This window comes from Oryx dammah, unplaced genomic scaffold, assembly GCF_014754425.2.
Source record: "Oryx dammah isolate SB20612 unplaced genomic scaffold, SCBI_Odam_1.1 HiC_scaffold_2, whole genome shotgun sequence".
NCBI classification, from domain to species: Eukaryota; Metazoa; Chordata; class Mammalia; order Artiodactyla; family Bovidae; genus Oryx; species Oryx dammah.
Genome location: NW_024070186.1, coordinates 36,342,044 through 36,412,807, shown reverse-complemented (window position 1 = coordinate 36,412,807; position 70,764 = coordinate 36,342,044). Strand labels below are relative to the sequence as shown.

The 70,764-nt window shown below is 47.7% G+C and overlaps 2 protein-coding genes and 1 long non-coding RNA gene across 3 annotated transcripts; 2 read left to right on the top strand and 1 right to left on the bottom strand.

The window, feature by feature from the left end:
- Positions 1–14,514: 14,514 nt before the first annotated feature.
- On the bottom strand, positions 14,515–22,258 carry ZIC1 (Zic family member 1). Its single transcript, XM_040234391.1, has 3 exons — positions 18,040–22,258; positions 16,449–16,612; positions 14,515–15,726 (listed from the first exon to the last, which is right to left on the bottom strand). Exons 1-3 carry the CDS (start codon positions 19,019–19,021, stop codon positions 15,529–15,531), a joined length of 1,344 nt encoding a protein of 447 aa, XP_040090325.1. The 5' UTR covers positions 19,022–22,258; the 3' UTR covers positions 14,515–15,528.
- Positions 22,259–25,127: 2,869 nt separating this feature from the next.
- Positions 25,128–38,130, top strand: ZIC4 (Zic family member 4). Its single transcript, XM_040265175.1, is given in 5 exon segments — positions 25,128–25,281; positions 25,283–25,303; positions 26,487–26,571; positions 32,516–33,133; positions 37,655–38,130. Coding segments are annotated over 5 exon segments (1,314 nt in total). The 5' UTR covers positions 25,128–25,167.
- A 1,417-nt stretch (positions 38,131–39,547) lies between these two features.
- On the top strand, positions 39,548–42,889 carry LOC120858338. The gene is made up of 2 exons (XR_005719832.1): positions 39,548–40,212; positions 42,151–42,889. It is a non-coding gene; the product is annotated as an uncharacterized LOC120858338 (long non-coding RNA).
- Positions 42,890–70,764: the final 27,875 nt, after the last annotated feature.

The window sequence follows — 70,764 nt, the reverse complement described above, 5'->3', positions numbered from 1 at the left end:
CACTACATGTTCATCTTATTTCTTATAAAAGGAATTTATAGTCATCACATTTTTCCAAACTCAGAAACTTCTGACTAAATTATTCTGATTCCACTGTGACTATTAGACTCTGGGAATTGTGAGATTTCCCACTTGAAGCTTCCATCTTCATTGATTATGAAGATAATCAACTGAATTATTCTTTTCCTCTTGAGAACTACAGAGCTCCTTGATTCCAGTGGCTAATAAAGGCTCTGTTATTAGAAGTAAAACTGTTAAAAGGATCAAGTACAGCAACCTGAAAGCTCAAACCAGGCAGTGTTTCAGAAAAACACACTAGTTGCTTTTAAAAAGCTACTCTGCTTTATAGCAAACATTAACTATATATAGTTACATAATAAATATTTATATATTAAATAATATAATGCCTAGAATGTGCTTCAAAATAATCCTGGGAGAGAATGGTGGATGGAAATACAGACAAAATTAAATTGGCTAAGAGTTGATAAATGTTGATGTAGGGTAATGGAGATTTATTACTTGTATATGTTAGAATCGCTCAGAATGAAAACTTTATTTTATAAAGAGGATAGGAATCACACAAAAATGATAAAACAAAGTCCTCAAACACACTTTGCAACCCCTCCTGCCCGAATCTACTCACCCAAACAGCCAGTAAGTACTAATCAGACTGGTCTGGGCTGTGCCACTTTCCAATCAACCCAAAGAACAGCAACAAAGAAGAAGAAAAGAGAAATCTGAATAATATATAACCTGACCAATTATTTCTACTTCTTTGGTTAGTTACAAGTTAGTCCTCCTTGGAGATTCTAAAACACTTGAATGCAACCTATTTTGGAGAAAATTAATTATTCCTTGGTTTCATGGCATAACTATCAAATATTATAAGCAAGACATAAAATTTCCCAGGAAAATACTGCCAGAAAATCAAGTCAGCCTCAGGGAAAGGAAGAACATAGCTCAATGGCTTAACATTACAGAACAGATCGAAAATTTATGAAACAATTATAGTAAATAAATTTAAAACTGAATAGAAACGAACAAGTGAACCATCAAAAAACAAGAAAAGGCTTATTTATTAGTGACAAGGAATCTGTATTTAGATCAAATAAGTAACAGAGGAGAGAGAAATTCTGCCCAGTTCTGCAAAGTGTAACGTCCTTGCAAGCAATCAGTGTTCTCTTTTCAAGTATTTGCCTGGAGTTGTCAGAATTTGGTCTCTGCTTGCCCTGACCCACTTCAACCAGAAAAATGGACACTCTGGTACCTGAAAAGCTCTGACCCAGCTCTAAGGCCCCACATTCACAGAGCTTAAGCTCATCCATGGGAGCCCAGGCTAGCTGGCTATAGATGGGCACTCAGACAAAACTGCCCCCCCAAAAGACAAAGGCCTGGGGAGGACTCAAGCAGCAAGCTCACAAACCCACCACCACCACCCTGGAAAGGTCTTTTGCAAATGTCATATTGCCTTAGGTTCCAGAGTCAGGGAGAGGGGAAAAGGGAGGAGAGCAAGGGAGGGAATGGAGAAAAGGAGAGTATGAAGGAGAGAGAAAGAAAAGTTTGTGATGCAGTATTTTGTTCTGATTTTGTAAATCAGCAAGTGATCAAAAAGTCAAACATTGTCCAACCATATTTTGTTCATGCCTCCCTTTTGACAAATATTATATTTTACCTTAAATTCTGTTTAATTCTATGTGTCTCTCCCATTGTATTCCTGGAGGAAGAAAGCATTTGGAATTTTTTTTTGAAATGCCACACTCTCAATAACAACTACCATACTTGACTTTAATGTTTGTTGGTTTAATTAATCAATCAATTAATTAATTGGTCCAGTCAAGTGTAGTCAGCTTATAGGTAAGTAACAAGCAACAGCTGCAAAACCTGTAGAAATGAATAATATACTCAATATATTTAGCCCTTCACACTGATCCAGGAATGAGTGTGCAGAATTGTGTTTTCTTCTTATTTTTGTTATTTTACTTAGTGGGATCTGTAAATTCAGTGAATTAATATGTACTGCAAACATATTTTGCATACATTTGCGTACAACCAGAATTTGAAGTTCACAATTCCCCAATGGATGCCCTTAAAACTATTGAATTTAATAATGCTTTCATCTCCTAAGTACTCTCTGCCCCAGGTCCTCGTAATTCACATAAACAAAACATTAGGAATGTATGTTATTTCCTTTTCAAACTAAGAAAAAGAGAAAGATAGATTTCCTATATCCCCCACCCCTTGTTTAATAGACTGCATATTTCTAAAACAGGACTCTCTCTCTTAAGTACACACAGACAAAAGAAAAACCTTAACGATGAGTTTTATAATAGGAATTGCTGATTACATTTATATCCCATCAGTTAAGTAAATTTTCCTGATTTAATTTTTTCACAAATAAAATTCTATCTTTAAAAGTTTTTAAAATGTCAATCTATAAGTAAGAGTAACCAAGACCATTGCTTTAAGAACTATATAAAAATTCAGTGAGCATCTTATCTAGGGCACTAATTTTACACTGAAAAAGCTGAGTCAAGAATATCAACTAACTTTACCAGGTCAGCAAGTGAAATCTTGACTAGGCAACACCAAAAATCATATAAGGCCCATAGGATACTATCCAAATTGTACAGATTACTTATGTGGAGATACACATACATACATAATGACTTTGAAATTTGTCACTTCAATTCAATTATTGCCTTAAATCTATAAATAATTAATTGATTCAGAAACTATACCAATATTAGCTGACTTTTTTAATCTAATGAATATCTCAAGGTTTTTCTCAGCCAGAGTGTAACACATATAGTCTGGAAAATATCTCAGACCCATAAATTTCAACCTGTTGCACCAAAAAACAGCAGAACTCTCTGGGAATATTTATAGTATATAAAAGTAGTAGTAAGTAAAGTAGCACTGAAGTTGCTGGATGCCGACTAACTGTTGTCCTCAAGTTCGAATATTTCTTATTACAGTTAACACACATTTTTGGAATTCTAAATAAAAATCTAGGTACAAGCCATGAAAACAGATAATAATAATTAAAGAAAAAAAGGTTGGAACTTGGACCTTTGTTTTATTTATCCTGAGGTTCCTTTTTTCCGTCTTTGTATGCAAATATCTCTTTTCAAATACTTTTAACACAATTCCTGGAAATTTTTATTGGTGTGTGTTTCTGGAATTTTGTATTCAATACAGGTATTAATATGACCTTTTAAGCTTTTTAAAATTCTCCATAGAATTTCTATACTACAAATATATTTACACTTGGTATTAAGCATGGGCTCCATTTTTCCTCATATTTTATGAACTAGATCTCTTCTGAGAAATCAGTATATACTTGTTAAATGTTTATCATATAATTATTGGTTCAAAATAAATTACTGATTTCAGAATAAAATGGTCATCATCATAGATCTGAATCAAAAACTGCCTACAGGGTTCTAAAAGTTTCAAAAGAAAAATTAAAGTTCAGTTCATTCTTCTTCTGTCAGTGAAACTCTAACAAATTACCTGCTATTTAAAGTACTTTTCAGGATATTTCTACCTCCTATAGATATAACCAGAGAGGCTTTGTGTTCTGACTCTGGGTACTATCAGATGCATTCTGTATTCACATGTATGAAGATAATTTTATATCTGTGAGAGCTGCTATTTACTGACGATATGCAGTGACATATGTGAGTTTTATTTTTATATTCAGGATCTTCCAAATGGCTAATTCAACTAGCCAGTTTCAAGGAAATTATTTATGGCAAATAATATAATATTTAAGATGTTTGAATTTGTGGATTGTTTCCATTTACATAAAAAATTTAGGTGGGGTTTTAGTTTAACTCTAAGTTCACTTTGTTTTTTTTTGTTTGTTTGTTTGCTTTTTTTAGAAAATCACTTCACTGTCACCTGTGGAATTTATCATATTGCACGATTTTTGTTCCCTTTGCAGAGAAGAGCCCAAGAGAGAATATGCCTCACAGTGACCCTGCCTGTGTTTACTCGGCAGTGATCCTCGGAGAAAGGATTTTTGAAAATGTATTAGAGCTAGAACCAATAATTGGTGTGATTTTGAAGAAGTTATTCCAGCTTAAAATTCTATTTTGAGCTAGATATTGCATGCCTAATTCCTTTTAAAACAAAAGAAAAAAGGAAAGCTGCTTTTGACATTACCAGTGAAAGGTTTCGTTGCTAATACCAAATTTCACTATTCATTTATCTTGACCCTATTGGTGTACGTGGGGTTTCCCCCCGTCTTTTTACTCAACAACAACCATAATAATATCAGATCTCTGGCTAAAGATCTAACCAAATAGGGTGATACGAACATCCTAGAACCATCTTTAGGACGCAATGCCCACCCTATCTCACCCTCTTGGGTTCTGGAGATAATTAAACTCCTCAAACTTGAATCCTCAGGAAGTTGTCGATGCGAGTCCCCGTAGGAACAAATACTAGCGCTTCCACCGAAAATCTGACAAACCAGCTACAAAGTGAGGAGCCCACACCTACGGAAGGGTGCACACAGGGGGCGGACCTGGACACTGGAGGGTGAGAAGTTACTAACTATGCTTTGAGAAACCGAATCACTGTTTCTCATTCCATCCCCCGGCTTCTTTTCTCGCTCCCCATACCAATATATATATATATACACAGAGACATATAACTCTCAAAATCAGCTGCCTCCTGAAAAACCTTGAGCTTCCTTTGTAACATTTAGCGTCTGGTAATTAATGATGCCCGCGCCGCGCGCCTCCTGGCCGGGGCTGGAGTTCGGGTCACTGGGAGCCCCTGACGTCAGCGACCGCTCTGCCTATGTCAGGTCCAGGGCAGTCCCTGGGGTGGCCAGGCCTAGGGCTGTGGGGGGCTGCGGGGAGGAAGCCCAGGTCAGGGCCGGAAGAAACCCCCAAGCGGCGAAAGGCGCAGCCCTGGCGCCCGCCAGAAAGTCCTGCCGCAGTCAGAACCACAACGTCCGCGGCTTCCGAGCACAAGCGGGCAGCCAGACTCCGGACCGCGCGTGCGGAGGCCCCAGCGCTCCTGGAGACTCCCAGGGCTGGACGTGGGTGGGCGGTCTAGACAAGAGGGCCAAAGAAACTCCAGACTAGTCTGCAAACTGCGGGGGCTTCCTTCCTTCCACTCTTTATAAAAGTCAACGTTAGATGTTTCCACTGACTCCAGAAGTGGACCTTAAAATGAAACAGACCCACCGTTTTTCTACCTCAAACTTGACACAACTTGGCAGTTGGTGATCCGGAGAGTTTCTCCCCCAACCATGGTTGCTGATGCTACAAACCTGGGACCCGCCACCAGGGAAAAATGAACTCGATCTTGAAGAGGACTGGCAGCAAACTCTGCTCTCTCCACTCCCAATCTTTCCTTCTTTCCCTACTCTCCTGTTCACCGTTAGGCCAGCTTTTGTAACCCTCCCAAACCTTGGGCGTTTGTTGTCAAGATTGTGCAGAGGTGTGATTTTTCAAAAGGGGGTCAGAGCCTGAATCCAGAAGTGTTCTGCCCGCTCAGCTGCCCTGATCAGAAAGGTCGGGGACAGGCGAGCCTGTCAGCCTGTGCGTGGGACTGGGTCTACAGAGCTCTGTCATGAATGAATCCTGTACTTCTCCTGGGCCCTGTCTGAATTTCTTCATCGTAGGTCTGGGAGAATCACTTCTCTCCCCTAGCATCCTTGTTTTTAAACTGTCTCTTTCTTTTCATGATAGTTAATTTTCCATCTTTTTATCCACACTCAGAGGACAAGAGGAGATTGGAGGCAGACTTCCAGAGCAAAATTTAAGGCCAAAAATTGCTTCGCCTAATAAACTCTGGTCCCAGAAACCGCCCCAGTGCAGCCCCAGCAAAACCCTGAGGCAGACTCCAACACTCAGGTGTAGAAAACTGCCAAGGCCGCTGAGACCCTCCCCCAGGATGGTAGTTGAGGGAAATGGCCTTTGCAGGGCTGCAGGGCACAGATTCCTCCTCCCCTTTCCACCCTAAGAATGGCTGGGAACTCGCGCAGGAGCGAATTTCTCCCCCCTCTCCAATTCAGAGCATTTCGCGGGCTCTGCTTTTGGGAGAAGGAGGAGAAAAACATTTTCTAGAGGTGCTTATTTTATTTTTTTTAAGTTGGAGCTCTATTGTCAACTTAAATAAAATCACACCTTTCCAAAGTCAGTAAATACTGCGGGAGCCGCTGCAGCCTCCCACTGGCTTCCTATTCCACTGTCACAGCCAAGTCCCCAACTTCAGTCTCATCCGTGAGGCTGGCGAACTGCAGGTTCCGCCCCCGCGCGCCAGGCCGGGATCCCCGTGGCCAGCCTGCCTTCTCTTGATGGACACGAGTCGAACCAAATTAAATCGAGACTCGTCAACTTTGAAACGGTTTTTAAAATCTGTGACTTTCCCCTCCATATGTGCCCCCACTGCCTGGCAGAAATGAACTGTCACATTCTAACATCTCCAGCGATTAATGAGAAAAAAATTATATAAATGTGTACTACATATATATCATATATGTGTATATATTTCCATGCACACAAATATATATCCATAACTGTGACACTGTCTTCACAGCTTTGCCTCGTGTTAGGAATTAATACAACCGAATTCACTAGAACGAGATGATTAGCCTTATTTATAAGCATCACTTAAAAGGAGCGACTTGGAGGATTTCGGAAATTTTTCAAAAGATGATTTGGGGGGTTGATTTTGTTTGTTTTTTCAGGAGCAGTGAATGTGCCTTTTACACAGTGTCTTTCCCTGCCCTTTTCAGGCGGCAATCGGCCCTCCTGACACTTGGTTAAGCCTCAGGACTTAAAAAGATCATTTCCTCGTACACTAATTTGAGCGAAATCTGGATTCAGAGTGTGGGTTTACACGCCCAGCTCGAATGTCTAATGTATCAAATCCTCGTTAACGAACGGCCCGTTCCGTGGCCGTGTCAGCCAAAGGTCAGCCCCGTGCAACAGGGCAGCGCGGTTCAAAAGCACTCTTCCAGCGCTCTGCTTCCCCCTCCCCCCCCAATCCATCTTTCACATTTCAATAACAGCACGCAGAGTCTCAACGAGAAATGCCAAGGTTGTTTTTCTTTCTTCCCTTCTTCCCTCACATTAGGGACTTGTAAACGACGTGTCCTAAGGCAACTACTGAAAAATTAAGTTTATTTTTTTTTCCAGTGGGAAGGGAGAGGAGTTAGTGGACAAGGTAATTGTCGAAATGCCCTCCAGAGGCACGTATATCTGAGAAGCTGCGACTCTCAGAAATCTTCACTTGAAATAGTAATGATAATAACTTCACAGCATTCGAATGGAAATCATGAGTAAACTTTGTTGGGGACCTCAGGAATTAGAAACTGCTTAGGGGAAGGGGCAATTCTCCTCCCCCTGCTTCCCTCACCCAACACACACACACACACACTTTAGAGACCAGCAGAAAGCTTATTCTTAAAAGATAGCTTTAGTGGGTGTCCACAGGGACAAAGAGGATCCAGAGGAGCGAGGCTGGACCACCCCGCTCCGCTCCCTCCTCACAGGGGAGGCCCACGACACCTCTGACTACTTCGGGTACTCTGTGTTCACACACACCAGCCGCAGGGGCCCAAGTTCTCGGCGCGCGCCTCCGGCGGCTCGCGCGCACACGCAGCCGCCCGCGGAGTCCGCTAGAAAGGTGGCGGGGCGGGGTGAGGGGAGAACGCGACTTACCGGATCTGGGGTCTAGGTTTCGGGCAAGGTTGGCAGCAGAGTAAGGCCGGGCAGACGGTCAGTCCTACCGGAGACAGGCAACTTGGGCAGGGGCTGGGAGTGGGGCGGAGGGAGGGGGAGGGGAATAAAGCGCCTGTCCGGTTTGGGGTCCCCCGTTCCTTGGCCCTGACCCGCGTCCCCCGCCGTCGCTTCCTCAGACTAAACTCGGCCTGGCTCGGGGAGGCCCCAGAGCCCGCCTCGCCGCCTCAAGTCAGAGCCTCCGGGCCGCCAGGTCTCTGGCGCCGACCCCGGGGGCGCTGGGGGCGCCGGGGGCGGGGAAGGGGCGTCCCCAACTCTCTGGCCCGGAGAGGGCAACCGCGTCGCCCGCACGGACGCTGGCGGCCAAGCGGGGAAGCCGGGCCTGTCCGCCACGCAGGGCCGCCGGCTCACGGACCCCGGCCCGCTCCCGTTCCCGCCCCTCCCTCCCCTCGAGCCCCAAGCCAAATGAAAAGGGTTCTTTGGGCCTTGGCCTTTGGGGCAAGAACGCAGGAACCCACGCTGAGTTAGAGCTTTCTGCTTAAAATGAGCCGACTCAGGTCCTCATAATTAGCGTGGAGTTAAGACTTAAAATTGCACCCCCCCCCCTTCCCAACATACTAAAATACAAAGGGACCCAAATCGGAGCGAGTTTCCTGTGGGGTGGCCCTTGCAACGGAGGTTCGGTGGATCGAGGGCCTCTTCTCCCCTAAATAGACGCGGGGTGCCCTGTCCTCCCGGGACCTCGAACAACAGAACTCATGCGCCAGCCCCTTTCCACCGAGTCCTTGGGACCGATCCCAGGTTGGTTGACTTCTGCCAGGCCTCCCCAGGCCCAGGTCCCTGGCAGCTCTAATCCAGCCACCCCTGTTATTTAGCTCTGAGCCTCCGGGTAGGCCTTTTCCTAGCAGGAACGTTTCCAAAACGCCTCTGCTGCACCTCAGTTTCAAAGCTGAAGACTTGGCTAGTGATGGCTTCTAGAGGTGAAATGATGCTATGGCGCCGGGATCTCAGAACTGGCAGGAGTGAAGCTGGCTCTTGGTTAGCTGCACTGAGAACCGGGCAGTGACAAAAGGCCTCTCCTGTTGGCAGTAAGGGGAGCAAAAGGGGTGGGCCCCATGGAATGGGTCTGCCTCTACTTGAAAGTAAAATTCAGAGGAAGATTGGGACCTGTCTGGGAGCCATTTTCTGATGTTATGGAACCTAGGATTTTTGACCGAAACACTCAAAGCCTAACTCCATGGACACTGGTGTGAGGATGAAGGAACCCAGGGGCGCTCCACGACCCCTCCCCTTTGCTTACAAGTGTTAGTCACTCCACCAGACAATTTATGCACTCGCTCTGAAATGTCAGCACATTGGCCACAAAATATCATGCAAAGTGCAGAACCCAAAGAACATCACCAGGAAGGCAAAGCAATAGCCCAGCACCTGAACTCTGGGCTTTTCTCCCTAAACCCTACACTTTCCAGGTCTCCTAGACAGAGTAGTTCCTCCACCAGTGGCTACTTTTGAGCTTATATAGAACTACACCAGCTCTTACACGTGCGTGAGCGGACGTTTATAAAACGTTTGGGAAGGGTCGAGTTAAAACCTTAGAGCAGTTGTTCAAACAAGGGGCTGGTAGTCCACCAGATAAGTAGGTAGGGACTGGGGGACACAGTCAGAAACAGGACTGGGAACCCGGAGAGAAAAAGGAAAAGGAGGAGAAAGACAAAGACAGGCCTGTATCAGATCAAAGAAAGAGGGTGGGTGATAGGAAAACCCTTAGTACCCTGCCCACCATCTCAGGCGTGGGGTCTGTGACTGGAGAGGGGCCAGGTGACTAGAACAGCCATGATGCCAGCTCCCTGGAAGGGGACAGGAGGAGGACCGCTTCTAAGCGGCATAGTTTGTGGTCCACCCGGGGCGGTCTTTAAAGAAGGGGAAATTGCAGGGCCCACCAGATTGCTGGAGCCTACGCTGTCTGCCTGGTTTGCTGATCTCACTTAAACCCGCGAGGTTTCAAAACAAACACGTGCAACTTCCTCGCCGCACTATTTTGGCAGCCAGGCCACAGGCTTTCGCAGGCCGAAGCCTCGGAGCTGTTTCCTCCGCGGCCCGCGTGGGCGGGGGACGCCTCATGCATATTCATCAGCACGTGGAATCACGGGCCGCGGGCCACGCATGCGTACTACTCTCCCAGCCACAGCCCCAGCCCGCGGCAGCGACTTGGAAAGCACCTCGCCAGGGTGCAGGGTGGCGTAGGGGGGCCATCAAACGCTGACCGCCAGACCTTTGATGAAGGTGCTGTGGGGAAGCTTTGGTGTTCCATCCCACCACCACAAACTCACCTCCAAAGCCTCTGTCTATATGTTTTCAAGAAATTCTCCAGGACAAAAATCTTCTTTGACTCACAGACTCACCCACCCCGATCCTTTTTCGTGGTTTTACCTTCCTCCACAACTTTCAGTTTTCTTTGCCAGAGGCTAGGATTTTCCCGGATAGACAGAAAAAAAAATTTAAAGGAGTTAGGATGTGAGCTGCTCTCAGCTGCTTTTTCTCCTTGTTTTCTGTAGCTTAACGGGGATTTTTACACAAAAGTAGATGCAAAATAATCATACTTTTTTAAAGTTTGCTAAAGTCGCTGGCCTTTGAATGTCTTTTTTTAAAAGATAGCATTCCCATCTGTTTATATCCACGCTTAATAATTGATTCTTGTGTATGTTGTAGGTAAAAATATCACTGTGTAAGTCTCACAACCCACGAATTCTTACGCATAGACTTACAAAGTACACCCGCTATGTCAGGGACAGCCAAAATTTTGTGGACAACTGACAGACAATGGTAAGTCTCTAGTATTATTGCCCAGCAATGTTTCTTTCCATACTAAATAGCTAAAGTCAGTTTCTTATTCTTGAAAACCCCACCTCCAGTATAGCATCAATTGGAAACTTCATACTGTTTTAGGTCCTTGCTGTAAAGTGGAAATAAACGTTAGGAACTAATGCCAGAATTCAGTTTGCATGGTAAAAATAGCCCCTGGTTTGTTTGGCCTGATCATGTTTCCTCTTGCTTGGTGAGACATTCTGGGGTGAACTAGCCTTGCATAGATAAATAGAGAACACTTCCCTTTTTGAATATTATGCCATTATAGTTGCAAAAAATTTTTGAGGGAAAGGCTCAAATGTGATATGCTATAGGAAGTTATCAACATTCTTTTATTTCTAACCCCAAACTAGTGATTACTATTTGAAAAAAGAGATTGCTCTATAGTTACCCCCATAAAATCTTACATTCTGTATATATAACCAGTTTAAATGGATACATATTACTGATGTGAATGGGTTGGTAAAAAGTTGAAAAAAAAAAACCTGAGTAATATGAACCTTTAGTGGTTTGCCTGGCATAGATGACATAAATTTTTCCATTGCCACTCTATTTTCAAGAATTCTAAAACCAGACAGTGATATCAACTGTGGCAAATTTTATGAAAACAACAAAGACTTTGTTTTCCTTATATGAACACATAGTTCTAAGAACTACATTTGATGCTAGGAACAAGGAGAACTCTATACCCAGACAGGAGAAGATAAATTTGTAATTAGTATTTTGAGTTGGAAAAAAGAAAGAAATGTGAGTTGGGAATCTGCTGACATCATACCTAGCAGACAAATAATCAAAGGCACAAGCTCAGTGCCTTCATTTTGATTTTGCCAAACCACATATAGTGAGTTCCTCCCCAACCCACTGTAAGTTCATGCTCTTTAAGGACCATGGCCTTCCCCAAGCTGCTTCCTGAAAAGCAGTATGCTCAGGTACCAACTCCACCAGCACTGATTCAACAAGGGTTCCAGGACACTGATCACAATTTGACCTCAAAAAGGGAACATTGGGAAGGTTTCAAGGCTGGGTAAGGTATTCAGGGAATTTAGTTCTGTTGCCAGCCTTTAAAAGTTCTGAGAAAACTTCCCCATCAACAAATAAAAACATCTAAATGCCAGGCCCATCAGCAAAGAAGGTTAGTGTTATTTTCATTGTCAGCTAAAGCAAAAAGAAAAAAAAAAGGGAAAAAGAGAAAAAAAAATGATAAGCATATGGGGCAATTGAAAGGTTACATCTTTCTTTTGGAGGTGGTTTGCTTCTTAAAGGTTAACTTGAATGCTTGACTTTAAAAAATCAAAATCATCAACTGCAAATGCTTAAAGCAGTTGGAGGTAGCTTTTGAAGAAGAAAACAAAGGACCTGAAATGTTTGAAAATTACTTAGCCCCCACATAAATGGTGCTTGTATATTTACATGCTTACTCTATAAATGTACACACACACATACCACAACTCATTTCTCTTCATTTCTCAAATATGATTGCTTGTACTCAGGCATTTTTTGTTGACACAATATAACTTTTTAATAACTTGTTAGCTGTTCTTATCATTTGATAGCAACAGAATACAATGCAGTCAAAATATGAACCAGGACAACTTTCTGCCTAAATCAATATCCACAACTACACACAGAAACCAGCCATTTGCAGCATCTTCAGCTCCTGCTAAATAGGGTCTAACAATATATTTCGCTGTTCACATTCATGTATTTCAAAACCTAATAGCCCATGAAGAAAAGTATGAAGAATACATCTCAACAAGCAGACATTAAAGGTACCAGCAAAATAATAGACTACATTTAAGTATGAAGCATTATTTTAGGCAACCTACATCATTAATGACTTTTTCTTTGTGGTAAGTGTTAGAAAAGAGAATGCATAAGAGGAATTGACATAAATATTGGCTGCTACTAGAAAAATTCCTTTCTGGTAAGTGTAAAAAATTATTTGACCTTCAATGTCTAAAAAAATTTTTTACACTATGAAGTAGTTGTTCAGTAAATATTTATCCCTAAAATTTATCTTTAAAATATCCTATTTAACTCATATATCACAGTATGATATTTCATTATTACACTATGTTATTAAAGTTTAAAAGTATCAGGTATATAACAAATCATGAGACATTTATATTTCAAAATTTGAGGTAAACTGCTTTCAGGAATAGTCAAAGAAAAAATGCACTCATTGACTATCTTCCTAAATGTTAACATCCTAATAAAGTTACAAAGCTACTGTTATTATTATGAATATTGTATCAGGCTCCCAGAAATTCTGATCTCTAAAGGAAAGGATTATTTTTTGAGGTGCTTACTTTTCCTTCCTAGAAAGTTGAGCTATTTTTATTCTTCTTTCTAGGTTTATTAATTATTGGGCCTAATGTCTGGAGTCACCTCAAACACTATGCTGTTAGTTTTAAACCTCCAAAGCCATTGGGAGGCAGCTTCTACTCTCACAAAATTTCAGAACCAGCAGCAATTCCTGCTTAGGTGTTCCAACTTCCTTAAATCTCACCAAACCTTGCAAGGTGGCGCTCTTTTCATGAAAGGTTGGTATCTACTCTTATAGATCACAATAACATTTTTTTTTAAGTTAAACACCACCAGCTCTAGTTTTCTGATGTGCGGCAGAAAGTGCAGCAAATCCCCTCCTTACCCAATAAAATTTTGTTAACTAAAAGTGACAAATACAAAGAGCAAACAACAAAAGGACAAGCCCCCCCAAATTTAAGAGAATTTAACATTTTGACTTTGTAAAGGGTTGAAGGTATACTTTGGAACAGATGTATTTTAAGGGGTTCTTGTTTTTCTCTCTTGCTTTCATTCTCAGAGTCAGTATGGCCTGTGACTTCCTGAATACACACAGTATATTAAACAACCAAGTCTGGGTTCCTCCTGGCCTTCAGTGAGGTCAGTTTCTGCTTCCAGCTCTGACCCATCCACACCCTTGCAGCTACAGCCAAGACCCTGATTTGTGATCTCCGGCTACGCTGTCTGCTTAATGGGGCGATCATGCAAGCTACAACCAGAGACAAAGAAGCTTGCGTTCCTACCAGCGCAGCTAACTTCGAGGGAGCAGCATAGCTTGCAAATCTATCAAACTAAACTGCAAGAAAGACAATCTGATTTAGAGAAAAGGCGTTCTGCTACAGTCATTAAGCACAAGTAATTTAGATTTTTTATACTGTCTCCTCATTTACAAATTTACTGTATCAACGCCAGCCAATGGAACGAATTTCTTAAGTAAATGAGAAATAAATAAAAGAGATAGAGATAATCAAATTACATAAAATAATTCTCTTCCCTAGATGTATTTTTGAGAGAACTAATAACAGTGGCAAAATTATAGGAATAATAACATATCATAGGAGGTAATTAATTTAAATTAGCATCACGTTTGAAGAAATATAAGTAAAACGCTTTATGGACATTTACTTTTGTACAAAGAAGGCAGGCCTGGAAAAACATGCATCGACATCCTGAAAATTAGTTATGGCCATAAATGGTTTAATTGAAGATGGCAATTTAAAATATGATATTGTAAATCTGCAACTTGGTTTCAGCTGGGCGAATTTAATTTGGGGGACAGCAGAACCCTAGGCTGCAAGTTCATTTGCAAAGCTGCAGATCCAGCCCCTGAGCTTCTGACAATTCACCTACATTAATATTGATGTCGCCTGTGCAATCTATTTCTGTTATTTTTATGGTTGTTATTCTACGTCTGCAAAGGTCATTTAAATTATACTGCGGCCGAAAATTTGTTTCATAAATTTTGATATAAATACTAATTACACCCTCTCAGAGAGCCAGCAGGGTAGCTTTCATTTATCATGTTTATACGACCTGCGATGACAGAAAGGGAAGACTGGTGAGCTTTTCCCGAGACCCACTAAGGCTGGTAGAAGAGGCAGCAGGTTGCTGGGAGTGAAGAAGAAATTCCTACCACAATCACTGAGATTTCAGAATCTTTAATAAGGTACGAAAGGTTACCAAACAGTCTGGAAACTAAAGTGTACATACGAGTTCTTCTAGCCATAAATATTGAATAGCTGTAACATGAATAAACCGGCCCTTTACATGCGGATAAATATGGAAACTAGGAATTATATACATTATGTGGTTGTATCTTTTGCCAAAAGCAACTGGACAGTTATAGTTTATATCTTTTTTTAATATCACTTTACATAAACAAATGGAACATTTTGACACGCAGATCCAGGCTCGTACTATACGAATTCTTGACAGGACGTGAAACAACATTTTACTGCACTAAGGTACTTAGACTTTGGGACGAAATGTTGGCACTTTATACAAAAAAAGCACATTAATACCAATAATATTCTGTTAGGTCGACGTGGAGACTGTAATCGTACAAAGTAATTCACATTTTGGTACACATTTACTAGAACATTCTTGCCATTCAGTACAAACAGTTGGCTTTCGGCCTCCCAACCCCCCTTCCCCTCCCCCTCCCGCTCCCGCCCGGCCCCTCCCCCCTCCCCCAATGCAAAGACCACAACGCCACGATCCCACCCGCCTGTTCCAACCGAGATATAACTATATACAAAATCCAACAGTACAGTTTTAAGCTAATAATTCTGTATTTACAAGAATGCAAAGCAAAAAAAAAAAAAAAGGCCGAATCCCAGAGAGCCTGTTCCGATTCCCAGGAGAAACCGGCCCTCGGGGTTGGCGGCATTTGGTCAGGCGGCCGCCTTCTCCATGCCCACCCTCCCACCCATTGGCTACCAAGCCTTTGCCAAAAAAGAAAAGAAAAGAAAAAAGTAAAGGTTTGGTGCTTTCTCTCACTCGGTCCTGGTTCTATCGGCAGGTTTAGAAAAAAACAGGATTGGGGGGTGGGTGGGGATGCTGTTTTGATGCTCAGGGTTCTTTCAGTTATGTGTTGTATACGCGTGTGTGCTCAGTCTCTTAAATAGGGTTTTGTTCGGTGTTTTGTTTCTGATTTTTAAACGTACCATTCGTTAAAATTGGAAGAGAGCGCGCTGTGGCCGGCTGTGTGGTGGACCGCGGAGGATGAGGGCGACAGGGAGCTGGTGGTCGGGTTGTCGGTGGAGGGAGACACGATGGTGGGTGGCGTAGAGGACTCGTAGCCCGAGCTGGCGGCAGGCGAAGGTTGCGAGCCCTGCGAGGAGGATTCATGGACCTGCGGGAATAAAGTCGCGTTTTTACGGAGATAAAGAGCCGCCACAGCGGCCGTTTAGGGAGCATGAGGCTGAGCGCTGCCTGCCGTCCCCCAACCCCCTACCCCGGAGCCCTGGATCCCCTTGAACTCCAGGGAGGCCCGACGCGTGGGACTTGGGCTTGGTTGCCCCGCTTCGGCGCTGCAGAGACCCGGCTCCGGGAAAAGACAGTGCCCCCCGACACCCCCGACTCACAAAAGAATAGAGATCTGGGAAGCAGGAGGCTGGATGTGAGGCCAGAGCCCGAGATGGTGTCCACCCCCCCCCCCACACACACACACACGCTCCCCAGCAGCCGCTGAAATTTGCTGGCTCAGGGTTAGGCGAGCCAGCGCTCAGGCTCGCGTGCAAGACCCCAACTCCGTGCAGGCGCTGCCAGCCAAGCCGCCGAGGCTGCAGCTTCGGCAGCATCATCCCGCCGGGACTGTCCTGGCTCCCCCTCAGTTGCAGCCTCTGCTCGCTTCTTTTGACTTTCATTATTAAACAGTAAATTTAGATGGGCTTTGGGTACCCACATCCCCTTTTCCAGCCCCCGCCCTTTCTGCGCAGTCTGCAGAAAGGAATCGTGGCCTTTCCGCCTCTGCCGGCTCCTGCCACCGCCCAGCTGCCACTCGCCGCCCGACCCCGGCCGAAGAGCTGCGAGGGCTCCTGGCTCCAAGGCGGGCGGCGAGAGCGCGGCGATTACCTTCATGTGTTTGCGCAGCGAGCTGGGGTGCGTATAGGACTTGTCGCACATCTTGCAAAGATAGGGCTTGTCGCTCGTATGCACGTGCATGTGCTTCTTGCGATCGCTGCTGTTGGCAAAGCGTCGGTCGCAGCCCTCGAACTCGCACTTGAAGGGCTTCTCCCCTGGTGCGAAAGGCGAGAAACAGAGAGGTCTGATTAGAACAAACCCCGCAGCTCTTAAAAAAAATTTTTTTTTAATATTAAAAGTAAAGACAAAACTGAAAAAAAGCAGCGGCTCAGGGTTAGCACTTTTTAAGCTCAAAACCCGGGTCGTTTATGAAATCATATATCTGCGTTGTTATTATAAACATCTGAAATATTTTAATTCAATCCAATTAGATCCAGATTCTACTATTTTATTATTATTATTATTGGTGGTGGTGGTAGTATTTTAGATCCCAGAGTAGCAGCAGGTCTGGCTGCAGGTTTTTAGGCCCGGGGCTATACAGGAGACTCCGGAAAGCTTCTACCTTGCTCTCGGTTTGTAATTTTCACATTCCGGGCTGATTCTCCTACTGTTTGGCTCTTCTCTCCTCCCCTTACCCCCTCCTCAACGCTCCGCACCCTCCTCGTCGCCGTCGCCGCCCCCACCCCACCCCACCTCCTATATACACATTTTATAGGATAATCTGGGCCAAGAGTTCAGCGCTGCAAGTTCCTCTCTGACTCAGGCGTTAAACGCCAAGTTCCAAACGCGATTCTCAGAAATCACCCGGGCCCGCCAGAACCATGAAGCAGCATTCCCGGCTTTGTTGGCCCAAGAAGCCCAGAACGGCCTGCCCGACCCAGATTGCAGCCCTAAGCTCGCTGCGAACTTTTAACTGCTCCCGACTGGTCTCTTTATTTTTAAAGGCCAACTCAAGGTATTCGGTGTTTTGAAAACGTCCTCATAAAATCTAATTGACAAAAAGGAATTCTCCGCCTTCTGCCGATTCTCCCGACTCCTCGAATCTACTTACAAACAAATCATTATTAAATTCGGGGCTCTTTAAATATGCATAAACCTCCAAAAGCCTCCACAGGCCCGACTGACTTGCTTTCACCACCGCCACCCCCTCTATTCTGTCTCTGTTTTTGTTTCTATGCCCTTTCATCCGATCTCCTCCAGTTTCCTCAATTCCTCCCTTTGGCAAAGTCCTCACTAAGATACGTAGAGAGGGGATGTTGGCTGGAAGCAAACGTTTAGATTTGCCTGCAGCTGAAGCGGTTGGCGCCTCCGCCTCCACCGCCGCCGGGAGCCAGCCACCTCTCCCGGCTTCTCGCGCACCAAGGGCTCCCCAATGCCGGTTTGTCTCTTAGCTCTCCCGGCCTTTTTTAGTTCTTATTTAAAAATCTATATGCCCAGATCCTTCTCCTCCAACCTTCTCTATACTTTATTAGACTTTCAAGCCTCAAACTAAAACCCAGAGCACACTTTCGCTGTCTACTGAAATCTGACTTCCAGACCCAACCGAGGCCGGGTTTGTGCGCCCCCGCCGCTGACTTTTGAATTGCGGGTCCCAGGGCCGGGATAGGGAACCGAAGGCTGTCTAGGACAGCCGTTTCCCTACCTGTGTGCGTCCTTTTGTGGATCTTTAAGTTCTCAGAACGGGCGAAGACCTTGCCGCAGCCAGGGAAGGGGCAGGGGAAGGGCTTCTCTCCCGTGTGCACGCGGATGTGGTTGACCAGTTTGTATTTGGCTTTGAAGGGCTTGCCCTCGCGCGGACACTCCTCCCAGAAGCAGATGTGGTTACTCTGCTCCGGTCCGCCGACGTGCTCCACAGTGACGTGCGTGACCAGCTCGTGCATGGTGCTGAAAGTTTTGTTGCACGACTTTTTGGGGTTGGCCAGCTGTTCAGGCTCGATCCACTTGCAGATGAGCTCCTGTTTGATGGGCTGGCGCATGTAGCGGAAGAAGGCGCCAGCGCCGTGGTGAGCGGCCATGTTCACGTTCATAGGCCCGTAGCCGTGCAACTGCGGCGCGGCATAGTGCTCTGAACGCGGACTGGTCACCTGGCCGTACTGCTCGGGCCGCGGGTACATGTCCCCCGAGAAGCCAAGCCTCATCTGCCCGTTGACCACATTGGGCGATGCATGGCCCGCCGCCTGCTCGTGAAGGCCGGGGAAGAGGAGGTGGCCCGCGGCGTCCGTGTGGCCGTGTGGGCCCCCGAAGCTCCCGGCCGAAGCCGCGAACAGACTGTGTTGCGCGCTGGCTGCAGCCGCCGCGTCGCCAAAGCCCCGGTTGCGGAACAGAAAGTCCCGCGTGGAGTTGAAGGCTGCGCTCGAATAGGAGCCGACGTGGCCCGGGTGGTGGTGATGTCCCAGGGCCGCCGCAGCCGCGTAGCCGGGAGCCTGGGATGTGAAGGCTGTCTGGCCCGCGGAGGCCAGCTCGTGAGAGCTGGGGTTGAGCTTGAAGGCACCCATGCCGTCGGCGAACGGGTTGATGCCCAGGCCCACGTCTCTCTCGGCCACGTCGCCCGCCGAGTGGTGGCGGGACGCGCCAAAAGTGGTCACGCCGATCGCGGGGTACTGGGGGCCGGCGTCCAGGAGCATCGTGGCTGCTCGGGGCGAGCCCCGGCCTCCCCCGCCCCCCCCACCCTCGCCCGCCGAGGAGGGAAAATTAGGAGGAGGAGGAGGTGGTGGTGGAGGAGGAGGAACCGGAGGCGGAGGAAGAGGAGGAAGAAGAAGAGGAGGGAGGAGGAGTCGACCCACCTCGCGAAGTCCTAGCCCGCAGGCAGCGGCGCGGCGCGCCGGGGCGCCCGCCTGGCCAAGCGCAGGGAAGCCGGACGGCTGCGGGCCGCGAGCAAAGCGGGCTCCGGCGCCCGCCGAGCGGACCCCGCCGGCCCGGCTCTCACTTTCTCGTCGCTCAGTTTCTGCCGAGAGGACCCCGCGTCAAGGCTGCCCGGGGAAAGGCATGGAGCATCTCAGCCCCCCAAAAAAACTTCCTCCCGGATTTGTAGCATAGAGGAATGTGAGCGCCGGAGCCGCGACTGCTCGCTCTCTCTCCGCCTCGCTCCGTACGCCCCTCCTCACTTCTCCACTAGCCCCTCGCCCTTTCTTTTCTCTCTCTCTCTCTCTCCTTTCTCTCAGGCTCGCCTCCTCGCTCCTTCACTCTCCTTTTTCCCCCTCTGCTTTTTGCAAAAAAAAGGGGGGGAGGGGGAGAAAACAAGAAAGAAAGAAAAAGCCAAAGAAAAGGCGCAAATCATGCACAATATTGTCTTTTGCGGTTTATCTTCCTGGGGAGAAACTTTCACCTCCTCAGCCGGGCGGTGAGCGCGAGACTGATAGCAGCAATCATTCCTGCAGATAAATGAATTGAAAGGACGACACCGTCCCCCCCTTGATGAATGGGAGCAGGGGGAGGCGTCACGTGCTGCTGACGCGGGCGCCCATTGGTGTGCCGGCACTCCCCCCGCCCGCAGCCGCCGCGCCAACGGAGGGCGCTCCGAGGCGCCGCGCGCCGTTCATTGGCCCGCCCGCCTCATCAATCCCAGGTATTGTAAAGCGCTTGACATCCCCTTTTGACAAACAGGGCTGCCAGGAGTAGCAACTTTTTTTTTTTTAGCCAGATTTTTCCCTCTTCTCATGCAAAAAAATTTTTGCCACTATTCCTTTTCCTTTTCGAGGTCATATACATTCTCTCTCTTTTTATTCGTACCCCTCTCCCTCTCCACCTCTCTCTCTTTCTCTATCTTGTCCTTCTGCAGACCTGCTCTTAGCTGAGCGATTAGCGACTTCGGGCGTCTCCAAGAACAAGAGGCGGGGATGGGGCTGGTAAACACAGCTAAGGCACTTCCAGAATGTCCCGATTCAGCAACTTTCTTTTCTTTCTTTTCCCCTGTCCCCGCCTTGAAGGGAAGCAAAGGAGGCTTTTGTTATTTGGTCCTTTTGAAGTTTGCTTCCCTCTTGCTTCGTCCCCCTCCTGCTTATAATTTAAGATCGCGGGAGCACACAGACACTCCACTCTCTCTTCACAAGAAATGTTATTTCTCAGGATGAGCGGTTGCCTCGATTTTTCTCACTGTTATTAAATCAATCAGGCTTTTTGTGCCCTACCACCCCGCCCCCAGAAAAATAAAAACCTCAGGTGGATCAGAGCTCTAACTTTCCTGGTTGAAGTTTGATTTGTTTTTGTTTTTGCTTTAAGCAAATTAAAAACATTATTGCCGATTTTCCTTTTTTCCTTTCCTGTGTTATTCTTTTCTTTTCTTTTCTCCCTTTCCCCTAGTCTCCCTTGTCTGCCCCTCCCGCTAACCCCTCCCTATGCACTCGTGTTCCCAACCCGGGCCCCTTTCATTCAGGTAAAACTGTAAATTTCCCAATGCGCCATTGTTCTTCAGGATTGCCCAGAGCTCTCTAGAAATCCCCGAATACTTTTTTGGTATTTAAATTTCCGATAGATAGGACCAATGTAAATTTTGTGACATTCAAACCTTTTCTAGTTCACAAATCAGTCACCCTTGTCACAGTTATTGAAATTCCGCAACTCGCCACACCAGGACGGTGGAAAAAGCGGGCGCGGTCTTTGTTGCCGACCAGGCTTTTGATCGCCAGAGAAAATTTACTTACCTTCAGATGAGTGAGCAGAAAAAGAAATAACACTCCCTTTGATTTAGTTAGGAAAATGCAGACATTTGGATTCAGTGCAAACATACAACACTCGCTTGTTTTCGCGATGCGGCCCTCGATTAACCTGTCTTTGCCCAGCGCAAAGTCTATTCAACAACTGCGCGTAGTTGCTTTTTGTCCCGTCCACAAAGAGCCATTGACTATATATTAAAATGATTGTTGAAAGGTAGAGGAGTATGGCACTTAAAAGCAGGGGGAAAAATCCCTGTGACTCAATCAATTAAGGCGAGCAACATTTATGCATTTCAAAAAATGCATGCAGTTACGGGGGGTTGGGGGATGAAGGTTGCATTTCTCCGCAGCTCTGTTTAAAACCCAGCAGCCCGGGCGGAGGGTTTAGCAGAAGCGTCTGCATATTCATTAGGTCTAATTATTTTCTAGTAAGGAAAACACAAAAAGCCAAGAGTCGGAATCCTTCAATTTGCCCTTTGTTTCTAACTTCATTTGGCTTCTTTGCAGCTGAATCAGAGCCCTAAACTCTTTTCTCAGACAAAGAGACCTCAACTCATCCTTTCACAGGCGGCCCGGTTAGGAAACTCACCAGTGCCTGGGCGCCCATAGAGGAAAATGAAAATGAATATTTTTGCCCAGCTGCCTGCTCAGGCTGCACTGGCTGCAAGAAGGCAGGGTCAGAGTCGGCCTCTCCTCCTTTCTGGTTTTCTGGTCTTTTCACCAACTAGACTCCCGCTTGGGGTTGGTGAGCTGAGCTGCTCTTTTCCTGGGTTCTCCCTCCTCAACACTGGACTTCTGTTAGTTGGGATGATTTCCTGGTGTCTGAGGGAACCTGGCTGAGCATTTGAGCTTGTTGTGCTGGGAAACAGAAATTTGAGAAAGAAAGAAAAATCAAATGTTCAGTCCCCAGCAACAAGTCTGAGTGCAGCAGCCCCCGAATCCCCTGCCAACTTTGAGTAGAACTGGGATGGGGAATGGAGGCAAAGGGATTGAGGGTTTGTTTGTTTTAACTGCCATACACTTTGTTCAAAAAAGATATAGTGGAGCCACTCAGAGTCTTTTCTGTTTCCTGTAAGGGGAATTTGGATCCTGCCTCACGGTAGTCATAAAAATCTTATCTGCAAGGTGAAGTTTTCTCTAGAGGCTGTACTGCTTTCACCAGGGAGAACAAATATTGAACCCACCTCGCTTGCCTTTCAAAAAAAAAAAAGAAAGAAAAGAAAAAACAAGGGAGGGGAACTGAGGAGAGAAGGGTAGCGGTTGGGAGGGGGGAAGAGGGAAAATAATTCTTCAAAAAAGAAAAGTCAGTCCTCTCCTCTCCAGTCCGTGGAATATCCAAGGGGGACATTGACAAGAGGGTATTTTTAGGAAACGCGTCCAAATATACAGAGTAAGAGTGAATGTGAGAGAGAGAGAAAAAAAGTTGTGGGTTGTAGAAGTTATCAAGTGGGATTTGCGGCGCTCTCTGCAGGAAACGCAAGCGGCTCCAGTTCAAAGCCACATGCACCAACGTGACATATAAGCCATTAAAATATCATCCTGACGGCTCATTTCTGCTTCATCATACATTCCCTAACTGCTCCCCGAAAGCTGGAAAAGGAGAAATGAAAGATGACCGCCTCGCTGGAACCACAAAAGAGAAGCTTGGAGGGTTCTGTGGTCCCCCCTCCGCCACCCCAAAGTGATGTGCAGAAATGAGGCGATCCCGGCAACAGGTGGAGCAGGGTAAGTGCGTGAGTCCGGGGGGCAAACTGACTGGACCTGTACCCCCAGCCGCGGGGTACAACGCACCCTTATCTCGGCCATTGGCACCCAAACCCCTCTGGGGTAAAAGGCCCAGCTAGACGTTTTTCCCATCCTCCCCCTTCCTTAGCCCCCCAACTGTGGGTATAGGCCCCACCCCACTGACATTGAGGGGAGGAGGGGGCCCTTCCGCGGAGAGGCTACGCTGGGGATGAGTCCATCCCTTCTTCTCAGAGGTGGGTGGGCAAGGGGGTTGAACGGGGCTCCCACTGGCACTCGGACCAAGATCAGCTCGTTGCCGGCCCGCCTTCCCTCCCCTCTTTGTAAATCGCCTGAGTGCCCCACCGTTGGCACCAGAAGGGGAGTCATGGCCCTGAGCTTCCCTCGCCCCCAGGCCGGCGCAGGAGGGGGGGCCCTGTAGGCAGCTTTTCCGTCCTCCCCCCGCCACCTCCACCCAGGACGGTGGGGAAGGACTTGGCTTCCCCTCTCCGGGGTCAAAGGAGCCAAGTTAGGCCGGCTGGCTGCAAGATGATGGAGCCTCTCCTACCCAACCTGCCGGGAGATGCCGGCTGGGTCAGCTGCGGGGCCCGCATCCTCGCCCTTGTGCGGTCTGGTCCTGCCTCGGGACGCTGACCGCTGGGATCCACTCTCTGCGCGCGGCCTCCCGTGGAATGGGAACTTGGCTTTCTTTCTCCCGGATGCGAACCAGGGCTAGGACTAGCTCCCAAGGGAGAAGGCCGCAGCTATCTGGGGTTCTCGGCACTACCCTAGACATCTAGAGGCCCTAGAAATTAGGGACCAGTGGGGCGGGAACAGAGTCAGACTGTGAAAGAAATCTAGCACCGTTCCAAAGGTTTAATAGGAAAGTTTGGAGTTGATGAATAGTCCGTGGGGACAGCTGGGAGCCATCGAGGTCTTAGGAATGGAGAAGGAGCGTTGGAGGGGCCGCAACTTGGCCTGCACCGTCTGCAGGAAACTCCCTTTGGACTTCAAGGTCATATTTCTACCCCTTTTCCGACAGCAATGGCCTCAGAGCGACCTGCGAAGAGGCACCACGTACCCTTTCACTTTAGCCGCCGGCAGCTTGGAGGCGGGGGGGGGGGGGGGGCGATTCAAAGGGACGGTTCAATGTCCAGGCTGGTCCTTTAAGGGACCCACAAACGCAGATTCTATTCTGGGCACACGGAGGTCGCCCAGGCTTCAGGCCCCAGCTGGAGGAATCCTAGCTTTTCCCTCTAGGGAACAGAAGAATGAGCCAAGGCCGTCGCACAACTCAGCCTCGCAGCCCAACTTTCTGGCGCCTGAGGGCCCGACGGAGGGGAGCCCGGGAGGTGCCGGGTGCAGCTGGCGAGCGCAGACCGCGGGCAGAGGCCGAGAGCCGTTTTGCCTTTAGCCGGGACGCTCCTAGGCATCCTGCAGCCAACCAGCACCCCTCCCCCCCGCCCCGCTCCGCCCCCTGCTCTGCACCTGCCCCGCTGGCTGAGCTGTGGCCGAGAGGCGGGCATCCCTTTGCCGGCGCGCCTGCGGGGTAATCAGAGTGGAGCAGCGGGGAAGGCTCCGAGACTGAGGTCGCTGGCTTGGGAAGCAGGCTGAAGACGACCTCTGACCTTGGGCAGGAAACTCCCTTTGGATTTCACGACCCCACAACGTGCAGCCTTTGTGTTCCCCCGCAAAGAAAAATGATGCCTTTTGCCTGTACCCACTGGCCCCACTTTCGTGGCTCTCCCATAACACGATGAATTACCGATGCTCATTGGTACCCCTTCCTTGTCTCAAGAAAAGAAAGGCAGATTCTAATAAGTTTCCAGGTTGTGCTCCCGGCTGGAGATTCAGTGTCCAGGCTGGGGTGAGGAGACAAGTCAGGAGCAACCATTTGGAGGAAACCAAGCCGAGAATTTTCAGGGCTTTTAGATCCCTGGGTTGGCAAGAATCTGAGGTCCAGGGGCCCAGGGACAGCTCCTAGATTCTCTTACTCCTCCTTCAGTGAGATGACTGGCTTGCTAAGTGGGGTCAGAGTTTGAACCAAAAGAGAAGATATTTACCCAGGTTCCGTGCACAGGCCGGTGATGAAGCTGCTACAGGAGCAGCCTAAGGTCGGTCCCAGTTGCCTGCCTGAAGTCCAGCCTCTGAAACATTTGTTTGCATGCCTTTGAGTTTATAATGCACAAAGGACAGCCAGGACTGGGGGTAGAAGTGACCCAAGCCTCTCAAAGGGAGGGCTCGGGCAGCATTGTGGGTGGACAGAGGTCTCTAGGGAAACTCACACCCATTTCCCTCTGAAGCAAAAAAGTAAATTCTATTAGTTCCAACCAACCAGGACTTTTCCTGTGCCAGACATCCTGCCATGAGGAAATTTTAGAGCAAGGACTCCCAGCATGCTGCCCTTCTGTAGGAATGCGAAGTTGGGCTTCCTTTCTTTCCTGATCTGTGCGGGAAGGAGCTTATTACCTTTGGGGACAGATGCCTTTTGGTTAGAAAGAATTGAAAATAAATAAAACACTCTGGGAAAAGGTGAGTCTAACCCCCTACCCCCACCCCCACCCCACAGACTTGAACCTAGAAAAGAAGGGAGAGGGAAGGGTGAAAACACCTAAGCCAGTTCAAGCCCGGGTTGGGGATTGAAGGCTAGAGAAAGAGATCTTTGAGGACAGAGAACTGGAAAGCCTTTGAGATAGCAGAGCCCCACTTGGATTTGGCCTGTGGTTCAACAAGTTAAACAACTGCTTGTTCTGTGGGCTGGAGTGTCAAGACAGGCAGACGTCCTCATTGACAGAGAGCTTGCTGTGTTTGTCCAGCCTGAGAACTTTTCAATGACTGTTTGTCTTTCTAGTCCAAATTGAGGGTTGGGGCTGGGTGAATCGCCTGTTTGGCTGCTCCACTGCTTTCAGCCTTGCCTGACAGATGCAGAGATTCCCCAGGATGGGTTTAAGTCTTTAAGATGGCCAGACTGGGTAGCTGTATCCACAAAGGGAATCTGATAATGAATGCGAATATTTGGGGGGTGGGGTGGGTTATTTCTGAGCTTCTTGAGTAAAAAATGTAAACAGCCAGGACCAAACGATAGAAAAGATCTCCCCGCAATCTGATGAATTTTACATTAACTTTGAAAAACAAACAGCTACGGCTTCCAAATGGGTGAGGAGGTGCAAGCCATATGAGGTTTAGGGATTCCACATCACCTTGGGCATAACAGGAGCTACGCACCTGCAAAAAACTCCCTCTCCTATCAGTTTCAACACTTACAACTCAATTTTTAACCTGCTCACCTCCCAAAGGACACCCAGCCTGCCTTCTCGCTAAACTTAATTAATTAATAAGTTTAAAGAAAATGATGGGGGCTTCTCAGATTTAAAAAATTTCAGTTTCTGGCATGAGACATGTTCGAACATTGGCTGATGGAAAGGGTGCGTAACTATTTGTGAAGAGACCCACAAATAAGTTACATATAAAAATCTGGTTGGAAAATGATGTTTTTTTAAATATTTTTCATCACCCAGGATATATTATTTTGCTGTAAAGAGGGATAGTTCTCAGCAGAATTCTTTCACTTCCAAATTTGAAAATATTCAAAGAAACACTGAAAAGCTCTTCAGACCAGCACTTTCTTTCACTCATACATTCAGTCCACACAGCCTTGCCATACAAATGTGTTAGGAAATCATTTAACTAGTGACTGTCTTTTCTTCCCAAACAGGCTCAAAGTCAGAAAATGAGATCCAAGACTTCTTTGGTGATGAGGAAACGAATACGGCTTTACCGAAACGCCCTGAAAGAGTCGAGTAAGTTAGTATCCTCATTTGAATATTAGTGTGCTGAAGTTATTTTTTAAGTCGGAAGTAAGTTACTTTTGTATGTTTTTGTTGTTGTTGTTGTTGTTGGTTTTTGGTTATGTTGGTTGTGAGTTTGGGGTGTTTCTTGAGTTTCAGTGAAACTTAAAACAGCACCTTAGTGTTGGATGCATTTGCATACAAATCAACAACACAACTTCCCACCAGCAACCAGCTAATCCCTCTCAATGTCTACTCATCTGGACATTCTAGAATTAATATTTGACGACTCTCTCATTGAAACAACAACCCCTGACCTTCTGCAGTTCCACTGTCACATTATTCTATGACATATTCATCTTGAATTCATTTCCGGACGATTTGATTGGAATGAGGTTTGACATGTATTGGCTTCCATGAAAGGAGCAGACTTTGATCTTGGTGATGGGGTTTACATGATATGCATCATCTTTACCAGGGACACCAGCCTTCTGCAATGTGGCAGCCACGATGTTCCCACAATGTGGTGTCTGAACGGGAAGTGACTGACAGCCGCTCTGTCAGGAATACCTTCATTGTGAAGAATTTAATTTAATATTCCATTTAGAATAAGCATATGATTTAGGGTTGAGAGTTTCCCCTTTCAGGCATCTAGTCTGCCTCATTTCAACTACACCACCAGCTGAGGTTGCCTCCAATACCAACAGCTGCCTTGTTGGTAGGAAAAGCAACCTTCTTAACAAAAGCTAAATGGACAACTTACGAAATGACTCTCTTTTATTATTTTGGGAGGATTTGATGGCAGAATTCTCTAGAGAAGTGTGGTTATTATGTAAATTCCGTTGTTTTAATTCCTCAGTGCTGTTCTGGAAGATCCTTTAACCATGTTTACTAATCATTTGTCAAAAGATGGTTTGTTTGGAAATTAAATTTTATCCAAGCATGTTTTCTTTCATAGGCACTTCCACTAATGATAATTAAACCCCAAACTTCCATAGCAGAGGGGAGGAGTATCTTCCTTTATCTTCACAATTCTGATAGATCTCACCTCCTCTTATAATGTGATCATGGACCCATAGAAGGCTTCAGGGGCTTAAGGTATTTTTCCCCCCCTTAAGACTAGAGACAGCTTCTCACTCTAGGAATCTTTAATTCTGTCTGTGAATAACCTATGAAAGGATTTGCCCCCCCTGCTTTGGGTGTAACCCTAGCTAGAAACTGAGAAGAAAAGATTAAACCACTGACTCTGCAGACCGAGATGCAGAATATTCAGCCAACAAAGTTAGTGCTTTGGCCAGGCTCTTGCAGTGGCCCTCAGTTTTTGGGATCCTGGCTCTCAGCATAACCTGCAAGAGATCATCACTTAGTTGATGAAAAGATCAAAATAGAAAAAATAGCCCAGCTATTGACTGTACATCTCTCTCTCTTTTTTTTTCTCTCCAAGGAAGAGAAATTAGACCTTTACCCACTTAAGCCAGTGATGTGAGGAGCTATGGCAGATGGTAGGGTCACCAAATATGTTTCTATCCAGCAGGACTAGAAAATCACTTTAATATGATGTTGCTTTATCATGGCTGGAGTAAACCATGCTTAGGGCATGATTCTGAGGTCTGGAGGGATGTTTGGAGTCTGGTGGTGGAACTTGCTCCGAACAAGCTCCTGTGAAAATCCCTAGTGCTTCTTGAAACTCTGCTGAAGACCTCTGAGCTGCAGAATGTATCTTTTTTCCTTCTGTATATTAAGCAGAAATGTGGAGTCAACAATGCTATACTCCCCAGCATGGTTAGTAGACTGCTCCAGTTAAGCATTTGGTATTTGGGGTAAGTGTGGTGAGATAACTTTCTGAAAGAAAAATTCTGAGCATTACTGAGGGACACCACTACTCAACCTGCCCAGTCAGTAGTCAATGGAAGCTGGAATCCTTGCTTCCTGGGTTCTGAAAGATTCACAGAAAGAGACTTGAAAACTAAAATATGCCTCCCTGATTTTGGTGCCCCACCTGTCATCTATGACTAGCTGGATACTGCTTTGGGGTTTATTTCAGAGAATCACCTTGAAGACCCTTATGTAATCACCCCAACCGTCCCTCTTTATAAATAATAGTGAGTAAAATGGACTTTTCCCCTCCCTATATCTATCCCTGGGGAAATGTCCCTCTGGGAGAATGCATGGTCCCATTCTGTGTTTAGCCAACCAAAGTGTGAACCACGTGGCTCCAAGGCACTTGCAAAGATTAAGCAACCTTAGTGACCTTAGGTCAACTGACCCCTGACTTCTCAAGAAGCATCTACCCAGGATGCATCCAGATGTTTTCAGTGCTTCAAGAGAAGGCTGCATCTGGGAAGGAGCTCCATGGGGCTGGGTTACTGTCCGTGAATTTGGCTGAATCAGATGCATCTGCCCTTTCACTGTTGGCACAAAAAGTCATACACATGTTCAAAGCTGTCAAGGGTAAAATTATCAAGAGACACTGTGTGATGTAGTTACAATCTATGTATGTAAAACCTCTACTTCTTATCCCTGGCTTCTGTGGAAGTGCTTAGAATTCCAGGGGAAGAGGTGTCCACAAACTCCGATAATCAAAAGGAAAAAAAAAAAGCATCTTTATTTTCACCACCTTCTAATGGAATGTTATATGCTATGAGTGTGGGCAACAAACACAGGATTATTAAAGTCCACTAGCTTCACCAGGTTTCCAAAAGAGCCCACAACCAAAGACCAACTTAAATACTCCTGTTCTGTGCTGTTATTCAAAGCTTTTGACACAGATGGGGTCACAGTGCCTATACTAAGTGGTTCCTCTTTGTGCAAATCAGTTTTAATGGAAGCCAAAGTAGATGGTTAGTTTGACAGACAACCTGAACATTAGGTTGTAGATCACCTACTTTTGGATGGGAAAGAAAATATAATAATTTAATTGCTGGACTACTGCAGCAGTGCCCCTACACTTAGGCCTGAATGCTACAGGAAGATCTAAGTTCTACGGTGATAAATGGTTAGGAAAAAGAGCCTTTGGGCCAGAGGTCCCAAAAAGGAAAACACTGGTTTTGTTTTTGGACTATGTGTTTTCAGAACCCATCATGGGTTCGTGGGTTTGCCTAGAGCACTGTACCATTCAAAAGACACCTTCTCGGTGGGACGCCTTGAAACCAGCGCTTTGTGGAAGGGAAAATGGGGGGCGGGCATACGGAAAGGAGGCACCTGTGGGCAGAGGGGATAAAATCCGGCAAGGGAGAGTGTGGGAGAGGGTGAAATCTCGGGAAAGGAGACAAATCCTCCAAGTCTAGCCTCAGCACTACTGGGTGGAAGCCCTTGGTTTCAGAGCAGAAGGGGTCCGGCTGTCAAACGCTCTCCTTCAGCTTCTTTTTTTTTTTTTTTGTAATGCTAACGCAGCATCTATTGGTAGCTTGCTTAAGCTCTTCCGGCCAGAGTAGCAGAAAGACCTGGACTTGTCAAAGCCGAGGGAAATCGTAGTGGAAGTTAATCCCTCACCAAATTGCGGCCCTAAGCAAGGAACAATGCATTAAATGAATAAAGTCTCAAAGACTCTGCCAACCATTATTCATAAGTTAATTATTTTTAAAAATTTAAAAGAAATCCTTATTGACTGACCAGGAAATGTTTAAGAATAGTCCTTGGTGCTGGGGTTGGCTGAGACAACTCAGTCAACTCCATCAGGGTCCCCTGTAACATGTCCAAACTCCTCACCCCCTCCTAGGGGAGCCGGGTATTTTACCCAATCCTTAAAACTTAAGTCTTTCACTGCATTGAGGGCGCTTTCTGTGGCCGCCGGGAAGGCCCGAGAGAACTTAGGTTGGCATTTTCGGCTACTGAGTGCAAGGTCGTTTTGAAGGCAAGCAGCCCTTTAAATCGCCGGGTGCTGCAGCCGGCCCCAACCGGTCGGCACAAACAAAGAACCGCTCCCCACCCTCCCCCCGCCCCCGTTGAGGCCACACTCGGCTGGGCCAGGAATGAAGACTGAAGGCTTCTTCCACCGGCCAACTTCCCACCCCAAGACAGCGGAACCCGCAGCCCGGGAGGGCGTCCGGGCAGAGGAGGCCGCGGCTGGCCGTGGCTCTCACAGCCCGGCCGGAAAACGTGGCCTTGGCTCTAGGCGAGCTAGTAGAGGACAGACTCCGGCCGCGGGCAACAAGTGGCCTGAGGGCGCTCAGGGTGGAAGTGATTCTTAAGTCTCCTTTCCCAGGGGCTCCGTCTGGCGGCTGGGTACCTAGTTCAGGACCGCAAATGAACCGAGGGAAGAGACCGGCGGTCGAGGACACGCCCTCTTCGCTGCGCTCCCCTCGCCTTTGTCTCTGTGGCCCATTGACCCGCGGCTCGCTGTGATTTGCGACGGGGAGGAAGGATCCTTAGGCCCTCTCCGGAGGGCGGCGTGGGTTCGAAACCAGCCTCTCCTAGGTCATCACCGTCTCTGGCCCATTCCTGGGGCTCGGTTCCGGGCCCGATTCTAGAGTCCGCCCGTTTCTAAGCGTTCCAGGCACCCGGGAAGAGGGGCCGACAAGGCTAAACGGGAAAAATATGGAGTGGAGGGAAGAGAGGAGGAACGGAGAAGAAAGGATCTAAGTAGGAAGGCGAAGTGTGGTCAGAAGGCTCGTGGAATTGAGAGCGAGAGCTGGAGAAAGAGCTAGAGAGAGAAAGCTGAGCGACACGAGCAAATTTGGAGAAAGCGAGAAAACAAAATTAGGGGCAAGGGCTGCTAGCCCGGGAGCTCCCCTGCTCTCGGCCTCCTAATCTGCAGCCGCCTTTCCTCCCAGGATCCCCGGCCCTCGCCTCCTCCCGACACCTGGGACCAGCTGCCGAAGCAGGCCGCAGTCCCCGCGCGCCGGCGGTGGCAGAGTTGGGGGCTCCGGGCCGCCAGGAGGACTTGTCGCACATCGCAACGCCCCCTCCCCGAAATCTTGGTGACTAGAGGCAAAACCCAGCCTCGTTCGCTTCCGAGAGCGCGGAGGCCGAGCAGATCTGCCTAGCTTTCGGGAGCGAAGGGGGAGGGGGCTCACGAATAGAGAAAAGAATCCGTGCCCGGGTCAAAGCGCATGAGCAGTAGGGGCGCGAGATGGGGGGTGGGGAGGGGAGCGCGAGCAGTTGTGACTCTGTAAGTGTGTGTATGTGTGTGTGTGTCCCCCGTGCGGAGAGACCTGTCATCGCTGACGTCGGACCGGGCTGCGGGCCAATGGGCGACCTAGGCGATTGTTCCTCTCGGCGGGCCCGGGCCACGGCCCCGAATCTCTATTCACTTCCTCACGCGCCCCGCTGCTGCCTCTGTAGTGTAAGGGATTTCAAGTAGACATTAAAGACCGAGAGAGAGAGGAAGAAAAAAAAAAGTCACAACCCAAAACTTGGGGGGCGGGGGGAGAACTTTGCAGAAGTTGTTTGTGATTGTTCTCTCCCCTCCGCGCTTTTAGGTGACGGTGGCGTGAGTGCCCCGACCCAAGGAGCTCCAGGGAGCCCCGGCCGGGATGCAGCAAGCCTCCTTCTCTCAGCCGATCTGGGCGCTGAAATTCGTATATATGGCCGGGGGCGCTTGGGCACCACCGCCACTTACAACATCGCCACTTCCCCCACCTCCACTCCCGCGGGGAGCTGACCGCCAAAGCGCACTCGGAGCGGCCGGTCGGACCCCTTTGGAGCAGAGCCCGGGGACCCCCAGCAACCCACAGACTCAGCTTTGCGCACCCCACTACCCCTTCCATCTACCCCGCCGCCACAATCACTCTCCTCCTCGGCTGGGGGCTCTACGAAACAGCCGCCCAGCCGAACCGCGGTGGCGGCGCTTGCCCCGCGTTGTCCACCCGGGTCGCAACCGCTGCCATCTGACTCTCGGTCCCGGCGTTGACCGCAGAGGCCGTGGTGTGGCTGGGCTGGGCCTGCCCCCTGGGGCCCGGTAGAACGCTCAGCCCACGCCACACGTTCTCATTCGCACTATTTGTCTCAACAACAGGTAGCAGCTCCGGACACCATGGCCCCCAGCTCGCTGCCGCCTCCAGCCCCTCGGTGTTCCCGGGCCTTCACGAGCAGCCTCCCCAGGCCTCCCCTAGCGGCGCTCTGAATGGACTCCTGCGTCTGGGGCTCCCCGGAGACATGTACGCGCGACCTGAACCCTTCCCGCCGGGACCTGTGTCCCGCAGCGACGCCCTGGCAGCTGCCGCAGCCCTGCACAGCTACGGGGGCATGAACCTGACCATGAACCTCGCCGCGCCGCACGGTCCCGGCGCCTTCTTCCGCTACATGCGCCAGCCCATCAAACAGGAGCTCATCTGCAAGTGGCTGGCGGCCGACGGCCCTGTGCCCCCGCGCCTTTGCTCCAAAACTTTCAGCACCATGCACGAGTTGGTCACGCACGTCACCGTGGAGCACGTCGGAGGCCCTGAGCAGGCCAACCACATCTGCTTCTGGGAGGAGTGTCCGCGCCAGGGCAAGCCCTTTAAAGCCAAATACAAACTTGTAAATCACATCCGCGTGCACACGGGCGAGAAGCCCTTCCCCTGTCCTTTCCCGGGGTGTGGGAAAGTCTTTGCTAGATCAGAAAATCTCAAAATACACAAAAGAACTCACACAGGTCAGTATTCGGCACTGTCTGTTTCGTGCGGACCCTCTGGGGGAAAAGGGGGTCCTCCTTGGGGCCTTCGAGCTGGATTTCCTCAAGTTCCACCTGGGGGGAGGAGAAATATTTTGGTGTTTCCATGAGCCAAGTTCATAAAATATTAATTATGCCCTTCTATTAGAATCGCAGAAGTTTCCTGAGGCTGTGTGTGGGAAGGATAGTGTGAGATTGCTGCTGGGTGTGGGGTGGGGGAGGGTGCTTGAGTTTCTGTGTGTGCAAATGTGTGGTCCCTGCTTATCGAGTTTTATATTAAGGTATTCTAAAGGGCACTGTTCATCAGAGTTGTAAAGACATAGGAACAGTTTGTTTTCCTGGTCCCTTTGGAATTGTGTGGGGAGTACTCTTCCAGTGGTCAGCCTGACAACCTGACTGCCACCTGGACTGAAAGCTCACCAGGCCCTTGGTGCCTTCTTTAGGATTTGGGAGTCTCATGGGCTAACTTTGCCTCTATTTTGAAGCCTTGGCCACCCATACTCCGGATGTTTCACAGACCCTTTTGCTTTAGCAGAGACCCAAGGAGACTCATCTGCCTTAAATGTCATTTACTGAGCTGTTAAGTGAAATGGGGACATGTGTCAACAACATCTGTTAGTTCTAGTTAACAGAAAGAAAAGCAGCGAGCTCAAGAGCCCGAAAAGTTGAACTCCTCTGGCCAGAAGCATCTCTAATTAATGCAACTGCAAGGAGAAAGTTTTCACACTTCCCAGAAAAGCCTGTGAAGTTATATTAATTAGTTTAGCAGCCAGTGTTTTCGCTCTCCTTAGCTAGGGTTTTCTTGCCCTGCTTTCTCAAAGTTTATGAAGTCAACATCTACCCTCCTCCATTTTGGGGGCCGGAGAAGGGCACGTATGGGAGAGACAGAAAGGATGAAATAAGTTTCAGCTTAGTGCCCCTTTCTACTCCCTGGCACTCTGACTTACCTCTATTCTTGGTGGAAACATCAGCAATTATCAAAGGATTCCCCCAGGCTGGCACTACCCAGGAAAAAAAGCTTGCTAAAATCCCACTTTCTCCCTCCAAACCCTGCAGCCTTGGGGAAGGTCTTCGTCAGGACACTGGCACACTCGGAGGCAAGAAAAGTCCACTGTTAGTCTCCTACTTTATTTCCGGAAACGTACGGTTTATCCGAGCCGTTTCCAGGATCCACCCCCGCCACAATCTCGTGCAAGAGTTTGTTCCCCGCCCCCTCCGATTTTTATCCAGGGGAAGAAGGAGAGAAGTGAGACGCAGATCGCCGCCCTCAGGCTAGCTATTCTTGGAGCTGGCGACCCGCACCGCGAAGGTAGACTCGAGTCCTGAGCCAGAGAAGGAACTCATTTTTAATGACAGGGGGTTTTAAACAAACAAACTTTTACTGCTCTTTGCCGGCCTACTGTTTGAAGTCCTTGAAGCAGAAAATGGTTAAATTCTCAGTGCAATCGACCTACAGCAGAGAAGCAAGTTCAGTGCACCCGAGCTGGCTCAGGTTTGCGTCTATTCAGAACAGAATTCTAAGTGCAGCCTTTTCCTTTCTACTGGCAGTCCTGATTCATTATCACGAAGTTAAAAAAAATTTTCTTTACAGAGCTTCTGCCTTGGCGTTTCCCTCAAACCCTCCTCCTAAGTAATGAAAAGAGGAGAAACAACAACAACAAAATGTTTCTGAAATGGCAATAGACCTCACTACAAATTATTCATGAAGACAGTTCTCGATTCAACAGGAAAATAATTGCCTTTTCAAATATTAATGGCGTTTCATTTCCTTGAGTCGCGGAAGCGGCAATCAGGAGCCCCTTTCTTGGGAGTTGAGATTTTCTTGCATCCGAATGCCGGGCCCGGCTTCAGAAGCAGCGGCTCCGAGCCCACTCCGAAAGCTTTCTCTTCGCGGTGGTCACAGCGATCTCGGAACAATGGTGTTGCCGCGAGGGAGACTCGGGCCGGCTGCCCGGCGCCCTTCCCCGGATCCCTGGGCCGGTGGCTCGCCCCACTTTCCCAGGCTGACGGTAGAGGGAGGCAGGGCTGGGATCCAAGGCAGAGAAGAGACCACGCCGGGGCTGATGCTCGGACAGGCCGGCCAGCCACAAGTGCGAGAAAATGGCGCAAGCCGAACCGCCCCGCCGCCGCTGCCCAACTTTGTCGGGCGGGCCTGGCGCCGGGCCGGGGAAGGAGGCCTCTCTCGGCGGCTGAGCCTCTGGGAGGAGACTGCCGGCCTTTCAGGACTCAGCCTCAGGCCCAGGCTGCTCGGGGCGGGCTGCAGGACCCCGGCGCAACCCTGCTTCCCCACATCCATCCACCCACCCACCCAGGGCGCAGCGCCCAGATCTGGTGGGAGGGAGAGGGCGGGAGGCTGCGTGTTGGGTGTAGGGGCGGGGTAGGATGGGGTGTGCAGAGTTAGGCGAGGAGTCCGGGGCTCCTCCTGCTGCTGGAGAGAGGCCGGGAGGACGCCGGGGCGCGGCCTCACCTGGCCTCCCCTGGGCCTGCGAACTACCAGCCTGCCCGGATCACCTTCAGTGCCCTGCTTTTTTCGCCTCAGTACCTCGTCTGGGACGAAATCATTGTTTCTGTTTTACGTGAATGTTCAACAAAGTGCTCCCAAGATGGGTTGGGGAGGGAAGCAATATTGGGGGTTGCAATCAACCTCAAATTCTGTTTCTCCTCTGTTGTCTTAGCAAATCTTGCTTTCTTTTGCAGGCTCTGAATTACATGGTTTTTGTAACTGATTTTAGAAAGAAAAGACGGAAGGAAGGGAGGAAGAAAAGTTTTAGTTTTGCAGATGCTAACAGGGAGCAGAAGGGAGAAAAGGAGAGGCATATCGGGACACTGGTTTATTCTGCATCGTCCTCCTACTTTTTAAAAAAAAATAAAATTATACAAGTGTGCCGAGAAACGGCAGATGCCAGCACTGTCCAGTGTTTCCACTGAACTAACAATACTCCTGCAGTGTGAACTCACAGCGGCCGCGCGGTGAGGGGGCCCTGGGCTTCTAACCCGCTGCCTGGCGGAGGCGAGGGTTGTACGCAAACCTCTGGTTCAGCCTAAGCCCACGGGACTCGGGAACAGGGGCTTTGTTTATTCAAACCTGCCCCAAAGCACTCATCTCTCCTGGAAGAAGGCGGGAGAAGGACCACAAAGGCAAACAGTCTCCAGCCGTGCATCTCTTCCTCCTTAGCCAAACGCTTGGTAGCCTCTCCCTCAACCCAGGGCGCCCGACAGCCTCTATTTGTTTAAAGCGCCCGGACATTTCTTCCCCTCCTTCCCGCAGCATCTGCAGCTCCAGCAGAAACCTGGGCTTCCGGATTCTTGGGGTCCTTTCCTCCCCCAGGCGCTAGCGAATCCAGCGGGCTGTGAGCTCCCAGACTGGGGCTCGGTTCGCGGCCAGTATTTCCACCCTAACGCGCTCTCGCGCCTTCCCGCGGCTCTACAGGGCATCGCACCGCGGAGCAGACTGAGCCCTCCCGGGTCTACCCCGGCTGCCCGCTTGCCCTCCGGTCCACCAAGCCAGGCCTGGCCTGACCGCAGCAGCTGCGCTCATCCTGAAGCCGCCGCGACCAAGGGTGGGATTACTGGAGAGGCCACAGATCCTGCTTGGCCCAGGCAGAACCTGTCTTGCTGGTTTCTTTGCTCAGGCCCGGGAGACCGGACCGTGGGCCGTGGGTGGTCTGTGGAGGCTGCTCGACCTCTCACAGTCGGTTTGGACTGGGAGAGACGGCTGCCCGAGGCACAGTCTCCAGGAGGCCGCTGGAGCAGCGTAATAAAATATTATTGCCTGCGCGCGTATCTGGAGGGATTCGGGACTGTTTAGGCAAGATTTGAAGAACGGTGCTAAATGTTTGCCCTCGGGGGGTAAAGGGGAAGGGGGAGGGGGCTCCATTACCCGTAAAAATCGCGTCTGAAGTGAATCATTTCTCAGAATACCTTTCCCTGCAACACGAGTCCACATTAGGCACACGCCGTGTGCATCAGCTGCGCATCCTGAAATTATTTCATCGTCTTGGCGTTTGCACAAAACCCACTTTAGGAAACAACGTGGGCCAGGACTGGATGTGTGCGGGGTGGACCACTGGGCGGGGAGCAGGGGGAGAGCAGAGACGCTTGGCTGGAACAGCAACTTTAAATTGAGCAGATGCGAGCTCCTCAGTCAACGCTATTCTCCGGGCAAAGGTGCTTCTGACTCCGAGTAGAGAAAATTTGGAGGAAAACAACCGGAGTGGATCGGGATGTTCCAAGGAAGGCAACTCGACTAAGATGGAGTCTTTGTCGCTCCTCCTCCCTCCCCTCCCCCCAGGCCCAGGCGGGAGAGGGGGAGGGCTGGAGGCTTGCAGGAGAGAGCTCCGGGGGCGCGCTCTGAGTGGGGGGAAGGGGGTGCCGGGCCTGCTGCACCGGGGAAAAGGTTTCTGAATTTTTTGGTGTGGCCCTCTTCCCCAAAATGGAAGAGAAACTGGGAAAGGGTAACGATGTTACCCACGCGCACTAATGTCTCTGTGTTGTCTCCACCAGGGGAGAAGCCCTTCAGGTGCGAGTTCGAGGGCTGCGAACGGCGCTTTGCCAACAGCAGCGACCGCAAGAAGCACTCGCACGTTCACACGAGTGACAAGCCCTACACGTGCAAAGTGCGCGGCTGCGACAAGTGCTACACGCACCCCAGCTCGCTGCGCAAGCACATGAAAGTGCACGGGCGCTCGCCGCCGCCGCCCAGCTCTGGCTACGAGTCGGCCACGCCGTCTGCCCTCGTGTCGCCCTCGTCGGACTTCGGTCGCGAGCCCCCGGCGGCCTCCTCGGCGGCGGTGGCGGTGCGGGGCGCCGACCTGAGCGAATGGTACGTGTGTCAGGGCGCGGGCCCCGCAGCGGCTGCCCCCGCGGCGCCCCCAAGCCCCGCGCCACCGCTTGGCCCCGCCGCTATCGCCGCCGCCGCCGCCTGTGCTAAGGTTGCTGCTGTGGGTGCTGCTTCCGCGTCCACTGACTGGCAGGTCTAGGTTGGGTTACTGGGGCTTGAAGAGAGAGTGAGGAAGGAAGCGAGGGAAGCAGGAAGGGAGGAAGGTCACCACTAATAGGGGGTAGAGCTCACCGAATATGCTGATATAATGTACATTGTCTCAAAATATCTATATGGTACCCACATGGATTCTGCAGTCACATCCAGCACCCTACCTACCCACCCAGATGCCCTAGACTGTGTTGCGTGAAGCCAGGGTTGGGGTAAGGTAAATAGAGAAAGAGGCAGAAGGTTAAAAAAAAAAGAAAAAGAAAAAGAAAACATCTTAGGAGAGTTTCTGCGCAATCTTGGCAACTGCAGGTGGCAAAAGTAAGACCACAAAGCCCTGTGTGGTTCACAGAATGGGAAATGTTTTCCTCAAGGCCTGGGCCTCTCCAACTGCGACCCTTTCTCCCTTCTCAGTTCCCAGTCGGAGCCTCCTCGGAATTCCTACGCGGGAAGATGGCAGAGGAAACTCATGAGCCGTTATCTTCCCCCCTGTTTTCTTCCTCTTTTGCCTCCCTACACTTCCCTTCCCCCTGCTGTTCAAGTCCCAGATCGAAAATTTTCCAGCCACTTCTGTAAAGGACACGATAGGGAAGTGGGGGATAGGGGTGTGGGAGGGGGAGGGTAAGCACCTTCCCTGCGGATTATATGCCCCTCCTCCAAAGACGGGCCCAGGCACACTGTCTGCGGACTTGTCTGCGGCTGCGGTATACATTATATACAGGGGGTAGGAGAGAAATCCCAACACAGGAAATACAAAAGAAAATGTGCTAAAGGGGCTTTGGGATTCAATGCTCTGAGGACTCCACAGACCAGTCACTCTCTCCTCACGTCCCACCTTGGTCCAGGAGCTGCCTGTAGAATCTTGTGGGTGCTTGGCGGTTTGGGATGCAGAGTGGACCAATGACGTCACTGAGCCTAGGCCTCCACAGCAAAGGGATCCCGCCTAGGCGACAGTGTCTGGGTGAATCGCGGCAATTCTGTGATGGTCTTTGTCAAAAATCACACAATGTTGGTTTTGTTTAAAAAGGGGGGAGGGAGGGGACGCGTGGGACAAGAAACAAACTGCAAGAATAAATATTTTGAAGGCAAACACCCAATGGGTCTAGATTGAATGTGTATTTGATGTGCTGGGTACCAAATCCCCTGAAAAAGAAACAGATGTTGGGGGCAGGGAAAAGGAAAAGTCTGCAATTGTTGCCAAGGGGGAGGAAAGATCAGGGCCTGGTTCCCAATCAGTTACCCTCTGAAGGGAAGGATGGTGCTGCCTCAAAATTCTTGCCAAGATTTGGGGGGAGGGGCAGATAAAAAAGACAGGGAAAAGTTTTGGTAGACCCATCCCAGTCCCTTAAGAATTTGGAGATAAGTAGAGGTGTGATACTCCTACCTATGGGGAACCCCCAAAGAGCTCAGTTAAAAAGCTGGACACAGCAAACCAGCCCAGATTCTGCCACTCTTGGCTTTTCTTCTGTTCTTCCTCTTCAGACACCATTGGAAGATTGTCACTCCTGCCCCATCGCCATACACGTCCATCAGATAAATAACGTCCTAACTGGAGAGGGACTGTTTTCATTACCCCTAATAAAAACCAGAATCTTCTAAATACATCTCTAGTGAATCCGCCCTTGTGGAAGGGGCTCTGCAGTCCTCTTCCCGCCCTGCCCCCATTACAATAGGGCCCAGAGGCCGTCTGGCCAAGGGCTGGAGGTCGGCTGCAAACGGTTCTCTCCCACCCAGCAACTCCCGCCCTGCCGCCAAGATGCAGGGGACATCTGGGGAACTTGCTTCTTCTGAAGATGTTAAAAAATGTCCCAGTCTCTAAAGAGGACTCCTTTCTTTCTCTTGCTTTTCTAGGCCCCATTTTTCCTTCCACCCCCATGCAAAATAATGAAATAAAATAAAAAATGCGTAGTCGATCACTAATCGCCTTTAATTTTTCATTTGCTTGTTACAGATGTCCACCGCGTTGCTCGCAAGGTAATCTCGCCCGGCGCAGCTGAGCGCCCGCATCTCGCGCCTGCGACATCAAAGGGGCCGCGCACAAAGCAATGTTTCTTCGCCACGGTGCATCTTCATGGTAAGTTAGGATTTCTATGGCAATGGGCAAGTCACACTGAAATCCTGAAAGGCCGAGCCTGGAGCCCGTCCAGGCTTTTCATTAAGGACATAATATTTACGTCTAACAGGCCTTTTTTCTTGTGTATACAAGTATATATTTTTGTTTGACGCGGACTAAATCATTTTCATTTAATTTCCGGTAAACAAAACCCACGCGAATGGGCACTTGTTCCCGATCATAATAAAAATGGATAATAATGTGAGGGAAGAAAAGGGCCGCTTGAATCGCCGCTCAGCCCCCTTTGTTTCTGCTTTCTGCGGTGATCAGAGGGCGCATTTGGGTTTGATGGCGAGTTTCTAAAGGCGAGGAAATGGTTTGTAAGAGGGGAAAGAAAAGGAGAAAGGTCTAATCAAACTCGGGTTGTTCAAAGAGTCGGGTTTTGGGGTTGAAAGTGTGAGTTTGACGATGCATCAGCATGCTGCGTTAGGCTCGCCATGGAAATACGCGCGGGGAGCGGCCGCTTCAAAGGCGGCACACTTCACTGCAGACACTCTATTAAGATACATTTGCGCTGACCTTTGCTTTCACGCCATTTAATACTGTCACTGTGCTCTCCAGTATATACTTCCTCCTTAGGACCTGCCTCGCCAGCGTTTAGGGGTTCACCTTGCACTCTGATGCGGGGGAGGGGCGCTTGACACCAGGGACGCTTTCAGGAAAGGGAGGAGCCGGACTCCGTGCATCTTGACTGCGCCCTGAAGAGGCTCCAGGGTCAGGAGTAAATAACTTTAGGGCAAGCTCGGAAGCTTAACAAATGAGCATCCCCAGCTCGGTTTTGTGCCAAGCAGCTTTCCGCCTCTGGAGCAGGTTGGAGGCCTGAATTTAAATGGGACTTGGGGGAAGGAGCAGAAACCTCCCTGGATGAGTCTGGGGAGTTCAGACTGTGCCTTTGGTACATTTCACTCTGGCCCCCAGCACAGCTGATTCGGCCTCTCTGTCCGAGAAGTTTCTCACACACACCCAAACTTGTTTCTCCCCAGGGTGGGTGGTAGGGAACCCCTCAGGCCTGGCTGGCCTGGGCACAGATTCAAGAGCCCAAGGCCAAGGGGATAGGGAAGATGGAAGGAAAGTTAGAAGTCCATGTTCTCTTAATTGTCTTGTTGTTTATTTTATCCAAGTACCCCAGTGAATAGGGGAAAAATAAACACGGTGGAAAAAAAAAATCAAACAGTGGAGTCTTCTTTAGTGCCAGTCCTTGTGGTTGAATAAAAAAGGATGGTCCGCTTTCTATTCAGCTGAGAAATCTTTGAAGTGGGAGTTATTATCTGAGACATTCCTCCTTGTCGTCCTAACAACGCTGATGAAACGTAAAAGGTTCTTTGTCAGCGATTTGTTCTCCTCTCTGTCAAACTCCCTCTGCCCCGTTCGTTTCAAACCGTTTCTAAAGAGATAAAAATCTAACTTCTTAAAAAAAAAAAAAATACATGCACACTACACTAACTGGTAACTTAGGGCTAAGCCCTGCCAAAGGGAAAACAAAAGCATTGCAGAGACATCAGGTCCAGAGCCTGTGGAGGTGTGCAGATGTTGAGGGGGCTCTTTGCCCAGGCTCTGGGACACGACGGAAAGAATGCAGAGACAGTGCAGGCAGAGGGTAGATACCCTAAGCCCACACTATGGGTCTGCTTCTCTCTTTGCTGCTCTGCACTCAATCAGTCCAAGTCAGGTCACCTGGGGACCCCTCAAGCTCCCACTATTCTTGTTCCCTATCCTTGGAACCTAAAGCTGCAGCAGAGCAATTGTTCCTATTTCCTGCTCCTTCAAAGACAATCTCAGCTAAAAATAGACCCATTGTGTGTTTCTTCCCACTAGCAGCTATCAGCAAGCCCTTTCTGCCATTAGTAGAAAGAAGAGGGGCTTGAGGGAGAGATTTTTATAATTTCCTGTTTTCTTCAGCATCTTGGCAATTGGAGATCAGAAGGTCCTCAACCCCAAAGTGCATGCAAACGTCCCGCTCCCCCATCCACATGTGCAGTCCTTCATTTCATACTGTGCCCAGGAAAAAGAGAGAAACTTTTACCCAGTCCAGCTTTCCCCAGACATTTTCATGTGGTTTTAAAGGTGTTTTACAAAAAGGAGGATGTTCCAGCCTCCCTACCCCCGTGTGTGCTGACTAAATGATTTGTAAAGAAGTTTCCACAAGCTGTAACCCATGCTGTTATTATAGTTGCTACAAAATGTTGTCTCTTATATTGATTTTTATTTGTTTACTGAAGGTCCCCACATGTTTGTTTATATTGCTAATTTATGGGAAAATGTAATGATTGTAATGAATGTGAATTATACAGACAGGCAAATGTTTTGTGATCATAATTTACTCACGCAAGAAAGCCTGGCTGAAACCTTAGACTATTTGGTACCCTCTCTACCCACACTGTTAGTGATTTATCATCTGTCCCCTTAGCATCCTTAAATTATGAACTAACTTGAAAGGGAAAAAGTTGTTATGTATTTCACTGAAAGTGATTGTTGAATGAAAATATAGTTGAAACCTGTGGTTTAATCTGCTGTAAATATGTAAAAATGAATTAAACCCATGATTCCTTTTCCCTCCAAAGATTTTTGTGTACATGGAGATACATTTCCCTATTTTCTTTGGAAATAAACGATGTGATGTTCCCCTTTCCCTTTGAAATTCGAGTGTCCTGTTATTGCTTCGTCTTCTTGGGAGAGATTTGGGGCCCGCCCAGCAGCATCCCTCCTTTCCCCTGCCATACCTCACGACTTCCAGATACATCTCCAAAGTCTAGTCGTTCGGAGCCGCAAAAACAGAAGGACCCACCAAAGCAGCCCTTCTTAAAGAAGACTTCTCTCGCCCCCAATTTCACCCCCCGTAACACTGGCACTCATTAACTGGTTTCCATCGCGGAAGGGGAAAAGGTAGGCCGATGCTTTTAGTGTGTTCCTGGCAGGGGCTGTCTTGCAATTATACCACAACTTCTCACAAACCACCTCTAACTTCCTAGAGAGATGACTGGTACCTGGCAGGAATAAAACAAAGAAAAAGAGAGGGCAGGCTGCCTCCAAGTCTTCCCTAAGCCCTGATGGGGCTTCCCTGGTGGCTCCGACGGTAGAGAATCCTCCTGCAATGCGGGAGAAGTGGGTTCGATCCCTGGGTTGAGAAGATCCCCTGGAGGATGGCATGTTAACCCAATCGAATATTCTTGCTTGGGAGATCCCATGAACAGAGGAGCCTAGCGGGCTACAGTCCACGGGGGTCGCAAAGTTGGACACGACCGAGTGACTAAGCAGCACAGCACAGAACATAAACCCTCGTGAGGGTACTTCGAGTACAGTTGCCCGCAGGAGTCTTCCCAGCGGACGTCATTCCCCTCTGAGAGTAGCCGGTGCTCAGACCATTCACCTCCCCGAAGATTGTGTGGCTACAGCCCACAGGACTCTTCTCTGATCCCCGATTGGGAGGTTGGCATTCACTGAGTTTTAGCATCTGATGGAGAAGCTACTATCCCCTCCGGCCACTGGATAAATTATTTCAGATATATCAGTACCACCTGAACCACCAGAGCCTTCTTCCTCCCTCCCCTGCGGCCACTGAACCTCTGGTCACCCGCGTGCCTTGCTCCTTCCCTCCTAACGCGCAGGCATAGCATCCGCCGGACCCCTTCCTGATGAAAGAGAAATTGGGTTTCGCGGGCCTGGCTGGGGCTTGAGATGAGCTGAGTGAGTGGGACGACAGCAGCTCTTGGGGTCTGGCTGTTCCCTTCGAGAACACCTTGGGAGAACCAACTCGTAGGGCTAGGGTGGCAGGCCTGCAGAAAAGGTTGCGGGAGGGACCCCGGCGCGCAAAGGTGCCAGGGCGACACGCGAGTGTGAAAAGACAGCCCCGAGGGAACGGCGCCTGGAACAGCCGCGACACGTCGCAGTCAGCGGGCGACGCGGGGGAAGAGGTTCCTGGACTTTAGTCCTGGGGTGAGCGCCCCCTCCCGTCCTTCTCGCGGAAAGGCCCCCTCCTCCGGCTCTGGGCCGAGGTAAAGCCTCTCCAGCTGTTTGGATCTCTGCGCCCTGCCCCGGTGGGAGAGGGCACTCAGGAAAACCGGCTCACGACGGAATCCTTGTTGGGGGAGCAAGTGAGTATGAGAAAGGCCCGGGGCACCCTGGGCCTGGTCCCCTGCCTGGATTCCCCCACGGCCGCCAGAGGAGACCACGGAGCCTCCAGCTACGCCTCCCGAATCCCGCCCCGGACCACGCTGTGCCGCGGGGTCGCCGGGGGAGTCGTAGCCCAGCCTTCCCTCGGAGCCGAGAGGACAGGTGGAGAGGGCAGCTGCCCTTGACCCCATCTCCCCCACCCTTCCACGCGGGTCTCAGGCGGAAGACCCGAGATCGAACCGGCCAGGTTCGAGAGGGAAGGAGAGGACAAGGGCAAGCGTGCTAGGGCACCTGCGTGCCGCTGCCCCTAAGAGTGCTCGGGTTTCCTGGGGAGAAAAGTTATTTTCGGCAGAAAAGTTGCCTGGTGTGACCTTTGGCAGAGGGGTGGTCACTGGTGCCTGAGTGCCCCTGGCTAGTTCACCCTAGAGAAAATCTTGAGCGAAGTTGCCCACCTCCTATCCCACACGGGTAGCCTCGAGAGAAGACTGGGGACGCCTTAGCCTCTTGGCTACTTCCAATGCGAGCACCAACTGGAAAGTGCGGGGAAGAGGGGAAGACTGGCTAGGCTTGTCCACCCGTGGCCCTGTGCTTCAGTTTCCTTGTCTGCTGAAAGAGAATTTCCAAGAATTGTCTTCACAAGTTTGCCTGGAGCAGTAAATAGGATAATCCTTGAAACCCTTTAGAGTGTAGGTGTCAAGTAGGCCCACTTACAAGACTCCATCTTTCAGACACATCACTTCGCTCCTCCTTGAGTCAGGTCTCCAGATCTTCCTAGAAAGCGCGGCACTTGCAGAGGTCTCAAGCTCCAGAGCAGGGTGTGTCTTTCCAGGCAGCACCTAGGCTAGCTGAGGGTCCTGAAACAGCATGAGTGTCTGTACTCTGAGAGTTCTAGATGCTAGCGCAGTGGGGGAGGGAGGAGAGCACGGAGGCAGAGATACCATTTATTTTTAAAAGCTCAAGAAAAATGAGAGGGAATCGAGTTTATTCTGTGCAAAACTAAGCAGGAGAAACCCGATCGTCTTAATGTCACTCCCATGACTTGTTAAGACACTAACACTGCAGCCGGCCCAGATGTTGATTTATTTTTTTTAACCATAATTCTGCGGTTACTTTGAATCCAGATGGTGGCCTTTTCATGGCCCAGGTGTGCAGGGCGGGAATGTGCAAGTGGGGGGTAAAAGTGAGCAACCTAGGACAGAGCAGTTTGGGGCAAAAGTCACACAAAGGCACATTCTTTCCAGAAAGGCATCAGAACCTTTTTAAAAAAATAATCACGGTTGTTTAAAATGCTGAATCCTCATTTAAATGCTGAATCACTTTTCATGCTGAAGTCTCATTCTTGTTCTGAGAAAATTAATAACATCTTTGTCACCAAGTGACTGAGAATCCCACAATAACATGTTCTACTTGTCACCAACTTCCTGTCTGGGCATCAGGACAGCATTGCCTTTTTAGCCAAATATCTTCAATGAGGAAAATGCCTGAGAGTTTTCTAGGAACATTACCAAGTCCATACCCCAAAATCATTTAAGAAAAAGAGAATCTCATTAGACAACAAAGAGAGTTCTTGGCGTTTGCCTCTGAACCTTCCAGTGGTTTTGCAAACATCCAAAACAGCTGTGTAAGAAATGAGAGAGCGAACGGAAGAAAAAAAATTACTTCAGGATGTAAGTTGATAAAATATAAATAGGACCAGAGAGATGAACTTGAAACCTGTCTTGCATTTTTGGCTTCTTTAGATCCAGTTTAGACTCTGTGTGAGCCAACATGCAGGGCAAAAATATTCATCAATTCAAAACAAGTCAAGCAGCCTCTGCATGCTTTTGAACCTCAGTAATAAATGGGCAGGCTTGAGAGATGTCTGTGCAGAGAAAAGAAACCCAAATTGGGTAAATTTCTATGGTTTTGTCTGTGCCACGTGATTGTAGAATAATGGGAAGAAGAAAGGGGGAAACCCCAAACACAATATTATCAGATGATTAATACAGAAAATCAGAAGGATAACCAGTTTTCTCTTGTCTGCAACTGACGACTGGCCCATGAAAGATCAGATTAGCCAGATGAGGATAATGTTCTTTGCCAGAACTGGGGAGAAACTGCAGACAGCTCAGGTCCTTGGCTTATGCCACAGCAAGGTCTTGCTCAGGGTTTAATGGAGGCATCTAGCTTTTGTGAACTCAAGATGTATTCATTAAGCGTCACAAAAAAACTACGCCCAGTAAGTATCTTAGTGAAAAGTGTTTTGCCTGAAATGTGCATATTCTGAGTCACAAAAAACAAGCATATCACCCCAAAAGATTTGCTTATTTCCTCTGAGAGAAGGGAGAACAATTGCCTGATGCACATATGCAATTCTCAATCACATTGCAGCCACTTTCACCTGAGAAAATGTGTTTCAAACCTGTCGCTATAAATTTCCTCTACATTTTCTGGCACTGCATTTAGTAAGCAAGGAATCCATAGTCAAATGCTTTGTATCATTCAAAGAACCTGCCAACTTTCTTACACACACACACACACACACACACACAAACTGTTATACACAAACAGAACTTCCTTTAAATGTGAAATATCATTTCATTGTATAAAGGTAAAAAAAATAAAGGAGCAGTAATCCAACTTCCGGATACTGTTCTGAATTATTTCACCAGATCCTTTTAAAAGGGGATTAGCAGGGCTTTGGGAGCAAAATCCTTCTGTTTTATTCAATCTCTGATTTTATGTTATAATTACGTGTTGTAAAGGCTCTGGAATTAGTATGCAGGCCCCGTCAGGACATGATGCAGGTGCTATTCTAATGGTTCAGCTTTTTAATTAAGAAAAGAGGTAAGAGAATCGAATCATAAAAAACACTTTTGTGAGAGCTGAGAACATTGCAGCGACTGCATGAATAAAGCCTTTATACCTTCCTCTAACAGGTCAGCTACCAAGGCGCTGACTTATGACCTTTTCAGGGTCAGACAATAGTTAACAGCTTTCTCACCTTGTCCCTACCAAACCTATTCTTCTAGCACAGATCTTAGGGAAATTGCCTTAAGTAGCTAGACTTCTAAAAAAGATACTGCAATTAGAATAGATACATATCCATATCTCAGGGCCCAACCACTTATCTCTTGTTTTCTGCATTCCTTTTCATGGGTGGGGGTGGGGGAGGTTTGGGAGGCACAAATATAGTAGTATATGAGGGTGGGGAGAGAATCTGCCCTAAAATATCCACACAGGGAGAAGCAGGACCAAGGCCAAGGTGGACACCGCTTCCCTCCCCTCCATCTCTGGGAAAATAAAACAAGGAAAGTTCGGGAAAATAAGGAAAGTGCAGGAAAAGCAAGGGCCTCCAACCAGTTCTGGATGTCTTGGAAGTGGGCTCTCCTTTGAAGAAGCAATTTGGCCTGAACACTCTGGCCTTCCTCAATTCAGTTCAATTCAGTTCAGTTCAGTCACTTGGCCTGGAGCAGTCCAAATTGCTGGGGTGTCTTAGTCCTTCCTAAGTTCCTTCAGCTCTCTAGTCACTTCCAAAGACTCCTCACCTTGGAGTAAGACTGTTCTTGCCTATGACACCCCTGGCTGTCCCACCAAAGTTACACTGGAGGCCCTTCAGCCTTAAGACACCTCACCATTGGGCCTGAAGCCGTCAGCCCCCAACGATTCTTCCATCCCAGGTTTTGCCAAAATTGGGGCCCAAATCTGGACTCTTAGGGACTTCCCCACTCTGTCTTCCATGGGCCCCTGTAAAACTTCTATCCATCGCCTTTTCTTCCAGAACCCAGACAGTACGATTGGGAGACCTGGTCCAAGGCCAGAAACTCAGGCTCTGCCCTTCCTGAGGAGGCCAGGGAGCGCCGGGGCCCAGCTGAGAACAATGCGAGTATTAGGATATCAGCCGCCCTCGCAATGATCACGCGTTCAACGATTTTGTTTTCACGGCTGAGGGGGCTTTTTTCCAATGTAAATCAAGCGCTTTAGTTATTAAGGCCGAACACTAATCTCCAACAACCTTGACATAATGTGGCCGGGCGCGCCGGCCCACTTCGCACCTGCAGTCTGAATAGGGCGCCTTGTCAATGGGGGACACGCTTGTTGCCCCGGCTTGCAAAAGAGAGGAGTGAATAAGTCAAGCTTTGTGAATGTCCATGCGCGCTCACCCTCCCGCCTTTGATCACGGAAAATGTCTTCTAATTTGTCCTTTTTCATTGTAACATTGTTTTCAAGGCCCTTTCTATTTTTCCAAACCACATTTTTATAAAGAACATAAATCGCGCCCCGAAAACAAAAGGGGCGCGTCCCGGCCAACTGGCGCCATCACGCTTTAGTGTTTCGCGGTTCTAGAAAGTTTGTTGCATCTAGAAGCTACCCTCACTGCAAACGGTGCGCTGGAAGGCCCCAATCATCTAGAGCTACAGATCCGGGCTTCTGGAAGGAGAGTGGCTATGGGTTACGCGAAGGGAATGTGGAGGGGACTCCCTTTGGGGGAGGGGAGACGCACCGGCCTGTGGCAGGCGATCCCAAGGGCCAAGGGGCTAAGATTCAAACGGTCAGGACCCAGGGGTTAGTTGTGTCTCTTGGGGATGTTATGCCACTTCCTGGCCGCTCCTGAAATCAGCAGGCAATTCCCGGAAGTGGAAATGGGTGATCCACTTTTTCCTATGCAAAACCGATTCGCTCGCTCTCTCCAAAGCTTTCCGCAACCGTTTTTCTTCTCTCCTATCCCCACTTCCGCAATCGGCAGTGGTCCCGCGTTTCCAACAGACCCTGGGAAGTTGGGGTGTGTCAGGAGAGACTTCCTGCCCGCAGACATTCCCCCAGGTCTTCGGTGGGAATCCAGAGCATTTTAGGAAACCTACTTCCCCATAAAAACCCTACAAGAAAACAGAGAAGTAGTGCTATCTTATCCTGGGCCATGAAGCAATCTCTTTGCTGAACGTGGCGTTTATTCGGGTTTGCAGTTCACTAAGTCTCTCTCCGGGAATACACAGGCATTAATGACGTTGATGTCTCATTTGATGGGATATTAATTATCAAGTTGCAAATCAATGAGCAATCTCCGCCCCTCCTCCCCCACCTTCATTCCCAACACTGATTTGGATTTCCAAATGTTTTGGGGGACCCTTTGCCAGGAACGCTTTTATCCTAGAGTTTTAACCTCCCCCTCTCCTAGAAGATCAAATAATTTTTCTAAGACAGAGGCAAGTCAAGACTTTTTTTCCCTCTAGTTAGCTATTACTTCAGCGCAGGCTCTGCGGAGTAAGAAAACTAACATCATCCACTAATACAGTTTAAAACACTTTGATGTCTTGCCAAGAAACACACTTCCTTCAAGAGAGAAGTCAACATTTGTTTTTCACATTAAATGGCGTTTAGTCGCCAGTGGAAAAAAAAATAATTCTAAGGACCACTTTTTAATTCGATGGATAACAACCGCAGGGGTCTAAAAGAAAATAACGACGATAGCTATAGACACAAATAACTAAATTACCAAAACGTTAGTATATCTCCCGGCTTCATTAATATGTAACAGACTCCCCAGTTAATCTCCAAAAGCTAGTGTTCCCCCTGTAAAATAGCACTCTGGGACGAATTGTACATGAGATCAATCACTGCTAATGCAGGAAGGTTTACTGCAGGAAAGAAAAAAAGCTATTTACACCTTCAAATAGAAGCTTTTCAGATTTAAGAGTAAGAGCCATACATCACCCAGAATAAATGATTATGAATTGGTAAACGCGCCCTCCAGCGATTAGCTATTCGAAGCTATTTATCATTTCTTGGGTAGAGATGGTGGTGGAGTTCCCTCCCCACCCGGCTTCTTCTCCTTTGCATTCTTTTTAAAATCATCTGACTGTTTGGAAAGAAAAGCTTGACAAGCAGAGTAAAAGGAGGGGGAAAAAATAACGCCACGGGAAAGTTTGTTTTTGCATATACTCGAAGTCATCAAAACATGGCTGTGCAGATAGAAACGGGGTCATGGATGGAGCGCTTAACAGGAAACAATGCCGCCCTTTCATTGTTTCATTTGTTATTAGAAGAGTGTTTGCCCATTGCAGTTGACACATTAGCAGGTATTTTTTTCCCTCTGCCCCTTCTCTTTATTGATCCCCTCCCTGATTATATTTCCCTTCTTCATCTAGTCCCTGAATTCAGAGAGTTCATCATCAGTGCAATTCATTCTTAAATTATTTATTTATTTAGGAACTTTCTGTGTGTATGCGAGCGGCAGGAGCTGCCTGTCTGCTCTGGCTCGAATGTGCGTGGCAATGTGCTTGCTCAAGACCATCACCCGGAAGCCCACCAAGTCATAGTCATCCAGGGAAACTGTGCTCGAGTCAAGGCATGGGCTTAGGGACTCCTGGGGACCCCGCTTGGTGTTTGCAACACGAAAGCATATGCAGCCCCTAAACATTTCAAGAGAGACAAAGGCTGGAACCGAGGACTGACTTAACCCTGGTGAAAACTAACCCACAGCCCACCTCCTTGGCCTTGGAGCCAAAGAGGGGGCACCGAGACCGGCTAGAGCCAGGGACTAACAGACTTAGGCCTCAGCCTTGGTTGCACTTGGGATCGCTGGTGGGGGCGATTTCTGGCATTAAAAGTGAGAATTCTCTCCAAAGCCGGGTAGAAGGGCGACCCAGGGTGTTGAAAGGGTAGGGTAGGGGGATAATTGCTGGTCTGTCCATAAGTGACATCAGCCTGTGGGATGTTTGGCAAAGGAGCATCCCCATGCCATCTTCTTCTCTTGAAGGTGGAAGGAACGTCAGGCACGTGCTCTGTATAGTAGGGGGAGGGACAGAGCACAAGTTCCTGAGCAGAGAGTTCAAGAGTCCAGGTCACTAGACAGGGTCCTCACCTGCCCACTCCCCTCAAGTACTGTACCACGTTCAGCCACGGTCCACGTGTGGCAACTGGACAGCACTCTGTGGGCCCCCTTGAAGAACCCTTGTACCTGTGCATCCACCTGAGTGTGTTGAGCCATCCAACAGGGAGGCATGGGGGAAATTTTGGAGGCCGGTTACATTTCCCAGTTGAAAAAGAGGGCTGGGCACAATTCTTATATGCTTTCAGTGCCCCCAAATTCGGATTTGAATTGTGTCAAGGTCTTTTTTTTTTCCTTCAAGTTGAAGGTTTAATAGGATTGGGAGGGAAATTGTGGCTATAAGTCCATCATGGCAGATAACACTGCCTAAGGGATCTTCCAAGCAAAACAAGGAAATATACAACAGGCCTTGCAGATAGTCTCAAGGTTGCAGAATAAACCCATGGCATTCCCCACACAGGTAGGTAAAGGGCCCATTTCAGGCTTGCTTTTATCATTGACTTTTAAAGCTAAAGCATTTGCAAAACATTTTACCTATAAAAACAAAAGGAAGGCAGATCCCACCTCCCCCGCCAAAGTTGATAAGAATAGTTGGAGGCTGATTCTTAAGTATCTAACTGTGCATTCCAGATTTAAGACATAATATGAAGTTACTATGAAATAAATTAATGTCTGGGAAATGGGAGCAGAAATCAAACATTTCCTGGTTAATGTCAATTTTTATTTCCTGTTCTAGTATGTAAACTTTCCTCTTCCTTTCCCCCATAGAATCTTCTCCCATTCTGATAACTCCTGACAGGCTGGTGTAGAAAATCTGCTGGAAGGATCAGCTCAGACAGTACTGACCTTCAGGGAATGGATTTTTCTTTAGTTTCCAAAGCTGGCACAGTCCTGTGCTTAGGAAAAGAGAAATGGGGTGAAGGAATGAGCTCAGAAGTTTGAAAGAGGAAACAGACATTCCTCTTGTCTCTCTCTCCCCCAAAACCTTTAATACTTTGCACTTAACATTGACTCCAAGGAAGGAGAGGGAAAAAACAAACAAACAAACAAACTTGATAATAAGCCGTGTGAAATAAGCACATTGTCATCATAAAGGTTTAATTTTTCAACTCCAGCAAAGAATATTATTCATTTACTTTCTATTCTCTAAGCTTTTATTCTTAATTGAAAATTTTAATGCCATTATTTTCTTCTGTACAACCCATTTTTGAAATAAAGGATATGTTTTCAATAGTGGAAGTCTCTGAAGGTCTATAATATTATTATTTATCTGAATTTTGTAGCTCTGAGGGTTGTATATGCGATGTAATTGCTTGAACATGTTTTCATAAATTACATTCAGAAATGTGTCATAGTAAATTACCTTTGTAATAAAATGTAAAAAATGCAAATGGCTGTTGTCTTTATTACGTTTTAAACCATTGGTTTATCTGCACTATTTCACTTGTCACTTGCACAATATGTTGGCTAAAGGGGCGGCACAGTTTGATAACAGAGAGCTGGGTCCTGTGTGTAATCTTGCAGGCACGTACAGTTTGGGTCATTTCCTCATCTCCCGCAGAAAAGACATTACCCGGCTCATATTTACATACTTTTCAATATTTGTCAAACAATCATAAATTATAAATTAATGAAATGTTCGACAGTCTTCAGAGATCAGACTAATGAAGACATTTACCTTTTTGGTGATTCTGAGTCTCATCTTTGTAAGTTTAATGACATTTCGATGCTCATGCTTTATTAGGCTTTATTAGATTTGTCTTTCACTCCCGCTGTCATTCAGATGTCTCTGCTGAAACATCACCTGCTTCAGGTAGAAGAACAAATAGACTTCAACCAAGAAACCTCCAAAATAGGGACTATGTCACGTTAGTTTTAAGAATTAATGTTGAGTTGGGTCTAAAGACCACTGGAAATTTTACCCTTCTTAACTGTTTTAAAGAGACTGATGTAACACTTATTTCACTAGAAGGCAATAACATGGAGAATCAGAAAGATGTAGGGCTGAGATAGACTGTAGTTTCAAAGTGATTTACAGCAGCAATATTAAGAATGAGGGAGATCAACTCTGATCCTGATTTCACAGGAATTTGGGGGATGTTTTAAAATTTTCTTTGGATTGAGGATGGGCGCACAGTTCCTAAACCATCTCTTGAGTCCAAAGGAAGGGGACTCATTTAGAACTCAGCCTAAATCTTGGCATCATCTCACTCAGCTTTGGTCTTAAGCAAGCAAAAAGCTCCTCTTTTCAAATGTCATCACCCATGGGAGCCAAATTAACCTTGTGTCCTCAGAGGGAACCCTATGTGTGTGCCTGCTCAGTTCAGGACAGCTTGAAAGGGATGGTGTAAGTGCCTTGTGTCTGTGAAGTTGACACATTTCCCTGGAAAACGTTGGCTCTCAATGCTCTCATTATGATTGATGGCCACGAGGCTTTTTAATAAAATTATAGGTGATGAATTTAGTTCAATCCAGAGAGGTCAAACGATCAGCCTTGACTTAAGATTCAAATAGTAAATCACAGGAAACAAATGCACTTCGTCATCACCATCCCCAACCAGCAGGCCACCAGGATGGAAGTGAGGGGTGGGGGTGGGGGGCTTTGGCGCCATCTTATTCCAAACAAAGGGCAAGGAACTGAGGAAGTCAAAATGTCAATGTCTCTGTCATCAGGTTGTGTAATTTTATTAGCCCTCTTGCAAATTTTATCAACCCGTGTTGTACACACTTCCCCGCTGGGCCACCAGACGCCTTGCTTTTCTTAGGCTTACCCATGAGGACATACATCCTTCAGGACACAGAGGTGTTTGTGGAGCTGAGATGAGGCTCCGGAAAGGAGGGGGAGCTCATAGTCACTCTGAATCATCTTTAAGTAGAAAGAGATTGTGTGTGTGTGTGTACGCGCGCGCGTGTGCGTGTGTGTGTGTGTGTGTGTGTGTGTATGTGACAGAGAGAGAGCGCGGGGAATCTGAAAGAGATTTTAAAGGACACCTCCCCGGCCTTTATAGGGATCTGCGGCGTACCCGTCAGCCAACTCGGCTTGGAGCGAAGCACGAGGCGTTCGCTGGGTGGAGAGCAGGAGGGGGACTTCAATTCTCTCTCGGAGCAGGGCCTTAGGAGTTTAGCCTTTGCCCCTTTATAAAATATACATCAGGAATAAAACGGCAGCCCATTAAAGGCCACCATCAGTACCTATAAAAACGTTGGGAGCGACTTCAAAATATTTCCAAACACTACTTTTTTAATACACAACGGAGAGTTATCAAGCGGCTTCTTGGTGAAGCGAGCATGGCTTCCGCAATCATCAAAAATTGATATGTACCGCTAGTAAAGTAATTATGCGCCATCCTGAGGATAAGGGAGCAGGCAATTGTTAATCCACTTGCACACCCGTTGACTTGCAGCATCAAGCTGCAAATAGCTTAATTAAGTCATACACGTGGACTATAACCATATTGTTCCGTTGCATTATGCACACTATATCTCAATTTATTGGGACAATTAATGCGAGAGCTCCACTTCGGGTGGGAAAGTCATCCACCCTGCGCCCAAGTTCCTTTCTATGGATACTTGCCAGACCTAAAAAGCCGAAAGCAGGGAGAATTGAGAGAGGAGGGGAGAAAGAGAGAGAGAGAGACAGGAAAAAAGAAAGAGAGGGGTATTTCAGGTAGGGAATGGGGGTGAAATATGTCGTGAGTAAACGTTGGCCCAGTGGTGTTGTCTGAATGGAGTGCCCTAAAAGCTAAGGTTAAGCAAGTGCCTTGGACAGACCATACGGTTCATCACATCAGAGCTGGACAGGTTTAATTATAATTGTAAAGCGCTAAGCAGAGGCTGTTCATCAGTCATATGAAATCTTCAGCCCAGAGGTCAGAGGTGTGTTAGGACAGTTATGTAAATCGGCTCCACCCCACCCCCACAAATGTCTATTGGCCACAGGTAGTTTGTTTTTCTGAGTGAAAACTACAGAAATCTTCAGAAGCCAATAGACTCCCCCTATTTCAGAGCAACCTAGGCACAGAAGTCAGTCCTGGAAGCCCCCTCGCTCCCGTCCTTCTTGAGGGTGTAAATATTCCAGGTGATGTGTGACCAGGAACGCTGTCACCCGCCTGAGAAAGAACCTGGGCAGCAGCAAGGAGAGGAGAGGAGGGAGCGGACCCCGCCTTAAAGTCAGGGATGCTTGACTCAGCTTCCTCTGCAGGAGAGAGAATCCGAGGCCTCAGCTGGACTTTGTTGTATCCCCTTCTCTTGAGGTACCTCCTTCTCTTGAGGTACCCCCTTCTCTTGAGGTACTCCCTCCTCTTTGGGTACCCCTTTCTCTTGAGGGCCCATGAGAGTGCTCTAATTTAGGTCTGAAGTGCAAGATGCCCAAAGTAGGGAAAACATTGACGTAACTCTGGTTCTCATTGCCTCTTCAGACCAGGTGGGGACCAGGAATCACCTTTCTCAACTTCCAACACCACAAAGGAGTGGAGGACTCCAAGTGGAGGTAAAGGGGCTTGTTGTCTATATGTCCCTTAAAGCTGGTTGATGTGAACCAGCCTCAGGTCTTGTGGATTTTTAGTTCGGTTTGTCCCACAAGACGGGGACGTTGATTATGATAGTTATTTCAGAGATGAGGTCTGGATTCCGATCTGCTGCTTTCCTCCAGGCTCCTGGAGCAGCTGGGGGCTACAACTTTCATTCTGATGGCCCAGCCCCCTCCTCTCCGCCCTCTTGCCTCAGGTCTGCGGGGCCCGAAGCAGAGGTTTCCTCCCTCTGCAAAAAAGAAAAAAAGAAAGAAAGCAAAAAGGCATCTCCTGCAAAAAACACTTGCAAGGGAAGCTCTGAGGTGTTAACCTGGAGTGAGCGGGTGCATGGCCTGAGCCTCTCAGCCACCCCCACATCTTTCCACCAGTTCCCCTTTCCCATTTTTTTCCCTTCACTTCCAAAAGGAAAGCAAACGCCTCGTCTTTTCCAATCCGTGCTGTAGGCTTTCTCTGGAGTCTGGACACTGTTGAGAGACCAGGTTGGGGGACACTCCAGGCCTTCCCAGAGGCACGTGGGTTTCCTGGCTTTCTGCAGGGAAAGGAGGGGGACAGCCAGGCAGCCACTAGAACTAGGTCGACTCAGGAGGGGACAGCCAGTCCAACCCCAGGATTGTCGAGGTTTCGGTCAGTTTCCAGGGACCCGATCCTGGATTTCCAGAGCCGGGAGGGGGAGAACGTGGGTACGGAGACCCGCTTGTTGGGAGCCTATGTTTCAAGGTACTGTCCTCACAAAGCCTACCTCAGCATTTATATCAAAAACAGCAGAAGTAACCCTGACAACAGGGCAGTAAATGTTTATTGTGCTCCTTCTCTACGCGCTTTGCACTCTCAGTCCTATTTAAAACGAACGAACCAAAACCCCGGTCTGAAACAGAGTCTACTTTTATGCCCATGTTAGAGATGAGGAAACAGAAGTGAAAGTTGCTCAGTCGCGTCCGACTCTTTGCGACCCCATGGACTATAGAGTCCATGAAATTCTCCAGGCCAGAATACTGGAATGGGTAGCCTTTCCCTTCTTCAGGGTATCTTCCCAAACCAGGGATCGAACCCAGGTCTGCCCCATTGTAGGTGGATTCTTTACCAGCTGAGCCACAAGGAAACAGAGGGCTGAGACTTTATTCAGGGACCCTTATGAAGTGGCACAGCAGGTACTAGAAGCAGGGGGTCCCTGAAGGACACAGGGTTCTCCTTTCCTGGGCTGCATCTCCCCTTTGGCTTGGGGAGGTGGGGCACGTCAGGGGGTGCCTCCCCTTTCTCTGGCCCCGAAGGATCTCCAGTGCTAATCCAGTTGAATCTCCAGTGCTAATCCTTGTTCCTCTGGGTCGTGTCCACTTTTCCAGCCGTGCCCCTAACCGTCCACCATGTATGTGGGCGAGGGGGGGTGTTTTCTGGGTTTAGACTAGAAGAGGAGGCGCCCAATTCGCCAACGCCATCTGAAGACCCGCCCTCTTCACACCCACCTCAGCCTGGAGAGTCTCAATGATTCCAGAACAGAGTTCATCCGGAGGCCTTCCCGGAGGCGGTGGTCAAACCGGCAAACCAAATTAAATCTTGTGAAGGCCACGTCTGAGGAATGGGATCCTGGGTGCTTTCCGATCCTGCCTTACATGTTGAGAGGAGGGGCGCAGGTATTAAGTCCTGTCATCCGTTTTCACTGTCCCCTCCCCAAGTTCTCTGCTTAGCCAACCTCAGACTCCAAGAACAAGGTTTAAATAGGATATATGTTAATTTCACAACTCCCTTTCCAAGTCGGAATGAAGACACAGTGGCCATTCCAGTCTGTTCCTCTTTGATATTATAGGAGACCCTAAGGATATTATAGGAGACCCTTAAGAGATTTACATGGGACTCTAAGGCTGTTCAGGCTGGGATCGTATGGAAGGGACCCATGAGGGTGAAAAACTGAGTAAGCCGAGCTCTTCTGATTTTCCGCGGTTGCGGATGGGGGAGGGGACGCTGTCTGGCAGGGTGGGATGAACACTTTTCTCCTTATATTCAAAGGCCTTAGCTGTCAAAGGCCGCAGCATTTGAACTAAGAACCTGAAGATGGGTCACAAACAGCGGGCCTACCGCCTTCAGAGTTAGCTTCTCTCCAGGCTGCGTGCGCTGCAAAGTTTAACTCTATTATCAAAGGGGAAATTGCAAAGTGACTTCTGCAAATCCCAAGACGGGGTCTCGCCAGCAGCTCTGGGGTGGAGAGTGGGGTGGGGGACCACAAGTGAGGTGAAAAAAAGAGCTGGGGAAATCAATTGGAAAAAAAAAAAAAGAAGAAGAAGAAGAAGAAGGAAAGATACATGCGGGATTAAATAAACTAAGAAGCTCAGCCGGCGGAATTCCAGATCTGGGTTTTGAAACCGAGTCTATCTACCTTTGGCCATCTGGCTGTTTTAAGCTCTGCCCCATGCTGTATGATTTTAGCTGAAAATCTCTTCCGTTGCAGCTTCGCTTTTATTGAATTCATCAAAAGCAAACTTTCCCTGAGGTTTTTTTTTTTTTTTTTTTTTTAAGAAGGCTAAAATAATACGCCGACCACTGTGACATTCTCCGCGCCCAGGCCATTTTTCATAACGCCGCGGATCGGCTTTTGTGCCTCTGAGGCGACTAAACAGATGAATAACGAGCAAAGTCTCCCGAAAGTAAGCTAGCAGCTTTTCTCAGCTCTAAAAAAGTTAACTGAAATGAGAGGTGCATGTAAAAACCCACACCCAAAGATGGGGGCCACACTTTTATTACTCTGAATGACAACGACGTCCTTTTAAAAGCAACTAACTCCCACACCCGCGCGGGCGCGCGCGCGCACACACACCCACACACACACACACTCACACACACACTAGCACATTTGCGCACACAAACCACACAAACTTTAAGCTTTGTGAAGCTGCCCAGGTGGTGTTTAGGAAATTTGGGTAAAGAAAGAATGAAGGAAGAAGTACTTGAGGCAGATCCTAATTGGCAAGATGTGAGAAGGGTAAAACTCGGTTTTATTTAGTTTTTTTTTTTTTTTTTTTTACATCGTAGCTAGTTTGAAAGTTGGTTTCTGGCAAGAGGAAAGAAAAGGCTGCAGCATTAAATGAAGAATCAAAGTGTTAAAAGGACGCCTAAAATGTAGTATTGTGGCAGGTCGGGGTAAGTTACTTTTTTTTTTCCTCTCCTATATTCTCTTTGGTTTTACATAGCAGTAAAAATGCACTTCGGGGAGAGTTTTTCCTGTTGTTTCTAGGGAAAAGAAACTAACTCCAGGTTCCCTCCTGGGATGGCTGCCTCCTGCTACTTTGCTCTGTTTTTGCGCGTGTTTTACAGGGAGGCGTTTTCTTCCCGATCCCTGTCATCACGGTCCCAGAGGCCCCGGAGCCCAGGGTGTCAAGGGTTTGGAAAGCCGCTCGGGCCGCAGAGGCAACAAGTCCTGGCCTCTAGCCCCGGGCGAGCGCCGCGCCGCTCCGCAGCTGAGCCAGGGGCTCGCTTCGCAGGAATGAATTTTGCACGTGTAAACTATTTGCCTGTGGACGCGCACAGCTGAGACTCTCCGGTTTATCAGGGGAAAAAACTCTCCCCTTAAATGGAGGGTTTCGAAAAAGTCAGCCATTGGTTCTCGCCCAGATGATTATTGATGCAAAGTGAACCCTACGGGTTGGAGCGCGGGCGCGTTTCTTTAACCCTAAAAGACTTCCACTTCCGAATTGCTTACGCTGACTTCCACTCGAAATCGCTTGTATCTTTTTTTTTCCCCCCCAGGGGTGGGAAAAATAACTAGGAGTGATCTGTGGGAGATGGTGTAGACATGTATTAGTGTGAGAGACACATCTCACCGGAAAGCGATACCCTATGTTCGCTGAATTGTAGAAAAGTGGCCCCAAAGAAACTGGAAAGGCGGCTCCCAGCACGCGCACACACATTTCCACAGATATGTGTTGGAGATGCGTACTTATATGCACTTTACAGTCGCGAACTCGCGGCTCTGGGATTCGGATTTGTGGTTTGAATAATATTGTTGGTCTGCTGTGTATTTCATGACACGAATATTTAGGGATCCGTGCTGAGTGGTCGTTCATTGACGCGCTAAACAGTAATCTGCTAGCGTCTTCCATGAGCCAGATTTTAATCAGTTTTAGTTCTCCCCTACTTAGCAGAGTGGAAGAAACGCGAGCTGCGCCAAAGGTTGGGCAGAGCCGATCCAGTTGTTGGCAAACAAATCTTTGCCAGTTATTGCTGAGGAAGCCTAGAGAAACTGACTTAGGAAGCCAGAGAGAAGTTGACAAGAGAGCTGATCGCGGATCGGAGGCGATTTTGTTCATTAGCAGGCGCGACTCCTGCGCTTGGGTCTGGCGGGACGAGCATATAAAATGCAACTTTTGCCCCATTGGTTCGCTAGGTGAATTAGCACATACTGGGACTGAACAGTCCTTGACCTTTGTCTTTATGTTTGCGCAAATGTTTGCCTAAAACACAATCGGCCTTGACAAGGGAGCATGCTACCGTGTGACACTGCCTATTCACCAGATAGATGTTCCCTGCCACACACGACCCAGAGCAGCCTTTTAAATAGCTTAGGTATTTGTGCAAACCGTATAAATTAATGTCGGATGATTGCTAGTTGCTAGTTAAATAGAAGAAAGTTCGGGTGTGGGATACACATCTCTCTCTGGTCTTTTTTTTCTTCCCCCCTTCAAACAGTCAATAAGATAATCAGGAAACAAAACTGGTAGTGGAGGAAAGTTTATATTTGGGGGAGTCAAGAAATTCTTGTTTGATTACACCCATGACACAAGACTGTAGTTCTCCTACAAATGACTTTTCCACAAAGATGGGGAGTGGATGAAGGAAGAAAGAGAAACAGTGGGGAGAACTGGGGGACTAATGCTTAGGACAATTGGTAATGGGGAGGTTTAGGAAACGAACCCGAAGATCCTGGAGGATTTATTGTTCCTGGAGGAGCCATGAGAGTGAAGAAGTTCTCCGGGGCCGCAGGAACCCTGTGGGACTGGGGAAGTTTTCTCGACTTTTGAGGTTTATGGTTCTGAATACTTCCTCCAATAAAACTAAATACTTTAGCAGGTGGAGAAAAACATCTTGTGAAAATCTAAAATTGGTTCAAACACTTTTTTTAACTAGTACTTTGTAGATCCGAAATGATTTAGAGGGCTGGACTGCCTTTCCCTGAACTTTGACATAGGAGAAAAAAATGAACTTCCCTTGGCTTTGTTTCCTAGCTGGCTTCAGAATTTTCCACATTCCTTTCTTTGCCATCAAGATGGCAACACATCACAAATTTCCAGGACTTAATTTCTGTGGCAGGTAGAACTGTAGTAACAGAGAGAACAAATTAAAAAGAACTGGGGCATTTGAAGTACTCCCTTTAGGGAGTGTCATTCCTTTGGGTGAGTGGAGTGTTTACTTTGTTCCAAAAGGATGGTGTTGACCAGAGAAGCACAAACTCAAGCCACAATCTGGGGATGCAGATTTGAATGTCCCGAGAGCCTCTATAGTTTCTCCAAACACTGGCCAGGTCTCTTTCCTGTTTCCTTTAACCTTAGACAGGTGGACAGGAGGGTGGGTCACCAGTTCTCCTTGGAAGCCCTTCTCTAGTTCTCTGGGCTGAATTTACTTTTTCACTCCCGGGGGTTATGGGTCAGAGCTGGGGGAAGTTTGTTTAAAATCTTTGTCCCCCATAGAATTTTGGTGTAGCACAAAAGCAGTAGAAGGGTAACAACGAGCCCAGAATGCAAAATAAAAAGATAAATCTGAGAACAAGTAACTTGCAGAGAATTGGAATCAGGAGGGGCTCAAAAGAAAAATGAACCTAAGGGATATAGAAGAAAATTAAGAACACTATCTCTATTTTTCAATAATTCCTCCTTAAGAATTTCTTCGTTTACATATAAGATTCGTTGGTTTACCCTTCTTATTTAATTAATAATGTGGTAGATATGAACCATTTCAAAACAGTCTGTAAGTTTCACAGAAAACAATGTGAACGATAGCCTGTCTAATTTGCTTTTAGGTTTAGGAATGTAGGAAATTGGATATACACAGAAATAAGACTTAAGTTGTCAGAGAATATTTGCTTATTTTCTTAAACTTATAATCATTTAAACTATTTTTAACAATTGTTTCATTTAAAAGTAAAATGACTCTAGGAATTCCCTTTTCCCTCCTTGCCTCTTGTCACCATTCCCCAATCTTTTAGAGAATTTAGAAATTAAAGAGGTAGAATGCACATTTTAGGGCTCAGTCCTTTGAGATATTCTACAATGATATGGAGAAAGCAGGGCAGTAATATGTTTCTAGCCTCTAGCAATATATTTCCAGCTATCCTATAGTTGTGCTTGAGGTAGATGAAGTTTGTTCAGGCTTATGGGTGAATTGGGACCTAGAATTCACAACCCATGATGATGAATATAAAAGAGAGGTTCAGGTCTAGTTTTTGTAAAAATCAGTTTAGGAAACCAAGAAATTTCCAAGTTTGCTTAGTTCTAAGTAGATACATTTTGATAAACCACATCTAGTTAGAAAATATCTGTTATATAAAACATATTTCACATATATTCTAGGTATCAAAAATTATTTAGTCTCTGTGTTCATTTAGTTATTCTATTATAATAAAGCAAATTGAAGAGAGATGATCAATTCAATCTTATTGCTGGAAGACATCTAGAAATTGTGCATATTTTTGGCCAAAGTTAAAATATCATCAAATATTTATATTGTGAAGCCTGTGTTTTTTTCTGGCAGTGCTCAAGATGACATATAGTAATTTTATTGACACAAAATATTGATACATAATTGCCAAAACCATTCTTATTCAAATGAATAACACAACTTTAATGGAAAATAAAGGAGGAAAGATTTTTATCATTTCTGAAAATAATCAAGCTCGTATAGTAATGTTATTTTCCTTAGAGGAAAAAATAGATCTAAAATTAGTTTGTAACTACAGTTGAGAAATGAAGGCAACTGATTTATTCTTATGAGTTGAGTAGTTCATAAAATCTTTGCTGAAAATTTATTTGCATATGAAATTAATGTTCAGTTCATTAAAGGTAAAATGATTGCATTTGGCTGACGCTAAAACTTTACCATCTTTTAGATGATTCTATAGTACACATTTACTTCTGTGTTAATAACATTCTTACTGACGACTATAAAATGACATCTGCCAGGATCTGTGAATTTTTTTTTAATCTTACTATGCAGTGAAATTATTAATAAAATGAAAAAGTAAGGTTTCAGGTGCTGGAGGGAGCATCCTAGACCTTCCTACCATTTTATCCCTTCAAAGATAATTCTTATCCCCTAATTCATGCAGACATGGCGTATATTGTTTTAATAATCCTCAACAATTACTTGCTATTAAATTCCATTCTACCCAGCAAGTGAACACTTACAGATGGCTTGGAGGCATGAGAATTTTACTATTAAAAAGGGAACTTGAGTTGAAATAGCCTAAATTTGCCACCCCTAGACATTGTGTTTGTGCAAGTGAATAGCCAGGCTGTGTTAAAGTTGGGGTTCAGAGACCAGCTATTCCCTGGTTGATGACAAATCTAGGTTTTCTTGGTACAGAAAAGGAGAGTCTTCTCACTTCCTTCTTGATACACAATCTCTGACCAAATTGTGCTCCTATCTCCAACGCCTATTGCATCTGACATCAGGCCCTAATTACCTGGTCCTTGCCAAGAGAAAGGGGAGGCTGGGGTAATACTGAACTGGGCTTGGATGCCAAGGGGCATTTCCAAGGGTCATGCAGATCTTTGCCCTGAGAAGTGAGATTTAAGACCTGTATAAGCAGAACTTGTTCCTATGGACAGTTGTGGAAAATCCACCCCCTCCATCTTAGTCCTCTCTCTTTTTGGTAAAAGTTGTGAATTCAGAGTTAAGGAAGAGGGAGGGGTGAAAACATTAGAGAGGGGTGAAGGGCCCCAGGCGCCGGCCCAGGAAAGAGCCCACACCTGAAAGGTCGGGAACATATTCTCAGCTGACATTTCAGGATTTCCCTTAATTTGTCAATAGGGCTCAGCGCAGAGCATGTTAATCTGTTATTCTCAGAAGCATATCTCCACACTGAGCAGAGCGAGGCGGGTTCCTCGAGAGAGCTTGCGGAGAGGTGGGGACTCATACTCGGATTTATCAGAATGCCGGCTGGTGGAGGAGTGAGGACCCCGCCTCCTGTAGCAGCCCTTGAGACTGACCCCTGTGGTCAGCTCCATCTTCCTTACTCCCTGTCTCCCACTTCCTCTGACACCTCATACTCTCTCATCGTTTCCCACTCTCTCAGTCCTTCACAAATCCTCTAGTCCTCACACTCCTTCTTAGTCCCTCCCAGCCCTGGACTTTTTTTCCTTCTCACCCTATCCCACACACACCCACCAACTCCTCATGTGTCCTGCACTCCCTTATTCCTCTCAGCCTCCTCAGGTCCTTCACCACCCCACCCACACCCTTTCACCTCTATACCCCCATTAAACTCGTACACACCCTCTCACAACCTCACAGGCTCCTCTTGCTTTCTGACACCTCTGCACCTCCCTAATCCTTTGATACCAGTCACTCCCCTCCCCTTCCTTCACAGGTCCTCATCCTCCACACTCCTCAAATGCCTCCTGGCATTGCCTCCACTTCTTACACCCACTTGATTGTATCTCCTGCACCACTCTCAATCATGTACAGAGGCCAGCCCCTCAAACTGCCTTTGGCCTGGTGATATTTGAGCTCTTCTCTGTTTTGGAGAAGCTAGCTTCCAGCCTCTTCCCCTCAAACCCTCCTCCCTCCACATTTCCCTCCACACCAGAGGTTAGTATCTCCCCTGCCCATTCTGGAAACAGACTTCTTTTGGGGGAAGGAGACGTGGTTGCCTCCCCTCCACCTTCTTCATCCATAAGGAGCAGCTAGAAGCCAGTCCTCTGATTTGGCTTCTCTGCTGTCAGTTTTCAGCTTCAGGGTTGTCAGTCCAGCTTCCTGGACTCTACTCCCAGATTTGTCTTCTGAGTTCAGAGAGATAAACTCAAAAGTATAACATATCCATCAGCAGCGTGAGTGATAGGGTCCTTTAAACTGATGGTTTTTCAGCTTGTTCAAGCTTCAGAATCACCTAGAGTCTCTTAAAAAAACAAAACAACCAGAGATTGCTAGGCCCCCTCCCAGGACTTCTGATTCAGTAGACTTGAGGTAGAACCAGAGAGTTTGCTTGCATTTCTAATGAGTTCTCAGGTGGTGCTGAGGCTGCAGCTATGGGAGCACCTTTTGAGAAAATGTAAACAACATCTCAGCAGTAGAGACAGACAGAAGTCTGAAGAACATAGATGTTCAATGGTAGAATGATGCTGGCTAGATGGGAAGAGTGCCCTCCCCAAATTTCCCAAGCCAGAAGATACTTTGGAAGTGTGAATTCACTTTGACAAAGGTTTAGTTCCTCCAGAAATGACCAAATTATCTTCATGGTGAGAGCTTCTTACATGAGAGGATGGAGAAAAAGAAAGAAGACTTGTGTCCAGGACATGTCTTTTTATAAGCCCTTAGTGTCCATTTTTCATGAAGCTATGGTATTTAGAACTGGAGGGAATTGGGCTTTGGTCACTGAAAGTGCTAGTCACTCTGGGTAAGTGAAGTCGCTCAGTCGTGTCCGACTCTTTGTGACCCCATGGACTGTAGCCTACCAGGCTTCTCAGTCCATGGGATTTTCCAGGCAAGAGTACTGGAGTGGGTTGCCATTTCCTTCTCCAGGGGATCTTCTCGACCCAGGGTTCGAACCTGGGTCTCCCACAATGTAGGCAGACACTTTACCCTCTGAGCCACCAGGGAAGCCCAGTCACTCTGGGTAGGTTTACTCTTTGTGAGACTTGGTGTCTGTGTGTGTTAGAGGCTTTGCTGACTACTTTTGTGTTTAGGCTTAATTCTAAATGGACAGGAGAACTCAGGCCCTACAGAATCACCTTCTTTAGCCTAGGTGGTGGTTGCCATGATTACTTCTTGGTCTCTCTCCATCTGCTTGTAAAGAAGCATCATAGACCTCTCCTTTTGGTCCTTGAAGGCTGGAAGGTGGGCCAGAAACTTTTAGCCAATTTATGTTCTAGGGAATGGTTTTCTTAATTTATTGCAACTGGAAATGTATGTGTATAAAGGAGGAAAAACATAAAAAGAAAAGAAAATCCCTCAAATTCAACTTTCTTTGTGTGGGTATATGTGTGTCTATGCGATATGCTTAACTGGTTAGAGAACACATACCATAAGCCTTCATGATTCTAGGCAATAGTTTGTTTTAGATTTGGGTTTACTTGACAATATAAAGCCCAAGTCCTGGTCACATGGATCAAGAACATGTTTATATATTTGCTCCCAGCTGATTTTGCCAACAGTTTTCAATCTTTTCCTCTAGGTTTAGTGACCAAGGAAGATATTTCTAGTCTGCCTTTGGAGACTATGTCTAAGGAGATCTTGGTTAGAGTTTGTACAAACCTTTCTATGTTCACAAATCCTTAGCAATATTTCAACACCCCCAAACTTTCCCTCCATATTACAAATAATTATTCTGTTCTAATATGCATTATGAAACATCTAACTGCACTGACATTGTCCCTCTTATAATCCTGTTATTAAAAATGACTGGAATTTTGTTAATGCATAGCTTCTTTCCTGGTTTGAAGATAAATTAAATTTTCCCAAATGTCCACTTGTTGGCACATTTTCTTAGTTATATTCTAGCCCAAAACATTACAGAGATTGCTAAAATGTTCCAAGAGATTAGAAGCACACTAGCTCCTTAAGAAATGCTAGGTTGGACATCACACTACCAAAACAATCATCATCCAGATTTTCAAAGATTTCAAGTTGGTCTTGCTTTCCTTTCTCCACTTTATGATTTTATAACAGAGTGGAGCTTTACCTAGTTTTATTTCAAATGGGAGCTTTTAAATACAGAAAGCCAGAGGTTGGTTGCCAAAGGAATCGGATACTTAAGTGTAAAAATTTTTAAGTCCTCTTTTCTTATTAACTTTGAATTAAGATGAATGTAATACACATCTATTTGTGTTTTCTTCTAAGTAGAAAATTCATTGGGACAAAAATCAATCTATAAACATGTTGTCTGCATGTAAGACACAGGTGTAACTGGCTCAATTAATATTGCTTATATTCAAGTCGTGAGTGATGAACATATTATCTAAAGAAATGCTTCAAGTGTCTTAAGGTTGAAGTTCTTACAATGGTCTTGGCTTGGGGAAAATGGCCCAAGTATGTTTTGGCTCAAAAGTGTCTCTCCAGAAATCTATTGTGACAAGTGACATATGATGATTATAATAATATTGTTACCGTCACTTTTGGGGGGGACCCACTGAATTTAGTGTCTTTACAGATGGTTTGGCATTTCCCCCAACCCTCTTTATGAGAAAGGATGGCTGTTGATTGTTTCTTGACTTCTGTGTCTTAACCACTCCCTCCTGGCTGGGTAAACCCCTCTCCTGCCCCCTAGCGGAGGGTTTGACAGTCTACCAGCAGCCAGGACAACCAGCGATTATTTATTGATCATCTGCTGTATGCCAAATACTGTGGAGAAAGTTGAAGCCTGTCCAGGTCCGGGCAGAGCCCACGGCCATGGCAGGGGCTTTGTAACATGACTTAGGATTGAGCAGATATTCTAGCTTTGGGTCCCTGTGTGGCTCCTCACCTGGGGGCCTCTTCAGAACCCTGATCTCACCCATGCTGCACTTGGAGCCCTACTGGGTGCATCTCTGACCACCAGAAGCTCTTAGCTACAGCCAGTTTGAGCTGGAGAGGCTGGCTGCCTCTTGCCCGACCCGGTTATAATTTGCGTCCTCTTGTATAGAGCTGTCCAGTTTGACCTGTAGTTACAACCAATCCTGGATCAGCATTGTCAGACCGCGGTTCCACCACACTGTTTGAAGAGCCCCATTTTGTGCAGTGGCAGACACAACAAAACCCAACTTTCCTCTGTGACTTTGTTCTTTTGATTTTTAATAGATCAAAGACGTGGAGGGAAGAAGGAAAAGCAGGGGAGGGGGAAAGAGAGGGTGTAGGGATTGTTGTCGTGTCAAGATGCAGCGCCCATTTGAGGCCACTAGCCCCATTAGAAGGGAAAAGTGCACGGAAAAGGGCAAGAAACCTGCACTTGGCGCGGCATTGTTCCTGAGATTCGAGCTGCGGCGGCGGCCACCGCCGCCATACAGTACAGTCTCCATGGCAACGCAACCTGCTGCTGCCGCCGCCAAAGTTGAAGGCGCTTGAAAGGGCTTGAAGAGACCAGAATCACAACCCTATTTCGGTTCCCCGGGAACAACGGGGTGAAAATGAAGCAGAGAAAGAAAGGAGGAGGAAAGGAAGAAGGAGAGAAAGAGGGGAGGGGAAGAGAGAGGGAAACAGAGGGAGAGAGAGGATATGAATGAATGAGGGAGGGGAAGAGAATACGAGAGAGGGGAAGGGGGGAAGGCCAAGAGAAACCCCACCCCAGGCCAATGAATGCTAGCATTGTCTCTTCTTTTTTTGGATCTGATTTACCATATCATAACCCCCAGGAAGAAGAAAACATCAATATCCCGAAGGAATGGAGATGTTTCTATGGAAAACCTAGGAATTTTAGTCCATAACAGATCTGGTGTAAAAAAAATCAAAGAGATCAAAGGCAGAGCTCCCAGGAGTATAGATGCGTCTGTGAATTAAAGATGGACGATGCAGACTACAAAGTACTTTTTTCTTCTTTATTCAGTCCTCTGTTTCCATTTCAAGGGAGGTGCTGGCCTCATCATATCTGAACTAGACCATCACTGTGAACAATGTCTTGAAGGGGAATAAAAGGGGGACTGGGGCACCAGGAACTTGGCTTCCCCTGCCCAGCCTGGTTTCCAACCATCTTCTCCAGTGGGTCTCAGGGAGGTGTCAGCCCTGCACTCAAAGAAGGAGCTCCTGGCAGAAACCTACCCTCACCCTCAACCCTACAGGGGCACTTAAGAAAAATGAGATCTGCTGAAATTAGGGGAAGAGAAGTTGTGTTAGGCCGGCTTCTCACATCACCCAATTAAACTCAGGACAGGCTAAGTCATGGTGCGCAGTTCCGGGGTGCAGAGGACACAGCAGTGTCTTTAGGCTAAGATGTGGACTCGGGGTGGGGCATAGGACATCCTGGGTCTGGGAGTTTTCTGGCACCCCAGAAGTTGTCTTTGCAGATGTGGGTTCCTGGCAGCTCTTCCAAGGGAGGGGCTGGCCAAAGGGAAAGACTCTGAGGGGGCAGTTCAGTGACGTACCTCCCACCTGTGTGTGTGCTGTCACTTCAGTTGTGTTTGACTTTGTGCAATCCCATCAGGCTCTTCTGTCTATGGGATTCTCCAGGCAAGAATACTGAAGTGGGTTGTCATGCTCTCCTCCAGGGGCTCTTCCCAACCCAGGGATCGAACCTGGGTCTCTCCAGTCTCCTGCATTGGCAGGCGGGCTGTTTACCATTAGTGCTATCCGGGGAAGCCCCACCTCCCACCTTACATCCCCTCATTGCACATCTAAGAAACAAATTCTAAATGTTTTTGAGATACTGTTGGCAGGATAGGCTAGTGGACTTCGCTTTTTAAGTCTAAGGCAAGTTACAAAGTCAGGGATGGGGATTCCAGGGTGATTCGGTAGATGAGCATGGAAGGAATGGTCCAGCAGCAGTCTAGATGGATGTCTGGTCCACGTGCACAGAGAGAATCCTCTGGCCTAGCCTGCAGAGAGAGAGAGAGAGACAGAGACAGAGACAGAGAGAGACAGAGAGACAGAGAGAGAGAGTGCGCGCGCCGCACTCTGAGAAGGGCTGCTCCATCCGCCCAGCGGCTTGTGGGCTTGCTGTCAGGTTTCTTCCGGACCTTGTGGCTGAGAAATGAAAACAGTGAATTTTCTAAAGCTGGAGACTCTCCGCCTCCTCCGGAAAGAGGCGAAAATAATCAGCCGGACGGCTTGGACGCGTGTGTGGGGAGCCAACCCTCTGGAGGCGGCGGGCCTTTGCCCCACGAGTCTCCCCTTAGATTTCTCCAAAGCCAACGCCAGCAGACGAATACTGGAGAAGTCAATGAAGCTGTTTGCAAACACGCGCGGGCCGGCGCGGACCCGCCGGAGTCGGAGCGGCCGGAGGGGAGAAAGCCGGTTCCCAGGGCAGGATCAGCATCTGTACCCGCCGGCGGCGGCCCGGGGTCAGGCCCGACACTAAGTAAACAGAGCGGCGGCCAAGGGGCCCCTTTGTATCGGCCGCCGTTGTCCAGCCGCGCATTGTCTGGCCGGGGCCGGAGACTCCTTTGCTGCTCCGGCGCCAACTCTGTGCACAAAAACACACAGGACCAAGCTGCACATACCACCTCCCACCTCCCTCGAGGCCTCCAGGGCTTGTCTTCGGTCTCTTCTTAAGCAGCGCAGCCTCTCTGGACGTTTTTTCTTCTCCTTAAGTAGTAAGAGCACGGGTGCGAAAAATCCAGAACTTGGGGAGAGAATGGGACGGGGAAAGGGGAGAGAGTCGGGGAAAGACCCCCATCCCTTCCAGAGAATGGGGATGAGAAGGACTTTATTACAGAACAAAAGAATGGGAGGTTGAAAATCGCAATAAACACGAAAGCTAGAATGGTCTTGTTAAACAGGGGGTCTTTGGCTTTCCTGGTGTCTCAGATGGTAAAGGACCTTCCTGCAGTGCAGGAGACCAGGATTGGATCCCTGAGTCAAGAATATCCCCTGGAGAAGGGAACGGCAACCCGCTAGATTATTCTTGCTTGGGAAATCCCATGGACAGAGGAGCCTGGCGGGCTACAGTTCACGGGGTCACAGAGAGTCAGACTCAGTAGTGTCTGAACGACTTTCACTTGTTTATCCCGAGTTGTCTGCCTTGGAGAAGCTGGCATAGGTGCTGGAGGAAAGACACAGGAGGCAGGGGAAGGCACCAGAGAAGTGCCTTTCCTGAGCTGTGAGATAGGTGTGTTGATCTTGGACTCACTGAGGGGGCTGACAGAAATGCCCTGAGGGTTCAACCCACTTGGGTGGCACTTTGTAGGCCTAAATTTCTCCAAAGGATGAAAATTAAAATTTTTACACTTTCTCCCCACAACA

Bases quoted from the DNA above. Each gene is read 5' to 3' on its own strand.
- ZIC1 (XM_040234391.1), bottom strand. From the start codon at position 19,021: ATGCTCCTGGACGCCGGCCCCCAGTACCCCGCGATCGGCGTGACCACT. The intron at 16,613-18,039 runs GTAGGGAAACGG...CTTTCGCACCAG, and splicing joins CCACAAAAGGACGCACACAG to GGGAGAAGCCCTTCAAGTGC. The intron at 15,727-16,448 runs GTAATCGCCGCG...TTATTCCCGCAG, and splicing joins CGCTGCGCAAACACATGAAG to GTCCATGAATCCTCCTCGCA.